The 57,684-nt window shown below is 44.1% G+C and overlaps 2 non-coding genes across 2 annotated transcripts; one reads left to right on the forward strand and one right to left on the reverse strand.

Moving 5' to 3' along the window:
* Positions 1-16,428: 16,428 nt before the first annotated feature.
* trnae-uuc (transfer RNA glutamic acid (anticodon UUC)) lies at positions 16,429-16,500 on the forward strand. The gene has a single exon. It is a non-coding gene; the product is annotated as a tRNA-Glu (tRNA).
* Positions 16,501-21,153: 4,653 nt separating this feature from the next.
* trnai-uau (transfer RNA isoleucine (anticodon UAU)) lies at positions 21,154-21,248 on the reverse strand. Its single transcript has 2 exons — positions 21,211-21,248; positions 21,154-21,189 (listed from the first exon to the last, which is right to left on the reverse strand). It is a non-coding gene; the product is annotated as a tRNA-Ile (tRNA).
* Positions 21,249-57,684: the final 36,436 nt, after the last annotated feature.

Raw genomic sequence — 57,684 nt, forward strand, 5'->3', positions numbered from 1 at the left:
GTCAGAGCAGCTTTCTTGAAGGTCAACCCACTGAAAGCGACTGGCCCAGATGGGGTACCCGGACGAGCATTCAGAACCTGCGAGGATCAGCTGGCGGGCGTATTCACAGACATCTTCAACCTCTCTTTACAACAATCTGAGATCCCTATCTACTTCAATAAGACGACCATCATCCCGGTACCGAAGAAAAACCAAGCAGCGTGCTTTAATGACTATCAGCCAGTGGCTCTGACAAATATCATCATGAAGTTCTTCGAAAGGTTAGTCATGGCATGAATCAATTCCAGCCTCCCGCACGACCTGGATCTACCACAATTTGACTACCACCGCAACAGATCCACAGCAGACGCCGTTTCTCTGGCCCTGCACTCAACCTTAGAACACCTAGATAATAAGGACACCTATGCCAGATTCCTATTTATTGACTACAGCTCAGTCTTCAACACTATGATTCCCACGAAACTCATCTCCAAACTCCGTGGCCTGTGCCTCGGCACCTCCCTCTGCGACTGGATCCTGAACTTCCTCACTCATAGTCCACAATCAGTAAGTTAATTCAACAACACCTCCTCCACGATAATCCTCAACCCCCGTGCCCCACAAGACTGTGTTCACAGCCCCCTACTATAATCCTTATACACCTATGACTGTGTGACCAAATTGCGCTCCATGTCGATTTTCAATTTTGCTGATAACACCACCTAGTGGGTCGGATCTCAAACAATGACGAGTACAGGAATCTGGTGAACTGGTGCGGCAAAAATAATCTCTCTCTCACTGTCAACAAAACGAAGGAGATTGCCATCAACATCAGGAATCGTAAAGGAGAACATGCCCCTGTCTTCATCAATGGTGCCGAAGTAGAAAGGGTCGAGAGCTTCAAGTTTTTAGTTCTCCAGATCACAAACAATCTGTCCTGGTAACCGCCCCCCCCCGCCCCCCAATGGACGGAACTGGAGTTGAGAAAGCCCACCAACTTTCTCAGAAGACGAATGAAATTTGGCATGTCAGCTATGACTCTCACCAATTTTTACAGATGCACCATAGAAAGCATTATTTCTGGTTGTATCACAGCTTGGTATGGCTCCTGCTCTCCCCAAGATTGCAAGGAACTGCAAAAGTTTGTAAATGTAGCCCAATCCATCACGCAAGCCAGCCTCCCATCCATTGACTCTGTCTACACTTCCCACTGCCCGGCAAGGCAACCAGCATAATTAAGGACCCCATGCACCTCGGACATTCTCTCTTCCACCTTCTTCCTTCAGGAGATAGATACAAAAGTGTGAGGTCACGTACCAACCGACTCAAAAACAGCTTCTTCCCTGCTGCTCTCAGATTGTTGAATGGACTTACCTTGCATTAAGTTGATATTTGTCTACACCATAGCCATGACTGCAACACTACATTTTGTACTCTCTCGTTTCCTTCTCTATGAACGATATGTTTTGTCTGTATAGCACGCAAGAAGCAATACTTTTCACTGTATGTTAATACAGGGGACAATAATAAATCAAATCAAATCAAAACCTCAGAGGAAGGATTAAACCGAAGAGGGGATTGATTTAATGTTATATATAAGGGAAGAAATAGTGACGTCAGGACAAACTTTTGGCGCATGCAAATTTGCTGCATGAGAATGAGGTTGTGATAGTATTCGTAGCGACATTCAACAGGGCATTGACTTATCATCTGAATAGGAAACGTGTGTGGTGACAGGGAAACGAAGGGGGAAACTGGAGAAACTGAACTGATCTTGCCGAGCAAACGTCTATGCTGCGACAATTCGAATATTCCATGCACTGAAAGATTAGAAACTTGAACAGGAAGCACAGATGATATAGCAATAATTGGAATTAAAACATAGAGAAACATTTATTATATCGTATATCGGCACAACATGGATGATATCATACCTGTCTACCATGATGAGCATTTTTCACAGTTTAGCCCACTTAATTTAACTGTTCAATAATCTTTCGAATTTTATTTTTCCATCTACACTGATTAGGATGTAACTTAAGTTTATCGGGACATTTTGATGTGTGACCTTTTACATCGCATCTTCTCAACCAATTATAGTTCGGATTAATCATTGAAGTGCCAACAGAATCCTAGCAAGAAACGACCAGTCATATCCTGTGAGTTCGAATGGTTTCTCTTATCTTTGCATTCTGTGATGTAGCTTAGCCAATTTCACAGAATGGGACAATTATTACAGATCAGCACGGTACCATTTGAGCAATTGTGATTGCATCGTTTCTCTGAATGCACTTCTCACCGAAGGTCATCCACCATCCTATCCTCCTAACATTCCACGTTCATCCATCCAGATAAATATGCAGTTAGTTTCTGAATTGTTCAAAAGGATCTCTCTCTACCACAATCTCATGCAGTGTATCACAAACACGAGCCACTCGCAACGTACAACCCATTTCCTTAAATGAATTTTGCTGATTTCACGAGTTACTTTCATACTGTTCCCTTTAGTGTACGATGTTTTCTCTGGTGGAAACAGCCTCTCCACATCCAGTAAGTCCAGAACTCTTTTGACATTGATATTTAGTCCCAAATATTTATATGCGTTTATTTCTATTCCAGTATCTTCACCATGAAGTAACGTGGCCCTGTGGAGTCTCTAATCAAATGTTTTGTGAACTCTGTTACAAATGACACCGATAGATATTAAAAGCACATTACTGCGGATGCTGGAATCTGAAATCAGAAAGAGAAAATGCTGGAAAATTTCAACAGGTCTGGCAGCATCTGTAGGAGAGAAAAGAGCTGAAGTTTCGAGTTCAGAAGGCCCTTTGTCAAACTTCTTTGTCAAAGCAAATTCTACACCGATAGATATTCCCATGTCCAGTACTTTGATCACTGCCTTATTAAGTCAAATCTGGTTCGTCTAGGATTTAGAAAACCATATCCTGAGTTATTTCACAACTTCTGCCCCTTGCCTTGCGCATCCCGACCAGAAAAATCTGTTTGTTGCCCACAGATCTTTGAACCCCTTTACTAATTTTAATCAAAGCGGCGAACTAGTTATTTAATCTTATATACGGAATGTACAACATATGAGATTTATGAAACCGTTCCTGAGAATTCACTCTCGACGACTTGGTATCGTTATAGCAAATCTACATTGCACCATTTTTGAATGAAAAGTCTATCCTTCGTGAGGTGACATGGAAGAAAATGAGTATATTGCTCCTGGTATTCAAACGTCGGATAACTTCAACCCTTTTGTTTCATGGTATCCTTGAGACGCATTCAATTAGACAACGAATAACTTATTTTGAAGCATTACCTGGGACTGCAATGACAGCAAGTGTAGTGTAGTAAATAGCATATGGTAGTCCAGTAGGTGGAGCATGCATCTTCTGTGAGGGGCGGCGATGTCTTTCTGAGAATGATTTGTGCTCTGCTCGACTTTCAAAGAACATTCTATTATACCTCATGTTATCCCCCGTAGACGCAATTAGGTCATATTACCAATAATGTTGCTTGCACTCACTGAACAAACACCGTTAATTAAACAATTACAATGGCGGATTGTAGCCTATGAGCAAGCACTTTGATATGGTCTGTTTTTAGCTTTGTTGTGAATATCATAGATTGAACACAATTACAAATGTGCGATTTTAAATTAAAATGTATATCTTTTAACAAAGGTGACCTGCTGACCTTCCCACTTAAATGGACCTTCAATTCAACAATAACGATTTTTATTGCTAACCTATATCCTAATTAGGACAGTAACAATTCCATCTATCTCAATGTTCTGGAATTGAATAGCGGTATAAAAACAAAAGGAGGCCTATCGACATGAAACTTATACAAATGACATGAAAATCAAAGGAACCTCAAACTAGTCGATCCTTCTATAACTATGACCGCAGGCTCCAGAACGTAGAGTCATAATATCATGCAGTGCAGAAGAGACCCTTCGGCACATCGATTCCGCACCAACAAAAATACACTAAATGTAAACTAATCCCCCTTTACAGCATTTGGCCCATAGTCTTGAATGCTGTGGCATTTCATGTGCTCATCAAAAAATACTTTGTTGGATTCCCACCTCTACAATCCTCCCAGGCAATGCAATCCAGACTTCTAACTCTCTCTGTGAAAAATGTTTCCTTAAAAGCTCTCTAAACCTCCTGCTCCTCACCTGAAAATTATGCCCCTTTGCTACTCATCCTTCAACGATGTCCTCCCCATCCTGTCCATAAACCTCTTAACCTTATCCAATCCAATCAGGTACCCTTTCTTTCTCCTCTGTTCTAAATATATTAATCCTATCCAGCCTCTCTCCATATCTAAAACTATTCATCTCAGGCGCCATCCTTGCGAATATTCTCTTCAGCCTCGCCAATGAAATCACATGCTTCCTATAATTGGGTGACAAGAACTGTACCCAGTACTTCCAGCTTTTGCCTATCCAAAGTTTCATACAGTTCCAACATAAACTCCCTGCTCACGTAATCTATACCACGAGGGATAGTGAAGTTCTGTATGCCTTTTTAACTATCATATTACTCTGTTCTGCCGCTTTCAAGGATCAGTGGACAAACATCCTAAGATAATTCTGCTCCTCTGAACTTCATTTTGTCCTTCCATCCATTGCATTCTCCCTTGTCATTTTACTCCTTCCTAAGTGTGTCATTCAACACTTCACAGGGCTATGCCCCTGATCGGCCGCATCTGAGCAACTCACAGAAAGATAGGAACATAGGAATTATGCGCAAATGTCGGTAAATTCAGCCCTGCTATCATGCTCCCCCATGCAATCAGATCATTGTTTATCGATTCTTGGTCTCAAATGCATCACCCCAAATGCTCCCAATATCCCTCTTTCTCTTTTGATACTGGAAATGTATCTGTCTCACTCTCGAAACCATTCAACGATTCAGACTCCACCGTGCTGTGGGACAACGAGTTCCACAAATCCATCACCGTTTGCGAGAAGTAGTTCCTCCTGAGCTCAGATTTTAATCTACAACCTCTCAACCTATATATGTGACCTCTTTTTCTGGATTGCCGCATAAGAGAAAGCAATTGCTCTACATTTACCTCATCAATCCATTTTACAATTTGATATATCCCCAACAGAATCTGTCATCTCTATCTTCCTGCAATCTAGAAAATGTTCGCTAATAGCCACACCAGCATTTTTTTCTGTCACTCTTAAACTTACTTATCATCTGCCCACCTTCTCATCTATATCGTTTCGGAAAAATAGTCTATTTTTGGCATGAGGGAGCCATATACATCAGATCATAAGAAATAGGAGCAGGAGTAGGCCATCTAGCGCCTCGAGCCTGCCCCGCCATTCAATAAGATCATGACTGATCTGAAGTGAATCAGTACCACTTACCCGCCTGCTCCCCTTAACCCTTAATTCACTTACCGATCAGAAATCCATCTATCCGTAACGTAAAAATATTCAACGAGGTACCCCCGCCACTTCAGTGGGCAGAGAATTCCAGAGATTCACCACCCTCTGAGAGAAGAAGTTCCTCCCCAACTCTATCCGAAACTGAACCCCCTTTATTTTGAGGCTGTGCCCTCTAGTTCTGGTTTCCTTTCTAAGTGGAAAGAATCTCACCACTTCAATAGTGAAGTGTACCTGTTCCATTCGGTATCTACCCACTCTGGCTTTTTCTTTCTTTCTGTCGATAGATCTGCCTCAGTCCTTCCCTCTCTCAGTCTAACTATTAATTTCCCTCTTTTGTTTTTGTTCCTCCTACTCTCTCCCTGTCTGGGTGGAATCAAGTTGAATTGAATTGATTCCTGAAATGAGGCGGTTGTTGAGCTGGGGTTGATTTTAATGGCGGAGGAGACTCAATGGGACATGTGATCTAATCCAACTCCAATGATTCTGTTCACTGCCAATACTAGTTCCGATAGCAATGACTTCTGTTGGTGTCGTTGATAGGAAGTTTAAGGCATTAAATTTAGGATAGCGACATTTGTGGAGGAGTGTGATCAAATTCTCCCAATGTCAGATTTTTATTGAAATTACTTTAAACGTTACGAACTTTGATCAAACATGTGATTATTAAAATTGAATGCAGTAGAATGTGTCACCATTCATTTTGATTAGAGAAACCAGCAGAGAGAATGTAAAGTGAGCAACTGACGGGCTTGTGGAACGAGTTTAGTTGCTCCACTAGTAAACCGGATCTGCTTCAAATCATGCATCGCAAAGTTTCTGTAGTGCAGTCGTTACCATGTTTGCCTCACGTGCGCACAGATCCCCGGGTCAAGACCGAGCAAAAACATTTCGAAATGGGTTAATTTCAAATGATTCAGATTTATTCTTGCTTTTCGCGAAACATTGATTGAGGTCTTGTGGCATTTAAAATGGGAATCACTCAATAAAGAGAGTAAAAGGGAAGGTCCGTGATAGAGAGCATAACAGGATGGGTTAACTGACACAAGGAATGATGGACAAGGGCAACATTGGGTGGTTCCCAATATTTTTATACTTTGCTGCTTTTATGGGTGAACTCCAGCTCTCAATTCCTCCGGCAATTTCACCGCTCAAACTGAGACTTTCTCCATTCCGCTTTGTTAATGTCACAGTTACTTCTTTCTGAATGAAAACTGCTTGCAATCAGTCGAAGCCAAATAGTTTTGTGCTTCATTCAGCAAGAAGTTTTCTTATCATTTAGCCCGATATTGTTATCCCGAAATGAGTGAAATTTGTGCCAATGCAAACGGTTAAATCTGACCTATTACCAACTAGATTTTACCTCGTATCACCATCTCCATCATCAGCGCTTTTCATCCTATCTCTGTCCTTCACTATCTGTGTTTGTTTTTGACCTTTTATCCATGTGACATTTTCAACTCGGAAGCAAAACTACAAACCTCACGCCACCGTTTCTGGCAGAGCTGCTTTGGACCAGGAAGTATTACGCTTTCTTTATCAAAAACATTAAATCTTAGTGCATCGAAGCCAGCCTGTGACCCCGAAAGCACCGAACACTAGCCACGAGACCAGCAGGATGTAATTTTCCTGATTCTCGCAGTCACGGATTACAGGAATGTGCACAGTGCCAATTATACACAGTCACCCACTCCTTCCAGTCTGTTAAGATATGAAATTGTTCATATTTTCACACGAGCTTCCAGTATGACCAAAGCAGAGATGTGACAAGCTGATGTTGTTCAGACTTTTTACCACACACAGGTTTATAACATTTCGATGCCAACATTCCTCGAACGTGGTGAGCTACAGTGAAATTTAATGCAGTTGAAGATAGCTTATTGAAGATAGCTTACTCATTTTTTTTCAGGAGGAACCAGCAAGGGTAAATTAAATATGAATTGCTGTGGGTTTTTGATGGGATTGTGCATTGGGACTGATATTTCGTTCTGCTGTTCAAATTGGCACAGGTATTGAACGACCATTTTCAGCCTGTAGCCGTGTGTTGCGTTCCGTGGTGTAATGGTGAGCACTCTGGACCCTGAATCCAGCAATCCGAGTTCAAAACTCGGCTTTAATTTGCAAATGCAGATGGTCGATTTGCTGAGGGGCATTTTGTTTAAATTTCTCACAAAGTACGAATCGAGAGGACAATTTGTCAGCCAGTTCAACTGCTATTACAATGCACATTGCTGAGCTTCTGGTGCCAGGTGCCTGCAACATCAGTGTTTTTCATCTTTTCGCTGCTCTTTAACTCCTCTGTTGAAAAAAAGAAACAGTTGGTGTCGCACAATAACAATTCGACTGGAGTCTGGCAATTATTGAGCAAGTGTGTGCGTGCGTCTGTGTGTCTGTGTCTGTGTGCCTGTGTGTCTTTGTCGATGTGTGTGTGTGTGAGTGAGAAAGAGAGCGTTGGTGTGTGTGTTTTGGGATAAAAGTCTTCCATCAGAGTGCTGTTGATTCAATGGGTGACGGTTCACACTCTGGCCTCTCGCCTCCTAACTTTTGTTTAAATTGGGACAGGTAACAGAGTGAATTACACCTCTAGATGGACACAAACCCCACTGTCGCTTCCCCGACTCTCAGTGCTTTGTATTCTTGAGCAATCGTTCTCTGGGGCTGATGCAATGACGCCAAGAGAGTCATTCTCTGCAAAAACTGCAACTTGCACATTGCTGAGTCTCTGGCGAAAGATGCCTGCATCAGCAATGTTTTTTTTTCATCTTTCGCTGCTCTTTAAATCATCTGTTGAAAGAAATGGGCAGTTGGTATCACACAACAACAACAATTCGACTGGAGATTGGCAATTATTGAGCAAGTGTGTGTGTGTGTTTTGGGAGAAAGGCCGAGTGTCATAGGTCAGAGTGCTATCATTTCCATGTCGTAACGCTTCGCAGTTTGGACTCTCGCCGTCCCACCTCTTGTTTAAATTGGGACAGATGAGTGAGTGAATGGTACAAGGAGGCGAATCCCCAACAAAATATATATTGAATTAGTAACATCTTTTGAAATGATTAATCCTCTTTATGTTTCATTTCATGTCAAACAGGGTGACAGATCCTTGTATCTTATTATTTAAAACCTCAGCCCTTTGACGATGTAAACAGGTCAAGTTCAGTCAAAGAAAACTAATCCACATTGAACTAGAAAAAAAGACACTGAAGGTACTGCAAACCCCACCTCAAAACAGAAAATATTGGAAGCAGCAGGTCAAACAGCGTCTGTGGTGAGGGAAACAGAATGAATGGTTCGGGTCGCTGACGTTTTATCCAAACTGGAAGAAGTTAGATGTTTAATAGTTTACGAGCAAATACAGAGTGAGGGAGAATAGAGGGCGAGAACCCTATTTATGATCTTGTGATAGGATGTAAGGCTGGAGTGATTGAATGACAATGAGGATGATTATTGTTCCCACTGACATAATCTTCCAGATCTTGCTTTAAATCTCGCGCAAAATGAGAAGAAATTTGCTATCTGAATTAAGGACTAAACTCTTCGACTGCCCGGGAAGCAGGGATAGCTTTAATTCAGAAAGCAATGACGGTGAGATTAGTGGGGCGGCACGGTGGGACGGTGGTTTGCACTGCTGCCTCACAGGGACAGGGACCCGAGTTAGATTCCTGTTTGGGTCACTATCTGTGTGAAGTATGCATGTTCTTCCCGTGGCTGCATGGGTTTTCTCCCACAGTCGGAAAGATGTGCTGGTTAGGTGCACTGACCCGAGTGGGCGCTGGAGTGTGGCGGGTCGGTGAATTTCTCGTAAATTGCAAAGTTAACCTTACTTGTGACTAATAAAGCAAAGCGGGATAGAGAAAGACTCCGTTTGAACGGTGACACTGCCAAGACTTCACCAACGAAAGCAGCAAACACAGCGTGGGGCTCGAACCCACGACCCTGAGATTAAGAGTCTCATTCGCCACCAACTGACCGCGAGGGACACATATCAGAACTGGCACTTAATATTCTAAAATGCGTCGAGACAAATATGGCTTTGCCATCTGGTGTCTCAGCTTGTTCTGATTACAATGTTTACAATTAATCAACCGACAGAATGCTTGACGTTACAATGCATTCCTCTCTATCATCAATAACTTCATTTACATCTTCCACTTCTTAGCTTCACCTCCTTTCAAACATTGCAAACTCCTCCTACATCTTTCACCTGAACATTTTTGATCTAAATACTCAAAACAGGTGGGGGAAACAGCGTCACAGTATGTCCGAAGTCAAACTGTCACCCCATTTTCAGACGTTTCAATCTGGTTAAGTGAATGTCCGCAAGGATTGTCACCTTTTGAAAATGCCTGGATTCTCTGTGAGTGTGTCGTGCTCACAGCAGCATTGCAGTGTGTGCTCAGGTTCTCAAATCATATCCCATGTGAGCCAATTCCGCCATGTCACGGGAATGAAACTAACAAAATCCACGTCTTACCCATTACAAAACAAGGGCTTGTTCAGGATTTGAACCCGGGACCTCTTGAAAGCTTTTGGACTTTAAACACCCAAAGTGAGAACACCCCTAGACCAACAAGCTATCGGTACAAAAGCGCGTCAACTAAATATATATTTTATTGCCATCCAAAAGCGGATCAGACATCTGCACTGAAATGTGGCAACGTTGGAAAAACTCAGGAAGTCAGACAGCGTCTGTGCATAGGGAAACAAAGATAAATATTCACCTCCAAGACCTTTCATTAACATTGGGAATGTTTAGAGATGTTGGGAGTTCAAAACAAATGAAATCCAGCAGGGAGGAAACATAACAACATCTGGTAGGGTGGAAGCCTGGAGAAAATGAATGAGGGAAACAGAGAATCACAGAATGATTATACCACAGGGTGAGACGATTACAAAGTTACTTGCACGACCGACGTGCGTTGTGGGTGAAGGGGAACCAGAGGACGTACTGTGCATATATTTCAACAGAACCACAGTGATGAGGTTGGTGGGCTTAAAAGTTGATCGTTACGCAAAGAAACATAGGAACGTAGGAATTGGGAGCAGGTGTCGGCAAATTCAGCCCTTTGGTCCTGTTCCGCCATTCAATGAGATCATGGTTGACCTCTCTTTGATCAGAAATCTACCTCCCCACCTGTTCTCTATACCCCTTTGATGCGTTTTTCTCTATCAGAAATATTTCTATCCCTTCTTGAAATCATTCAATGATTCAGACTCCACCGCGCTATGGGACAGTTCCATCAATGCACCACCCTTTGCGAGAAGTAGTTCTTCCTCATCTCAGTTTTAAATCCACGGGCTCTCAAACTATACAAGTTCTTGTTCTTGATTGTCCCATAAGAAGAAGCTTTTGGTCTACCTTTTCTTTATCAATCCATTTAGAATTTTATATACCTCTATCAGATCCCCTCCCCATCCTTCTAAACTTTAGCATTTTGTGGGACCATTTCACCTCACTGTCAATTCCATGACCCAGCGAATTCAACCCGTGTTGTCATTGGCTTAAGGAAGCAATTATGTTCCATCCAAACAGGACATTTTGAAGGAGAAACGTGTCACAAGTGAAAAAGATCTGAGATGAAAATAATGAGCAAAGGGACATGTGTGAAGTCAGTTTGAAAAACACAGTTCACCGGTTTCCATGGTAGTCCAGTGGCTTGTGTTCATCACTCTCCCTGTGATGTCTGGTTTCAATTCCCGCTTTGGAAAAGAAGACTATTTGCTCTCAGCAAACCATTAATAATGATCTGATTTACTCTCTGATCGAAAGCAGATCTACTAGAATCAGCCGAGTGAGGTTTGCAAGTTTACATCAGAGCTGGAAGTTTCACATGTGCAACAGTTCAAGAACAAACACAGAAAGAGAAGGACAGTGATAGGGTGTATAGTACGAACGATTGAGAAGTTGTTGCAAGGTAAAATCTGTTTTGGTAATTAGTCAGATTTTACCGTTTACATTGACACTGAATTATGAAACTTTTTCCCGCACTCTTCATTGAAAAGCATTTGGAAATATTTCTGTCCGGTTTCGAACCGTTGGAAGCGAAAGTGATAATTGCACTGGAGTGTTTGTTATATGTTGTCATTGGCTGAACACATCACTGGTGTTGAAACAGAAGGCGCCATTTTGCAGGAGAAAGCTATTTGTGGCGAAAGTGGCGTTAAAATTAAAGTAACAAAAGCAGCGGGGATAAATTAAATTCTAAAACACGCTGTAAGCTGCTGGTCTGGTGATTAGAGTTTGACTCTTTCCCTACTGTTTAGATTACTGGTCTAGAATTTAAGATTTATTGCTCTCATCCAAACTGTGAAAACTGTGAGTTATTTCCTGGATGAAGATACAAAACATAATTTCGCCTCGTGTCCTTCAGTGAAGAACCTGAGCAAATTCAACAGGAGGTTCTCTTGTCATTTCTGGCAGGAAATTGGGAAGAGACGAGCTTAAGGACAGTTTAAATGATGCCGGCCCTTCACTGCAGCTCATTGTGTTTCTGACATGAGGTGATTTCTGTTTGTTGCGCAGTTCAGGTTCACCTGAGTCAGTGAAGGAGCAGGCTCATGCTTCCTGATGGCCTTTCCAAGTTTCATTGCTTTTATTGAATTTCAGTAACATTATCATTAAATAACATGATCGCGATGTATTTCGAAGTGGTAGCGTGGCCGAGCGGTCTAAGGCGCTGGATTAAGAACAAAGAACAAAGAACAACACAGCACAGGAACAGGCCCTTCGGCCCTCCAAGCCCGCGCCGCTCCCCGGTCCAGGATTGAATCCTGAATCCAGGATCCCCACCCAATTTTCCAGCCTATCTACATACCAATATCCTATCCACCGAGCTGTCCCTCACAGCTACGATGCTTTGTTCATTACAACCTATTAACTTACCCCCACCCCCCCATTCCAGACCATGTGATCTCCAGGGAGAGGCGAAAACCCAGAGTGAAAAACCCCAGGGCCAATATGGGGAAAAAAAAATCTGGGAAATTCCTCTCCGACCCCCTGAGGCGATCGAAACGAGTCCAGGAGATCACAATGGCCCCGATCGGAAAATGCTTCCCAACCCTAGTCATTTCCACTCCCACGAACACCATATGAATCCCCTGCCCCCGAGACAGGTTCCCAACTATCCGCAGTCTCACTCTGTACTGGCACCAGCAAGATGATCGTAGAATGAAGCCTTGAAACGAGAAACCAGGAACAATTAGCCCGCGCCGCTCCCTGGTCCAAACTAGATCACTCTTTTGTATCCCTCCATTCCCACTCCATTCATATAGCTGTCTAGATAAGTCTTAAACGTTCCCAGTGTGTCCGCCTCCACCACCTTGCCCGGCAACACATTCCAGGCCCCCACGACCCTCTGTGTGAAATATGTCCTTCTGATATCTGTGTTAAACCTCCCCCCCTTCACCTTGAACCTATGACCCCTCGTGAACGTCACCACCGACCCGGGGAAAAGCTTCCCACCGTTCACCCTATCTATGCCTTTCATAATTTTATACACCTCTATTAAGTCTCCCCTCATCCTCCGTCTTTCCAAGGAGAACAACCCCAGTTTCCCCAATCTCTCCTCATAACCAAGCCCCTCCATACCAGGCAACATCCTGGTAAACCTCCTCTGTACTCTCTCCAAAGCCTCCACGTCCTTCTGGTAGTGTGGCGACCAGAACTGGACGCAGTATTCCAAATGCGGCCGAACCAACGTTCTATACATCTGCAACATCAGACCCCAACTTTTATACTCTATGCCCCGTCCTATAAAGGCAAGCATGCCATATGCCTTCTTCACCACCTTCTCCACCTGTGACGTCACCTTCAAAGATCTGTGGACTTGCACACCCAGGTCCCTCTGCGTCTCTACACCCTTTATGGTTCTTCCATTTATCGTGTAGCTCCTCCCTACATTATTCCCACCAAAATGCATCACTTCGCATTTATCAGGATTGAACTCCATCTGCCATTTCCTTGCCCAAATTTCCAGCCTATCTATATCCTTCTGTAGCCTCTGACAATGTTCCTCACTATCTGCAAGTCCTGCCAGTTTTGTGTCGTCCGCAAACTTACTGATCACCCCAGTTACTCCTTCTTCCAGATCATTTATATAAATCACAAACAGCAGAGGTCCCAATACAGAGCCCTGCGGTACACCACTAGTCACAGGCCTCCAGCCGGAAAAAGACCCTTCCACTACCACCCTCTGTCTTCTATGACCAAGCCAGTTCTCCACCCATCTAGCCACCTCCCCCTTTATCCCATGGGATCCAACCTTTTTCACTAGCCTACCATGAGGGACTTTGTCAAACGCTTTACTAAAGTCCATATAGACAACATCCACGGCCCTTCCTTCGTCAACCATTTTGGTCACTTCTTCATAAAACACCACCAGGTTCGTGAGGCATGACCTCCCTCTCACAAAACCATGTTGACTATCGTTAATGAGTTTATTCCTTTCTAAATGCGCATACATCCTATCTTTAAGAATCTTCTCCAACAACTTCCCCACCACGGACGTCAAGCTCACCGGCCTATAATTACTCGGGTTATCCTTCCTACCCTTCTTAAATAACGGGACCACATTGGCTATCCTCCAATCCTCTGGGACCTCACCTGTGTCCAGTGACGAGACAAAGATTTGCGTCAGAGGCCCAACTATTTCACCTCTCGTCTCCCTGAGCAGCCTTGGATAGATTCCATCAGGCCCTGGGGATTTGTCAGTCTTTATATTCTCTAACAAACCTAACACTTCCTCCTTTGTAATGGAGATTTTCTCCAACGGTTCAACACTCCCCTCCGAGACACTCCCAGTCAACACATCCCTCTCCTTAGTGAATACCGACGCAAAGTATTCATTTAGGATCTCCCCTACCTCTTTGGGCTCCAAGCATAAGTCCCCACTTTTGTCCCTGAGAGGTCCGATTTTTTCCCTTACAACCCTTTTGTTCCTAACGTATGAATAAAATGCCTTGGGATTCTCCTTAATCCTGTCTGCCAAGAACATTTCGTGACCCCTTTTTGCTCTTCTAATTCCCCGTTTGAGTATTTTCCTACTTTCATTATACTCTTCCAGAGCTCCCTCCGTTTTTAGCTGCTTGGACCTAACATACGCCTCTCTTTTCCTTTTGACCAGTCCCTCAATTTCCCTGGTTATCCACGGTTCTCTAATCCTACCCTTCCTATCCTTCTTTTTTACAGGCACATGCTTGTCCTGTAGCCCTAACAACCATTCCTTAAAAGACTGCCACATACCAGATGTGGATTTACCCTCAAACAGCCTCTCCCAATCAAGAGCTGCCAATTTCTGCCTGATCCCAATAAAGTTAGCCTTCCCCCAATCCAACACCTTACCCTTGGGACACCACTCATCCTTTTCCATCACTATCCTAAAGCTAACAGAATTGTGGTCACTATTTGCCACATGTTCCCCGACCAAAACTTTGAAGACCTGACCGGGTTCATTCCCCAGCACCAGGTCCAGTCTCTGCGGAGGCGTGGGTTCGAATCCAACCGCTGCCAAAATACATTTGAGTTTTGGTCTAACAGCTCAGATTAAGTGCAGGAGTGCGTGCGGTGTCGTTTTCGTCATGAACAATGAGCAGGGACATTGCCAACTTAAAACGTTGTTGGGGTAAAGCAGCGTGTGTGCAAGTGGCTCCTTTCGAGAGCGCACACACAGGCTGAATTTCTGACTGCCGAGTTGAACAACCTGATGAAGGAGCAGTTCTCCTGAAAGTTCGCAATTCCAAATAAGCTTGTTGGACTTTTAACTGGTGAGAATTCTTATTGTACCCACTCCAGTCCAACGCAAGCATCTTTGCATCATGATATAAATAACAGGATTACAAACAGTGAGACTGTATTCCCTGCCCAGGAATTAAGGTGATGGACTTGAATTTTCTAACTGAAGTTCAAATCCTATCATGTACACTTCCCATCATTCCTCGTTCTAACCAGATATTTTCAGAATTAACCTGGCTCTTGTGATAACCACCGAACTACAGAAACACGGTGATGACCTCGGGGCAAGCAGATCCGGTTTACTGAAGAAACAACTAGACTGGCTCCAGAAGCCCATCTTTTGCCCACAGCAATTGATATTACATTGTCTCTGCTGATTTTTCCTGTCAAAATGAATAACGATACTTCCTACTGCATTAAAGTTTCGTAATAACATGTTCGAGAAAAAGTATTCATGACGTGTAAAGCAAATCAACTGAACACCTGAAATTTGCGGCATTTGATCACTTTCCCCCACAAATGCTGCTGCCTCGAATTCAATGCCTCAGAACACTCATCAACGCTTTTAACAGAGGTTATCCCTATCAGATCTGGTGCTGCAGGGAACGTAATTAGTGGAGTAGGATTGGCTCACATGTCCCATGGAGTCTCCTCCGGAATTTAAGGAGATCATGACGAATCCCAGGAATCAACATCAATTTCCAAACGTATCCTGATGGCCCTTCATTCCCTTAGATTCCAAAAATATCTCCCCCTGAAACTTCAATATTCTCATTAAAAGAGGATCTACAGACCTCTGGCGAAGGGTCACCCAGACTCGAATCGTTGACTCTATTCTCTCTCCGTAGATGCTGCCAGACCTGCTGAGATGTTCCAGCATTGTCTGTTTTTGTTTCAGATTCCAGCATCCGCAGTATTTTGCTTTTACCGCCACCATTTACATTCCCTTTGATTTATTTTCCATCACAACTTTGTCAACTCTTCCCCACGGCTCCCACCCTCACACAACATATCCCACACTTAAAGTATCAATCTTGTCCTCTTTTCCTGTCTTCGGCTTTGATGACTGACCATACAGATTTGAAATGTTGGCTCTATTCTCTCTCCAGAGATGCCGTCATGCCTGTTGAGATTTTCGAGCATTTTAAGTTTTTCTTTTAAGTTCCAGAATCTGCAGTAATTGGCTGTTGACTGAAGGAGTCATTCGTGTTCAATCTAAACATGAGGTTGTTTTTTCCCGACAAACCTTTCTCGAGTATTTGAAAAACGCTGCAATGTATTGGTCAGATTAAAATGCTAATTTGTATCTTCCCTGGTGGTCTAGTGGTTAGGATTTGGCGCTTTCACCGCCGCGGCCCGGGTTCGATTCCCGGTCAGGGAATGTAGATTTTATAGCTGCCGACCAGCACATGATTTAGGAGGGGCTGAAATTACTTCCCGATCGATAACAGGAATGATCATTGTGCCAGTTTGAGCTCCCTGGAGAAACAAAATAATCCCATTTGCACAATCCCGTCAATTGTCTCCGGCAATTTTTCATTACATTCCCCTTGCTGCTTCCTCCTGTCAAAATGAATAATAACGCATTCTGCTCCACTAAATTTCACTGTAGCTCACCACATTCACAGATCATTCGTAACCTCTGCGTCTTCTGTAGCTTCTTGTGGTAAATCTGCTGAACAACATCAGAGATTTGTATCTCATTGATCATCATTACTGTCTCCATTGCTTCATTCCAGGTCACGGTCGCTACAGACATAGTCACACAGTCATTCTACCTTCTGCAGCAAATGATATACTCTTCCTTTGCTATCAGATACTTTCACCTCCAGAAACTGATTACATGATAAGTAAAATGTTCTGTTTCGTTGACAGTTTATCATCAATCCCGGGCCTTGGAGGTGAATGGATTGACTCTGAACGACTTGACCACCTGGCCTCCAGCATCACCAGCTAAATGTTGCCTTATCCATCACTCCTTGTTTCATTGAATCATCCTCCCTAGCTTTATATCACCGAACATCCGTTTTGTTCTTTTCTCAGGTTGATTCATGGCGTTACCATCAGAAAATGTTGGAAATACTCGGCAGGTCAGTTAATGTTTCGTGGCAAATGCGTGATTATTTCTGAAAGTTGAATTACCCTGAAATTGAAAACATTTGGAAATTTTTCAGTAAAGGTGAAATACTGCTCATGCTGGAACCTGAAACACAAAAAAAAGTACTTGAAAATCTCAGCAGGTCTGGCAGCATCTGTGAAGAGAGAACAGAGCCAATGTGTCGAATCAGGAAATCTGATGAAGGGTCATCCAGATTTGAAACGTTTGTTTCCTCACAGATTTTTGTCAATCCTGCTGAGATTTTCCACCATTTTCTATTCCTGTTTAATAAGTTTCTGCTCAGGATTGAACCAGAAATTTGCATGTGTACGGCGCCCGTGATAAGTACCACACTGCAGAAAGGCTGCGATGCAATGATGTAAGGAAACTGGCTCCACAAACACGTCAATTACCTACAGCAATTTATATTTGCATTGTGTCTGCTGGTACCTCCTGTTAAAATGTTTAACGATACAATCTACTGCGTAGAATTCGTGTGATAACATGCACGACCTACCGTGCATTAAATTGATCGTTCTCTACACCCAAACTATGACTGTAACAGTACATTCTGCACTCTCTCGTTTCCTTCTCGATGAATGATATGCTTTGGCTGTGTAGCGCGCAAGAAAAATACTTTCCGCTGAATGCATGTGACAATAATAAATCAAATCAAAGTTACTCCATGAAGTTAATTAATTGAACATAATACCTTGCATTAAATTGATCTTTCTCTACACCCAAGCTATGACTGTAACAATACGTTCAGCACTCTCTTGTTTCCTTCTCGATGAATGATATGCTTTGGCTGTGTAGCGCGAAAAAAAAAATGCTTTCCACTGTATGCTAATGCATGTGACAATAATAAATCAAAGTTACTCTATGAAGTTAATTAATTGAACATTTAGCAGTGAAGGGCTTCGATCACGCACCGTAACCAACGCTACTACCTTGAATTCAGGACCTGAGACTTCAATGCTGTCAGCAGAATCCATTGGTACTGGATCTGATATTGACAGTGAACAGAACCAATGAAAGAAAACTGGATTACATGTCCCATTGAGCCTCCTCCACGACAGAAACAAGGCAGATCCGCAACCTCAACCCCAATTTCCCAGCTTATCCCAATAGGTCTTCATTCCCTTAGATTCCAAAATCACTCGAACTCAAACTTCAATATCCTCAGCGACTGAGGATCCACGCACCTCTGGGCAGCTGCAGAATACTAAAGATACACAAGCGTTTGGGAGAAGAAATGTCTCCTTACATCAGTCATAAATGGCTGGCACCTGACCCAGAGAATGTAGGTCCAGAGTGCCTGACCGAGACACTTGTCGCCATCCTTACCCACTTACCCTCACACATTTACCATGGCTCATCCATCTGACCGACATCAGCTGCACCGTGAGTGAGAGAGTGAAAGCAGAAATATGACTGTGGCGATTTTACTGAGCGCATTTTCTTTTTTGGAAAAAAACATATTTTGTTGGATCCATATTCAGTTCATATTCAACAACGAAATACAATCTGGGAACTTTCAAGCAGTAAATTTCGATCGTGTTCGACCCTGTTTCGCATCGGAGAGCCTATCCTATCTGATAAGCCTCACACTATAGAAACTCTGCTCATGACCAATGTGACCGGCCTAGGATATCAAACCGTGCAGTCTGATTGCAATTTAGAACCTTGCGTGGGTCCTTAATTATGCTGGCTGCTTTGCCGAGGCAGCGGGAAGAGCCAATGGATGGGAGGCAAGTTTGCGTGATGATCTGAGCTACGTTCACGACCCTTTGTAGTTCCTTGCGGTCCAGGGCAGAGCAGGAGCCATACCAAGATGTGATACAACCAGAAAGAATGCTTTCTATGGTGCATCTGCAAACGTAGGTGAGAGTCGTAGCTGACATGCCAAATTTCCTTAGTCTTCTGAGAAAGTAGAGGCGTTGGTTGGCTTTCTTAACTATAGTGTCAGCATGGGGCGACCAGGACAGGTTGTTAGTGATCTGGAGACCTAAAAACCTGAAGCTCTCGACCCTTTCTACTTCGTCTCCGTTGATGTAGACAGGGGCAATTTCTCCTCTACGCTTCCTGAGGTCGATGACAATCTCATTCGTTTTGTTGACATTGAGGGAGAGATTATTGTCGCCGCGCCAATTTCATCAGATTCTCTATCTCATTCTTGTACTCTGTCTCGTCATTGTTTGAGATCAGACCCCCTACGGTGGTGTCGCCAGCAAACTGGAAAATCGAATTGGAGGGGAATTTGGCCACACAGTCATGGATATATCAGGAGTGTAGTAGGGGGCTGAGAACACAGCCTTGTGGGGCACCGGTGTTGAGGATGACCGTGGAGGAGGTGCTGTTGCCTTTCCTTACTGATTGTGTCCTGTGGGTTAGGAAGTTGAGGATCCAGTCGCAGAGGAAGGAGCCGAGGTCCAGGCCATGGAGTTTGGAGGTGAGTTTCGTCGGAATAAGGCTGAGCTGTCGTCAATAAATAGAAGTCTGACATAGGCGTCTTTGTTATCTAGGTATGCCAGAGTTGAGTGCAGGGCCAGGGAGATGGTGCCTGCTGTGGACCTGTTGCGGCGGTAGACGAACTGTAGTGGATCCAGGCAGTCCTGGAGGCTGGAATTGATTCGTGCTATGACTAGCCTTTCGAAGCACTTCATAATGATGGAAGTCAGAGCCACCAGACGGTATTGATTAAGGCACGCTGCTTGGATTTTCTTTGGTACTGGGATGATGGTTGTCTTCTTGAAACAGAAGTAAAGAGAGGTTGAAGATGTCTGCGAATACCCCCGCCAGCTGATCCACGCAGGATCTGAGTTCACGTCCGGGTACCCCATCCGGGACAGTCGCCCGTTGGGTTGAACTTCGAGAAAGCTGGTCCGACATCTGCAATGATGACCTCAGATACAGTTTCATCCAAGGCTCCCAGGGTGGAGGGAACGCATCGTTTCTGTCATGTAGTGATTACACATTCACCTAATCAAAGGTTCCCTGTTGGAAAGCGGGCGGAAGTATATTTTTAACCTCAGAGTGAGGAAACGTGCAATAATTCACGTTTATTGTTCAATATTAACTGAATACTGTATCTTATACTGTGTTACACTTCCCCTTCCCCTTCACAGTTCTGTATTCAAACCCGACAGAACATTTTTCGCAGACTCTCCTTTCCAATCTGAATGTTCAGAAAGCTTCCCTCAAACCTCCACAGTCCGGCTGATTGCTGTTGATTTGTTTGTGATTATTAAAGGCTCCTGCAGCACCACTTCGGTGAATAACAGTCACGCGAAGCCACGTTTCAGACGGGGAAACAAACCCAACAATGATTCTCTATTCTCCGGCTCCACATTGAGTGAGACAGGGACAAGCAGCAGGATTTTAACCCGCAGTCTCCAATCACCCGCTGACAGCAGAAAGGCGCGACTGCAGATGCACCTGTACGTTGTTTTAAACTCAGAGTGAGAATTTATTGTTGAAAATTAACTCAACAGAGTATTTTACACTGCATGTTACATTTCCCCATCCATCTGTACACACACAAATGCAATATTTTTCACTGACTCCCGTTTCCAGCTCTGACGGTTCAGAAAGCTTCTCTCAAACCTGCACATTCCGGCTCTTCCTTTCGTTCGTTGAACAGAAGCACCGCTGATCAGCATTTATTGCCCATCCCCAGATGAGGGGCAACCACTTTGCTGTGGCTCTGGAGTCATGTGTTGGCCAGACCATCTCACAACAGCAGATTTCCTTCCACGACGGACATTAGTGAATCATGATTTTTTAGCAACAATGGATGTTGTTTCATGGTCATCAGTGGATTTTTATTCCAATCTTATTTATTGTATTCAAACTCCACCAGCTGTCCTGGCGGTCACCAGAATATTAGCTGGTCGAGGGATCACACCACTGGACGATCGTCTCACCTAAAACAACTGCTCCAGGTGAGGCTCGAACTCACAACCTCGGCATAGCCCGCTGGCTGCACTGCTGTATAAGTACCGCGCGCTAACCGATTGCGCCACTGGAGCACTGCGTTCTGCTCATTTGTGACAGATTATTAAAGGCTGCAGCAGCGTTACCTCCGTTAATAACAGTTATTCGAGGCCACATTTCAGACAGGGAAACAAATCCATCGCTGATTTTTTCCCCCCGGCTCCACAGTGAGTGAGACAGGGAGAAGCAGCAGGATTATATCCCGCAGTCTCCAATCGCCAGCAGAAAGCGGCGATTGCAGCTTCAATCAGCGGGTTCCTGCCCATTCCTGGGACACAAGATCCAATTCCGTTCAAACCTCCCCATAGACAGAACACAAGCTCAGCAAAACGCAGATAGATCATGTCCGGCTCACTGAACCTTCGAGTAGCATTTACACAACACCTGAGTGATTCACAAACAAAATTCACACCAACTTTCCAAAACCTTTCAGTGATAAATTCCTCCATTTGGTTGAAAAACTGAGTGTTGTGAATCTGGAAATGAGCACCATGGGATTTGTATTACCCAGTGACTTGTTTCCCATGGTTCGCCTTCAGGTTTGCAATTCCATTTGTGTTGTATATTGAAGCGAATCTTAGATCAAAATTAGGAGAAAACAAGGGAAATATTAAATCTTGGATCAAATCGTGAGGGAAATGGATCACAATATTTGGAAGGAGGTGCAGCTGTGAATGGTGTTATTGATGATTGAGTGGAAAGTATTGGATCGTTGGGCTACTGGTGGTCAGTTGCCTGTCACAGTTTATGTGGCGCAATTGATCAGCGCGTTCGGCTGTTAACTGAAAGGCGGGTTGTCCGAGACCACCCAGGGACGGCGGTTTTACTATTTTCTCACCATCAGCATTCATAGGTGAACAGTTGCGGGTTGGCAATGTGTCCGTGGGCGTCAATAAAAAATAACTCTCAATTATTATCGGCTGTACTGTTATCTGGTGTTACCAACATTATTTAATGATGATTGACTTCAAACATATTGCATGTACATGCTTCCATTGTACCATTAAATTTAACAATTCCAATCGAAACATGAATTTGTGGCTGAGCATTTATTCCAATTCCATATCCCTGCTTCCGTTCATTCCTGGATAGGTCATACATCTGTCGAAGCCAGACTGAAATGTGTTCAATGATGGAGCATCTACAGCCCTCTGGCACAGAGAATTCCCAAAATTCACTACACTTTGAGTGAAGAAATTTCTCCTCATCTCAGTCCTAAATCATCAGCGCCTTATCCTGAGATTGTGCTCCGTGCTTTAGATTCCCGGACTAGGGAAAATAATGTCTCAGCATCCACCCTATCAAACCCATAGAATCATATAATCCCTGCAGTTTTTCAATGCTATCTGTTCTTTCTCGTTAAAGCTGTTGAGATTTTCCAGCATTTTCTGCTTGTGATTCAGGTTTCAGCATCCTCAGTATTTTGCTTTTATTCTGTCTAAAATGCGGAGATCCAAACTGCACACACTATTACAGATGTGGTCTCAACAAAACGGTGAGTAACTGTGGCAAGACTTCAAACACTTCAAAACTTAACTCCGTGGTCAAGGCTAGAAGGAAAGTGTGACAGTGGATAATTCGCATTGTGTACATTCCTGCAATCAGTAAGTGGGTCAGGATGATGAGATATCTTTGTCTCTTTCCACTGTCATCTCTAAACTCCATCTCCTCTCAATGCCGTGTGTCATACATTCGCTTTCCCTACTTTCCAGGTAAATCTCGGGTTCACCAATTGTCTGTTTTTGTATCAAGCAGCGAATTGGCCCTGGGAGCTTGACAGCCAGAAGGAGCTGGAAGAAAGGCAGCGACAGAAACAGAAAGAGAAGCGACATGATAGAGTTTCGTAAATGATTTGTGTCAGGGCGGCACGGTAGCACAGTGGTTAGCACTGCTGCTTCACAGCTCCAGGGACCTGGGTTCGATTCCCGGCTTGGGTCACTGCCTGTGTGGAGTTTGCACATTCTCCTCGTGTCTGCGTGGGTTTCCTCCGGGTGCTCCGGTTTCCTCCCACAGTCCAAAGATGTGCGGGTTAGGGTGGATTGGCCATGCTAAAATTGCCCTTAGTGTCCTGGGATGCGTAGGTTAGAGGGATTAATGGGTAAATATGTGGGGGTAGGGCCTGGGTGGGATTGTGGTCGGTGCAGACTCGATGGGCCGAATGGCCTCGTTCTGTGCTGTAGGGTTTCTAAGAAGATTCTAAGTTGCTCTCCGTGGTGAATACCTGCCGTGTGTTATCTTGTAAGTTTCACAAAAGCCACAGTAATGACTTTGGTGGGTTTTGGAAATTGAAATGGAAGATAGCAGCAGGAGGAGGCCATTTGGCCCGTCCAGCCTGCTCCACCATTCAATAAGATCATGGCTGATCTTTACGTGGACTCAGCTCCACTTACCCACCCGCTCAACATCATCCTTAATTCCTTTACTGTTCAAAAATCTATCTCCCTTTGCCTTAAAGACATTCAATGAGGTAACCTCAACTGCTTCACTGGGCAGGGATTTCCACAGATTCACAACCCTATTGGTGAAGAAGTTCCTCCTCAACTTAGTCCTAAATCTGCTGCCCCTTATTTTGAGGCTAAGTGCCCTAGTAGGATGGGGTAGGGCAGTGGGTCTTGTCTACGTGGACTTCAGTAAGGCCTTTGACAAGGTCCCTCATGGCAGACTGGTGCAGAAGGTGAAGTCGCATGGGATCAGAGATGAGCTGGCAATTTGGATACAGAACTGGCTCGGTCATAGAAAGCAGAGGGTAGCAGTAGAAGAGTGTGTTTCTGAATGGAGGGCTGTGACAAGTGGCGTTCCTCAGGGATCAGTGCTGGGACCTTTGTTGTTTGCAATAAATATAAATGATTTGGAGGAAAATGTAACTGGTTTAATTAGTAAGTTTGCAGACGACACAAAGGTTGGTGGATTTGCAGATAGTGATGAGTACGATCAGAGGATACAGCAGGATATAGATTGGTTGGAGACTTGGGCAGAGAGATGGTAGATGGAGTTTAATCCGGACAAATGTGAAGTAATACATTTTGGAAGATCGAACACAGATAGGAAATGTACAGCAAATGGCAGATCCCTAAAGAGTATTGACAGGCAGAGGGATCTGGGTGTACAGGTACACAGGTCATTGAAAGTGGCAACGCAGATGGAGAAGGTAGTCAAGAAGGTACACGGCATGCTTGCCTTCATCAGCTTGAGTTTTAAAATTGGCAAGTCATGTTGCAGCTTTATACAATCTTAGTTAGGCCACACTTGGAATATAGTGTTCAATTCTGGTCGCCACACTACCAAAAGCATGTGGAGGCTTTGGAGAGGGCACAGAAAAGATTTACCAGGATGTTGCCTGGTCTGGAGGGCATTAGCTGTGAGGAGAGGTTGGAGAAACTTGGTTTGTTCTCACTGGAACAACAGAGGTTGAGGGGCGACCTGATGGAAGTCTACAAGATTATGGACAGAGTGGATAGTTTGAAGCTTTTTCCCAGGGCGGAAGAGTCAATTACTTGGGGGCTTTGGTTTATGGTGCGAGGGGCGAGGTTTAAAGGAGATGTACGAGGCAAGTTTCTTACACAGAGGGTGGTGGGTGCCTGGAACACGCTGCCGGGAGAGGTAGTGGAAGCTGATACGATAGTGACATTTAAGGGGCATCTTGACAAATACATGAATAAGATGGGAATAAAGGGATATGGTGCCCGGAAGGGAAAGGGTTTTAGTTCAGTCGGGCAGCATGGTCGGTGCAGGCTTGGAGGGCCAAGGGCCTGTTCCTGTGCTGTAATTTTCCTTGTTCTTTGTTCTTAGTTCTGGTTTTACCCGCCAGTGAAAACAACATCCCTGCTTCTATCGTATCTATTCCCTTCATAATCTTATATGTTTCTGTAAGATCCCCCTCATTTTTCTAAATGACGATGAGTATAGTCCCAGTCTACTTTTTAAGGCAACCCACCTTTACCACCCTCCCAGGCAGCACATACCGTCACCACCCTCTGGGTAAGGACGTTTTTCTTCAGATCCCCCCATAACCTCATGCCCCTCACCTTGAACCTCTGTCCCCTCATGACTGACCCTTCAACGAAGGGGAAGAACTGCTCCTTATCCACTCTATCCATGTCCCTCATAATCTTGAACACCTCAATCAGGTCGCCCCTCAGTCTTCGGATCTCAATGTGAAGTTTAAAGGTCATATTCACTTTTGTTAACTTTCAAATGAATTCTCCTGTAAAATATTCTGAGTTTTTAAAAATAAATATTGAATGCAAAATTAACCAACTCTGACTTTGCTTAATTCCGTTCTCCAAAGCCCATAGACACCACGCCAGTTTCCCGATTTCACGGTTTTCCCCCTTTCCCAGGCAGGTATTTCCCAAGTCCTGTCTGGAATGTGTTTGAACTCAAGGCCCTTCATTGAGTCACTGCGCCACTCAGTGACACATTTGTGTAAATACAGTTTCATCTCTGCCTTTTCAATGATAAACTCCAGAGACAGAATGATTGAACAGCTTGAGAACCCGGTTATAAACTGATCTGTCACGATAATATGTCAGTTAACTCTGAAACTCCAAAGGCTCTGCTTCATCCGAGGCCGGTACAGCGCAGTATATGGGAGAAGAAAACTTCTTTTTACTGCCCCGCCTAACACTACACAGGTTGCTGCGGCGTTGGGTATCAGAGTAAATCTCTCTCCCTATTGTCTGATTAAGTAATTCCAAGGCTGGCACGCCACAGGCTAGATATAAAACACGGAGAGAACAGTGGGGTAAAGACCATGGAGTGAGACTGAGTGACTGGAACATTATTCACACAAGCGTATAATCGAGTACACATTCCCAAATAATAACTAGAATTTGGGCCTGTGAGATATACTCGGGGAGGGGTGGGGGGGCTGAGGGACGGAAACGTGGAAATTCCCAGACGCCATGTCCATCCAAACAACAAGTAAGCAGAAATCAAGGGAAAAGCTCCCAGATAATGGAGCTCATTCTCATAAAAAGACACACATTTTCTCTTTGACACACCAACAGATGTTCTCTCCCCCCTGTCTGTTAGACATACACACGCTCCACTTTCTGGTGAACACACACTGACTCTCTGCTTCAAGCTTTATTTTTGTACCAATTAACAATGTCCCCGACTCCTTTTACAATTACACATTATCCCTAATAAGGTCCATTCCCTCAGACCATCTCTGTGAACTCACTGAACATCACCCAAAGGATCCTTCTCCCTGCTCCATCCCCTCTAACAACATCGCTCTGAAATCATTGAACATCACCCAAAGGATCCTCTCTCCCTGCTCCATGCCCTCTGACTCCATCCCCCTGAACTCACTGAGCATCACCCCAGGGATCCTCTCTCCCTGCTCCATTCCCTCTGACTCCATCCCCCTGAACTCATTGAGCATCACCCCAGGGATACTCTCTCCCCAGTAATCAACAGAGCACCTTTAAACAGGCCCTTTATTGTAATGAGTTCGTATTATTTCCGTGCATATGTCCATCTGAATTTAAGTATATTATAATAAGAATAATAGGGACAAGAAAAACTGCAGCACCATAATCCTGCAACAAGATCCTCCAGTAACCTGAGAATTCACTGATCTCCCAGGCAGAGGCCATTTACCTCACGTCACCACCAGAGGGAGGTCCCTCACCGTGTTTTTGTGTTCTCTGTATCAGGAGCGGGTTCCGTTACACACTGATATAGAACATAGAACATAGAACAGTACAGCACAGAACAGGCCCTTCGGCCCACGATGTTGTGCCGAGCTTTGTCTGAAACCCAGATCAAGCTATTTCCTCCCTATCATCCCGAAGTACTCCATGTGCCGATCCAATAGCTTTTAAAATGTTCCTAAAGTTTCTGACTCCACTATCCCTGCAGGCACTCCATTCCACACCCCAACCACTCTCTGAGTAAAGAACCTACCTCGGATATCCTTCCTATATCTCCCACCATGAACCCTATAATTATGCCCCCTAGTTACCGCTCCATTCACCCGAGGAAATAATCTTTGAACGTTCACTCTATCTATCCCCCTCATCATCTTATAAACCTCTATCAAGTCTCCTCTCAACCTCCTCCGCTCCAAAGAGAAAAGCCCAAGTTCCCTCAACCTTTCCTCATAAGACCTACCCTCCAAACCAGGCAGCATCCTGGTAAATCTCCTTTGCACTCTTTCCAGTGTCTCCACATCCCTCTTGTAGTGAGGTGACCAGAACTGCACACAATATTCCAAATGTGGTCTCACCAAGGTCCTGTACAGTTGCAGCATAACCCGACGGCTCTTAAACTCAAACCCCGTGTTAATGAACGCCAACACACTATAGACCTTCTTCACGGCTCTATCCACTTGAGTGGCAACCTTCAGAGATCTATGGATATGAACCCCAAGATCTCTCTGTACCTCCACATTCTTCAGAACCCTACCTTTGACCCTGTAATCCACATTTAAATTTGTCCTACCAAAATGAATCACCTCACATTTATCAGGGTTAAACTCCATTTGCCATTTTTCAGCCCAGCTCTGCATCCTATCTATATCTGTTTGCAGTCTACAACAGCCCTCCACCTCATCCACTACTCTACCAATCTTGGTGTCATCAGCAAATTTACTGATCCACCCTTCAGCCCCCTCCTCCAAGTCATTTATAAAAATCACAAATACCAGAGGACCAAGCACTGATCCCTGTGGCACTCCGCTGGTAACCGGTTTCCAGTCGGAAAATTTTCCATCCACCACCACCCTCTGTCTTCTGTTAGATAGCCAGTTACCTATCCAATCGGCCAAACTTCCCTCAATCCCACACATCCTTACTTTCTTCATAAGCCGACCGTGGGGGACTTTATCAAACGCCTTACTAAAATCCATGTATATGACATCAACTGCCCTACCTTCATGTACACACTTAGTTACCTCCTCAAAAAATTCTATCAAATTTGTGAGGCAAGACTTGCCCTTCACAAATCCGTGCTGACTATCCCGGATTAAGCTGCATCTTTCTAAATGGTCGTAAATCCTATCCCTAAGGACCATTTCCATCAACTTACCGACCACCGAAGTAAGACTAAGCGGCCTATAGTTACCAGGGTCATTTCTATTCCCTTTCGTAAACAGAGGAACCACATTCGCCACTCTCCAGTCCTCTGGCACCACCCCCGGGGACAGTGAGGACGCAAAGATCAATGCCAAAGGCTCTGCTATTTCATCCCTTGCCTCCCAAAGAATCCTAGGATATATTTCATCAGGCCCAGAGGACTTATCAACTTTCAGTTTATTCATAATTGCTAGTACATCTTCCCTCCGAACATCTACTTCCTCCAGCCTATTAGCCTGTGACACCTTCTCTTCCTCAAAAACATGGCCCCTCTCCTTGGTGAACACCGAAGAAAAGTATTCATTCATCACCTCTCCTATCTCTTCTGACTCCATGCACAAATTCCCACTGCCGTCCTTGACCGGCCCCAGCCTCACCCTGGTCATTCTTTTATTCCTCACATCAGAGTAAAAAGCCTTGGGGTTTTCCTTAATCCGACCCGCCAAGGACTTCTCATGCCCCCTCCTAGCTCTCCTAAGCCCCTTTTTCAGCTCATTATAGGGAGACATAAATCAGGAGAATTGGATTAATTGTTGGATTACACAGTGAACTCCTTAACAGTGATAGTGCTGGACCTTTTCTTCTGGTGCACATGTACTGTAAACCATCCACCAGCTCTTTCATCTCTGAATGTGGAGAAAGGGTAACCAGGAGCTCGATTGAAGAACTGTCTGTACAAAACTAGAAACTTGGTAGAGGCGATGGTGATGTGGTGATGAAGCAAAATGCTTTCTCCATCTGTTCCTTGAATAATCAAGATCTGTAATCCCTCCAGGTGACAACGCAAAGCTGACAAATCTGCAATGAAGCAGGCAGAATTATATATGGAAGTAAAGCGCTTGAGAATACAGGAAGAATAAAGTAATCAATTCATATGTCCATCTATCTAATATTTCCTCTGCTAATCGGCCTATCCATATAATTTCACTCTATCAATCTTCTGCTCACCAGTCAGGTCACTATTAGTAACACATAAGAACATAAGAAATAGGAGCAGGAGTAGGCCATCGAGCCCCTCGAGCCTGCCCCGCCATTCAATAAGATCATGGCTGATCTGACGTGGATCAGTACCACTTACCCGCCTGATCCCCATAACCCTTAATTCCCTTACCGATCAGGAATCCATCCATCCGCGCTTTAAACATATTCAGCGAGGTAGCCTCCACCACCTCAGTGGGCAGAGAATTCCAGAGATTCACCACCCTCTGGGAGAAGAAGTTCCTCCTCAACTCTGTCTTAAACCGACCCCCCTTTATTTCGAGGCTGTGTCCTCTAGTTTTAACTTCCTTACTAAGTGGAAAGAATCTCTCCGCCTCCACCCTATCCAGCCCCCGCATTATCTTATAAGTCTCGATAAGATCCCCCCTCATCCTTCTAAACTCCAACGAGTACAAACCCAATCTCCTCAGCCTCTCCTCATAATCCAAACCCCTCATCTCCGGTATCAACCTGGTGAACCTTCTCTGCACTCCCTCCAATGCCAATATATCCTTCCTCATATAAGGGGACCAATACTGCACACAGTATTCCAGCTGCGGCCTCACCAATGCCCTGTACAGGTGCATCAAGACATCCCTGCTTTTATATTCTATCCCCTTCGCAATATAGGCCAACATCCCATTTGCCTTCTTGATCACCTGTTGTACCTGCAGACTGGGCTTTTGCGTCTCATGCACAAGGACCCCCAGGTCCCTTTGCACGGTAGCATGTTTTAATTTGTTTCCATTGAGATAGTAATCCCATTTGTTATTATTTCCTCCAAAGTGTATAACCTCGCATTTCTCAACGTTATACTCCATTTGCCATATCCTCGCCCACTCACTCAGCCTGTCCAAATCTCTCTGCAGATCTTCTCCGTCCTCCACACGATTCACTTTTCCACTTATCTTTGTGTCGTCTGCAAACTTCGTTACCCTACACTCCGTCCCCTCCTCCAGATCATCTATATAAATGGTAAATAGTTGGCCCGAGTACCGATCCCTGCGGCACGCCACTAGTTACCTTCCTCCAACCGGAAAAACACCCATTTATTCCGACTCTTTGCTTCCTGTCGGATGGCCATATTCCTATTCCTACGACATGGGTTCACATTGCACTCGATTTGAACCATTTGTTCCTCCACCGCACTCACCTCTTCGAACTGGGATATCCCAAGTGGGGCCACTGTTGACACAAGAGAAACATGGGGCAGTCTCGAAAGCTTTTTGATCCAACACGATCTTCTGAACTCACGAGAACCAGACAGAAATAAAACAGGTCCAACTCAATTGGCACCTCAATTGGATGAACCTCAGGAGATTTGTTTGAAATGGCAGGAATATCAGTTGTCCAGAGATCCAACTGTATCGTTAGTAAATACGGTAATGAGCTTTAAATTTAAGGATGACCGTACATTTGCTCATAAGTATCCAACATTCACGATGCTGGCTGTTTCTCACCCACACGCCTGGTATTGCTGCTGGTTGGATGCTCAAAGGCGACTCGAGTCAATTTACTCTGATGCGTGTGATCATGGCTAGCCAAGTGTGGCAGGCAATTGTTCCATGCTATGTTATTGAATGTTTACCCCAGATGAATATGAATAATGGGTCGATGAACAGGGTTTCAAGCCGATTACCCTGGACAGTGGAAAAATGCAGTAATAAATTAGGAATGTCATGCCAAAACGTCGGAAGAGGCATGGGATAAATTAACAGTTGATGAGAAACTGCTCAGTTTTGTTTCACGATTGAGTGCAGGCGGACACTCAGCTTATGCATCAAGGGGAATCTCATTCACCTCTACAGGTACATTGTGTAACATTGCTTGTTATTCGTTGTTTTGAATTTTACTATTTCATAACTTTCCATGTTTTAACGTAAGCTTTTTTTTCCGTTTGCCCATTTCACCTGATGTTATTTCGGTATCTTTTCGCCTCAGTCTCTTTGCAATTCCATGATTTCCGATATCTCGGTTTCCTTGTAACAGTGAGCAGTTCTCAGGTTGTACGTGCGTCTTTGAGTTTCATTAAGTTTCACTCTTCCATGCTGTGTATCAGTGTAGACCACTGTCATCCAGGCTTTGCTTTAATGAGCGGATTAGCTTATGAGGAAATGTTGGTGAGGCTAAGTTTGCATCCGCTGGAGTTTGGAATAAAGGTAGGCTACTTGATTGAAATGTATAATATACTGAGGGATTTGACAATGTGTTGTAGTGAGGATAGCTCCTCTTGCGCGAAAATCTAGAGCTATCTAGAACTATGCCACTGTTTCAAAATAAGGGTTCACCCATTCAAAATACCATTCTACCACGGCCTCTTCAAATGTATGTCTCTATTTATATATACACATCTGCAGTAACGTCCTTCATTGGGGTCGCTCTTTATCATTTACTGCTCTCAGTCTCACATTCATCCTTGTCCCTCAGTTGGATTCTCTCTTTATTAATCCGCTCAATGTCTATGTCAATGACTTTTATAACTCTCTCAAAATTTGCAGGTGGATTGGGTGATATACGTCCTGTAACGCTTCGGGAGTGAGCGTTTACTTGCCTGCATAGCATTCTTGATGAGTTCTTTAAACACGGGATGTTAGCAGGCACTAAGCTGGTGCACTGGTGATCCCATTCAGCCACCTGACCTTGAGATTGCTCAAGTATTCAGCATTGAGACCAGACAGTGAAAGGCCTGATCCACTGAAGGATGCCTCAATCAGCTCCGTGCCAAAAGTCTCAGGTTCCAAAGCGTTGAATCTAGACAGTCACTAGCTGATGCACAGACTGGCTCACGCTCACCTGCATAGGTACATTGCTCAGATTTTTGACAGTCAGTATGTACGTGGATAGGAAAACATACATTTCAGTTGCACCAATTTGCACTGGTATATTGCTCAGATCTCCTTTTATTTAGTCACATTCTTTGTAACGCTGCATCATTTTTACTTTGTTTGTTTTTTTCTTCTCAGCTTGGACTGTTTTTAACTCTATATTTTTTCCCATAAGTTCTACATTTTGGTTGCTCCTTCAATCTCATTTCCGTCACTCCCCATCTGGAGGATCCCTACAACTCCCCCCCCGCCACCCCCCCCCCCCCCCCCCCGACCAACCACCATCCCCGTCACCACCACAACTAGTCCCATTCAATTTTGTTATTCCCTGGTTACATCTCGCAAGCTGTATTATATGAGGTGCTGCCGGACAGTTTTGAAGCCTTTTTTAAGTCTGAGCAACCTATATTTGGTGAAGCTGATCTTCCCGGCCAAGCTTGAATTGAAGGAAATAACAATTCGAAAGGAAGCAGGAACTGTTTAACTGGTAGCTGCTCTCTCTCTCTCTCTCTGATCAATCTTTCAGTCTGATGGGATTCTGCTGTTTGCTTTCTCAGCCGATCCTGGATTCAGTTGGGTGACAGTTTGATCCGAGGTCAATGTGGTTTCCTCTGGTTGTGTGTTGGAGCGGCTGACAGCGCCGCTGCTCAATATGGCTGTAACTTTCTGCGATTCTCTACAAAAATCTCAACAGACTGGAGCACCCAATGATAGCTGGAAGGCAGTTTTTGCACGGGGGTGAGACTGCTTTCTATCACTGTGAGACTGAAAGCGCAGTAATAGCGGCCAGCGTCAGCCAGCTGCAGACTCGAAATGGTTAAAGTGGTTAATTTAGCCAAGACCTGGAGTTCAGCAGAGAAACGGGGTCCAAAACCTTCCCCTCTCTCTTCGTGTGTACCCCAGGACAATTTCAATGCAATGAACTGCAAATCCGTCTGTGGCTGCTGTCTGTACCAATATAAGACATAGTGGCTTGCTGTAGTGCTGTAGGTACATCGGATAGTCACCGTTTCACCTTCTCTCCTCTCTAAAGACGGCGGCTGAGAAACAGAATCTCCATCAGCCGGATCTGTAACATGTGTTGAAGAAGAGGACAAAGGTAAGTATTGGGTGTGCTGCTGAAATAATATTAATAATTTACATACACTGGAGTTATGAAACAAAAACTAATAATGGCCGAAATACTCAGCAGCGTCAGGAAGCATTTTTCGAGGCCAGGAGAATTACAGTTTCTGATCGAGATAACATTTTACCAGATTGGAGTCATCCTTACCGATAAGAAAGAGCCCGAACACAATGCAGACGGTGAGGAAATGCATGGCGGCTGCAGAGCCCGGAGCTGTGGCTATCTTTAAAATTCCAAGCACTGCTGGAACAAAATCTGTTTTTAACGTCACTTTCTGAACTCAAACCTCCCGTCCAATCAAACAATCTGCAATCTACCCGTCATAGATTGAGGTAACATTTAAATGAGTTTCAGTGATCAGCTGAAGCTCTTTGACCAACAGTATTAAATATCACAGAATGGAGTCAGTGACTGAGTGAGTACAGTGCATGGTGTGAGGGAAGAATCAGCATTGCTGACAAGACCATAAGATATAGAAGCAGAATTAGACCATTCGGCCCACCGTGTCCGCTCCGCCATTCAGTCATGCTGAAAAGTTTCTCAACTCCATTCTTCTCCCCTTTTCCCAGTAACCTTTGATCCCCTTACCAATCAAGAACCTATCTATCACAGTCTTAAAAACACCCAATGACCTGGCCTCCACAGCCTTCTATGGCAATGAATTCCACACATTCACCACCCTCTGGCTGAAGAAATTGCTCTCATCTCGATTCTAAAGGGCTGTCCCTTTATTCCGAGGTTGTGCGCTCGGATCCGAGATTCTCCGACGAACGGAAACATCTTCCCCACGGCCACCCTATCGAGGTCTTTCAATATTGTGTAAGTTTCTATAACATCCCCCCTCCGCCTCCCCCCCTCCCCCCCCCGCCCCCCCAAACTCCATCGAGTTCAGACCCAGGGTCCTCAGATATCTGCAGTTTTATTTGATCGGCTTCAGTCGCTCATGTTTGTTGTTGTTTATTTTAAGGTCGGTTTGGGATGACTTCTCAAGACCATTAATCGCATTGCCATGTGTCTGACCTGTTTACATTGAACTCTTCGTTCTGAACCGTTAATTTCCTGGTGTTGCGATTGTAAATGAAACGGATTGTACAGCAGCGGATTGAGAAGTAGATCCAGTGCGAGAAACAGATGCAGCAACACAGAAACCTTCAAGCTAAGAAACGGAGATAAACAAATGGAAAGACAGAGGTTGAATCCGAGGCCGAGGCCGTAATAGAAGTAAAGTTCGGAGAAACAGACGGAGCTGCAGAGGGATAAAAACGAGAAAAGTGAATGGTAGAAATGAGGGAGAAGCTGAGAGATAAGTAGTGGGGCAGACAGTGAGATAAATGGAGGAAAGAGGGAGGTAGGAAGGGAAAATAGATGAAGATACGGTGAAGGAACCGTGAAGGGAAAGAATGCATATATTTGGAGATAATACCGACGGAGACACAAAGAGAGACAAACGAATAGAGAACAAGAGAAGCAGAGAAATAGGCAGTGAGATAAACAAAGGAGTTCACTGAAAAAAGCAATGGCCCAAATGCAACCAGGAAAGAAAGGGAAAAAAGGGAAAGAAAAATAGTATAATATAGCGTATAACGTGATACCGACAGGGTGATTTCCAAGAACCTCTTGACACCCTGAGTAACCAGACCAGTAGTACCATCACATTGCTTTCCTTCCCGTACCCACTGCAGTAAATACACAAACATGGTGAGGCATCGCCATCTGGCGGCGGTCTGCGGTAAATGGTCATTCCCTGGAAAATCATCGAATTCTCAAATTACAGAAGATTGTTGCTGCGTGATTATATTACATTACTCTTGTTCATCCTTTTGCTGTTACAATGTAATTAAATGCAGTTGAACGTATACATGAGGGATAATCCCAACTTTATTTAATTGCTGGCGATTCGCTTTATTCAATTAATAGTGGTTAAAAAGCTAATTTTAAACAAAATCAACCCATCAATATTCCGATAGGTGCCTCCTCTAAAATACCAACACAAGATCTAAATATGACCCTGGATTCACACTCATTTCCTATGTCCTTTAGTTATTTTCATTTAAATCTTCTCATCATAATGTTACTCCTTAAGTTATTATATTTTATTATACTTTATTTAATATAAATAGTATCTAATCTAAGAGTATCTTTATCTAATATAACGAGCAATTTGGTGGACTTGTTGAAATGGGAGACTGGGAGAAATCGTATTGTCTAAACTCTGGAATTCAGGAAAAGGGCAGAAAGAGAAGAACGTGGAGTAAATGTGAAGGTCAGCAGTAGGGCAAGGGAGGTAGATACAGAGTGGCGGAATGACAGAGCGAGATAGACAGGTCTCAAACGAAGGGAGAGTCGGAGAACCTGAGAAATACAGGGAGAAAGAGAACCTCAGATTTCATTAGTCCAGAGCGAACACTGATAGGTGCCCGACGACCATAAGTTCAGAGAGAGCAGCCAATCCTGTCGCTTGGAAACGCCCCTCAGTTTCTAAGTAAATGAAGTTTCTGCTGATATGAATTTCCAATTTAATATCAGAACAGAAACGTCAACACATTTCAAATATTGTCTCATTTCTGCCGAATCCTAAACCAGACACCATGTGCTCCTCATTTTGGTTGCTGATAATAATGGTCTTGCCATTATGTCATCCTGACACGAAACGTTATCTCTGTTCTCCCTCTCACACATGTTGTCAGATCTGCTGAAGACTTCCAGCGTTTTCTTTGAGCCAATGTTTAAATGATCAGCGTCTGCCCCATGGACTATGTTCGCTCCCAGATTTTGAAGAACATCTGTGTTTTATTACAGGGACAAATGCTGAAGATTCAGTGTTTCAAGATCGATCTGAATTATCGGTTCTGGAAGGACAGAACATAACATTGGACTGTAAATACTCAACAGCTGCTCTTCGAACCCTGTTCTGGTACACCCAGTATCCCGGCAAGCTCCAAGGCAGCTGATGAAGATTTTTAGCACGGACGATACCGATAAGTCTCCGGATTTCCCAGATAGGTTCTCGGCTGCTTTACAGAAAGGAAACAACACTGTTCCTTTAAATATCGCCAGCACTCTTCTCTCTGACACCGCCGTGTATTTCTGTGCCATGGAGCACACACTGGTTCAGAGATATGGCGAAACCTGTGCAAAAGTCCCAGGCTGGGAGTTCTAGATAGTGGTCCGCAGAGGGCGCGCTCACACTGATAAACAGAAACAAGATGTGGAGATGCCGGCTTTGGACTGGGGTGAACACAGTAAGAAGTCTCACAACACCAGGTTAAAGTCCAACAGGTTTATTTGGTAGCAAATACCATAAGCTTTCGGAGCACTGCTCCTTCGTCAGATGGAGTGGAAATGTGCTCTCAAACAGTGCAAACAGACAAAATCAGAAACAATTCCGTCCTGTCTATCCACAGGACTGACACAGGACTATCCACAGAAACAATTCAGTCTCAACAGTGAGTGTCACCGGATCATAAACAGAATAACAAAACAAAACACAACGCTCAACATGAAAAGCTGAGCCGCAGTTGGTTTTAACTTGCAACTATGCTAAAAATGCATTTATTGTTAGTTAACTCACACTTACTCTTTTGCTAATATTTCCTTGGATATGTGAATTATGTACCATCTTCACTCTTCGTTTTGTGGTCGGTTTGATCAAAGGGTCTATTTGATCGGAGTATTGTGCTCGCTAAGGGATCAGTTATATAACATGTGCATTTCACAAGCTTGACACAGAACCATTTAAACAATCCCTGGGAGCAAGGTACAATCAATGTCCAGTCTCATTTTCAATGTTTTTTGACATAATTCGCAACTTTATAATAACCGGACCAGCGACTTTAATCCCACCCCTGTCCCTAACAATAGAACGATATTCCTAATAAGCGCATTGAATGTAACCCAGCTTGGGATATTTCTGCTCACTGAAAACCATGTATCCATCCACAGGACTAAAAACATGACAGGGGACACACGAAAGTGAGGTGCGAGGATCCGATCACATTATAGCAGATTAATAAGAGTGTGGATTGGAACGAGAGTTTTCTTGCGTCAACTTACCCTTCTACAGAGCGGCCAGCGACAATGTGTAAGGCAGCAACTGGTTGTATGGGGGCGGGGAGGGGGGGATTTCGGACAGATAATTGTGAAATATACACATTTAATCTGTTTTCCAAATCATGTTGGAGAGTTTAAAGCACTCCAATATGATTAGTTCAGATTTTAATATACATTTCAGATCTGAGTCATGGAAATTCTGTCAGTTAGTTACTGTCCTCAAATGATACGACAGAAGGAGAAGTGTTTTTCGAAAGTTTCACCTATGATACTACATGGAGTGATTTGGTTTTATTCTGGCATTGTCCAATCCCGATGAACTGCACTCACAGGAAGTCTTACTCATGTCTGCAGACAAGCGGTGAGACAAACAAAAGCAACAGCACCGTTCAGGCATCCAAACCTCTCTCAATTTCATTGTGGAGAAATTGGACTCTGCAGAGTTGATCAGAAGAAGGGCTCACGTACGGAGTTCATGATGAATCATAGAATCATAGAAAAATAATCCTTACAGGTCAGAAGGGGGCATTCGGCCCATCGAGTCTGCACCTGCTACAATCTCACTCAGGCCCAATTCCCGTCACCCCACACATTTACCCTGCTCATCCCCCTGACACAAAGGTCAATTTGGCATGGCTAATCAATCTAACCCGCACATCTTTGGACGGAAAGCAGTCCCATCCGTGCACTCTGCATTATCTCCGGGAGCTCCTGTCTGCTGGCTTTTCAATTTTGTGATTCATTTCTTAAAGTTACAAAGTCAATACGCATTACGGAGAGACCAATCAAGAATCAATCTCCACACTTGCCCCGACACCAATTCAAATTCAAATTCAACCCAATTGATGATCCTCGCAGGATATATGAGCAAGATCCAAGCTGACAAGGTAAGGCATTGCACGTGGACTTGGGCTTTATCTGACGCTTAGTCTTAGCCAAAAACCCGAGAAGTTTGAAGAGGTTAGACTCGTGGACAGTTGCAGCCACAATGGGGACCGGCGCTGTCAGCCGCTCAAACATACACCGAGACTAAATCAAATTAGCATTCTATCAAACTGTCACGCACCAGTTTCAGCAGCGGCCGAGAAAACAGGGAGCAGAATTGCTAAGCAGATTATGGATAGGTGTGGGAGTCACAGGGTAGTTGTCATGGGAGACTTTAACTTTCCAAATATTGATTGGAACCTTTGTAGGTCGAATAGTTCGGATGGGGCAGTTTATGTGCAGTGTGTGCGGGAGGGTTTCCTGACACAATATTTGGATAGGCCGAAGAGGTGGGGCCACATTGGATTTGGTACTGGGAAATGAACCGGGGCGAGTGTTAGATTTGGTTGTGGGAGAGCAATTTGGAGATAGTAACCACAATTTGGTGTCTTTTGTTATTGCAATGGAGAGGGATAGGGCCCGATGGCAGGGCAAGGTTTATAATTGGGGGAGTGGTAATTATGATGCGATTAGGCAAGAATTAGGGGGCATAAGATGGGAACAGAAACTGTCAGGGAAAGGCACTAATGAAAAGTGTAACTTTTTCAAGGAACAAATACTATGTGTCCTTGATAGGTACGTCCCTGTCAGGCAGGGAGGAAATGGCCAAGTGAGGCAACCATGGTTCAAAAAAGAGGTGGAATGTCTTGTAAAAAGGAAGAGGGAAGCTTGTGTAGGGATGAGGAAACAAGGTTCAGATGGCTTGATTGAGGGTTACAAATTAGCAAGGAATTAGCTGAAAAGGGGGCTCAGGAGAGTTAGGAGAGGGCATGAGAGGTCCTTGGCGGGTTGGATCAAGGAAAACCCCAAGGCATTTTACTCTTATGTGAGAAGTAAAAGAATGACCAGGGTGGGGATAGGGCCGGCCAAGGATAGTAGTGGGAACTCGTGTATGGAGTCAGTAGAGATAGGAGAGGTGATGAATGAATAGTTTTCTTCAGTGTTCACCAAGGAGAGAGGCCATGTGTTTGAGGAAGAGAAGGTGTTACAGGCTAATAGGCTGGAGGAAGTAGATGTTCGGAGGGAGGATGTACGAGCAGTTTTGAATAAAGTGAACGTCGGTAAGTCCCCTGGGCCTGATGAAATGTATCCCAGGATTCTTTGGGAGGCAACGGATGAGATTGCAGAGAGCCTTTGGCTTTGATGTTTGGGTCCTCATTGTCCACGGGGGTGGTGCCAGAGGACTGGAGAGTGGCGAATGTTGTTCCTCTGTTTAACAAAGGGAATAGAAATGACCCTGGTAATTATAGGCCGGTTAGTCTTACTTCTGTGGTTCCTAAGTTGATGGAAAAGGTCCTTAGGGATGGGATTTACGAACATTTAGAAAGATGCGGATTAATCCGGGATAGTCAGCACGGATTCGTGAAGGGCAAGTCGTGCCTCATAAATTTGATAGAATTTTTTGAGGAGGTAACTAAGTGTGTTGATGAAGGTAGGGCAGTTGATGTCATATACATGGATTTTAGTAAGGTGTTTGGTAAGGTCCCCCATGGTCGGCGTATGATGAAAGTAAGGAGGTGTGGGATAGAAGGAAAGTTGGCCGATTGGATAGGTAACTGGCTGTCTGATCGAAGACAGAGGGTGGTGGTGGATGCAAAATTTTCGGACTGGAGGTAGGTTGCTAGCGGAGTGCCACAGGGATCAGTGCTTGGTCCTCTGCTATTTGTGATTTTTATTAATGACTTAGAGGAGGGGGCTGAAGGGTGAATCAGTAAATTTGCTGATGACACCAAGATTGGTGGAGTAGTGGTGAGGTGGAGGGCTGTTGTAGACTGCAAAGAGACATAGATGGGATGCAAAGCTGGGCTGAAAAATGGCAGATGGAGTTTAACCCTGATGAATGTGAGGTGATTCATTTTGGTAGGACAAATTTAAATGTGGATTACAGGGTCAAAGGTAGGGTTCTGAAGACTGTGGAGGAACAGAGAGATCTTGGGGTCCATATCTACTGATCTCTAAAGGTTGCCACTCAAGTGGATAGAGCTGTGAAGAAGGCCTATAGTGTGTTAGCATTAATTAACAGGGGGTTGGAGTTTAAGAGCCGTGGGGTTATGCTGCAACTGTACAGGACCTTGGTGAGACCACATTTGGAATACTGTGTGCAGTTCTGGTCACCTCACTATAAGAAGGATGTGGAAGCGCTGGAAAGAGTGCAAAGGAGATTTACCAGGATGCTGCCTGGTTTGGAGGGTAGGTCGTATGAGGAAAGGTTGAGAGAGCTAGGGCTGTTCTCTCTGGAGCGGAGGAGGTTGAGGGGAGACTTAATAGAGGTTTATAAAATGATGAAGGTGATAGATAGAGTGAACGTTCAAAGACTATTTTCTCGGGTGGATGGAGCTATTACAAGGGGGTATGACTGTAGGGTTCATGGTGGGAGATATAGGACGGATGTCCGAGGTAGGTTCCTTACTCAGAGAGTGGTTGGGGTATGGAATGGACTGCCTGCAGTGATAGTGGAGTCAGACACTTTAGGAACATTTAAGTGGTTATTGGATAGGCCCATGATGCACACCAGGATGATAGGGAGTGGGATAGCTTGATCTTGGTTTCAGATAAAGCTCGGCACAACATCGTGGGCCGAAGGGCCTGTTCTGTGCTGTGCTGTTCTATGTTCTAAGTTCTGTAGAATATGATCAGACCGACAGTTCCATCATCAAATCAGCCTACAGATAGAAAACATAGAATCCCTACCGTGCAGAAGGGGACCATTCGGCCCATCGATCCTCTACGAACAACACTCACACCCAGGCCCACTCTCAGAACTCCATTCATTTACCCTAGCTGTTCTCCTGACGTTAAGGGCAGCTTACCATGGCCAAACGCGCACATCGTTGGACTATGGCAGGAAAGAAGAGCACCCAGAAGAAAACCACGCAGATACGGGGAGAACGTGTAAACTCCACACAGACAGTGAGCCAGTTCCGGGATTGCACCCGTTTCCTTGGCACTGAGAGGCAGCAGTGCTAACTACTGTGCGACCACGAGGCCATAAAGAAATGAAATCATGCAGTCTTCTCTCACCGAACTCAGAAAGTTTTAATAATGTTTCTGCCCGGTTTCGAAACGGGGACTTTTCGTATGTGAGGCGAATGTGATGACCACTACAGAAGCTGTTAAAACAGAGAGTTTGCCAACTGCCATTAAGCTTACATCGAGCTCGCCTGCAATCTTCTGATTCATAGTCAGACGCGTTATCCATTGCAACTCTGGCCCACATTGAACAAGTCACCTCCCTGCTTCTGATCGGATGTTAATTCCATAACCTTAGAGCTGGATATTCCGATAAGGTCCACGAGAGATGTTTCTGATCAGCTGTTAATTCCCATGAACTCAGGGCTGAATATTCAGATGAACTCCGGGCAAGATGTTTCTGACCATCAGACACGGCCCACGGACGTCACTTGGACTTCACAGTGACGTCACATGGCCTGCAGTGTGACGTCACATATGCCAGCTTTCTGACGTCACAATACACGATGCTCTGACGTTGGGCGGCACAGTGGTTAGCACTTCTGCCTCACAACGCCAGGGACACGGATTCAATTCCAGCCTTGGATCACTTCTGTGTGGAGTTTGCACATTCTGCCCGTGTCTGCGTGGGTTCCCTCCGAATGCTTCGGTTTCCTCCCACACTCCAAAGATGTGCAGGTTAGGTTGATTGGCCATGGTGAATTGTCCCCTCGTACCAGGGGGATTAGCGGGGTAAATATGTGAGGTTACGGGGAGAGGGCCTGGGTGGGACTGTTGTCCCACCCGGGTGGTGGTTGTACTATTATTTTCCCCGTTAGCATTCATTGTCGCGCAGTTCCGGCTTGTGAACCGAGGCAACAATGAAAATAGTTCTCAAGTGTTCCCACTCGACTGTTGTCAGGTGATGTCAACATTATTTATTTAATGAATATTCATGCCATACATATGACGTGGTATAATACATATTCATTTCAAATCTGCAATTAAATTTAAGAATTAGAGTTTTGGTTGCATGTGTTTGTGTGTGAGTTCTCCGATGAGTCCTCATTTGAAACTGGGGAACAATCTCTCAGTATTCTGTATGTTTCAATACGATTGCCTCACAGTATTCTAAACTGCAGGGACTTTCAGCCAAATTTACACAGCTTCTCATTCCAGGAGATATCTCTCATCACAGGAACCTACCAAGTGGAGCGTTTCCAATAGAAGGGTCGCCATTTTAAAAAAAACATTGTGGATATCAGAACTGCACCGAATATTTCACACGTGCTCCCAACAAAATCCTGTATAAATATAAGTTAGCGTTTTTATTCTTATACAGCAATCTGCTGAAAATAAAGACCAAAATGTCATTTCCCTTCCTATTGTTTGCGGCACCACCACGCTATCTTCCTGCGTTCCTTGTACAAACACACCCAAGTCTCTTTCAACTTAAACGCTGATAGCAAGGAAAGACGATGAGCTGGTGGTATTATCGCGAGACTATTAATCCAGAATCTCAACCAATTTTATGGGGCCCCGGTTTTGAATCCTGCCACGGCACGTTGTGGAATTTGTATTCAATAAAAATATCCGGAATTAAGAATCTACTGAAACCATTGCCGATTGTCGGGAAAAAAAAACATGGAGTTGTGTAATGTGCTTTCGGGAAGGAAATTTGCAGTCCCTTGTCCGGCCTGGCCGACATTGACTCCAGAGCTGCAGCAAAGTGGTTGACTGTCAACTGTCCAAGGGCAACCAGGATGGGCAATAAATGCTGGCCAGCCAGCGACACACATTTCTAATGAATTAAAAAAGAACTAGGTCACCTTTTCAAACATTGCCTGCTCTTTCTCCGTTTATGAACTAGAGAATATCTTCTTGGGCAACATGATGGCACTGCTGCCTCACAGCGCCAGGGACCTGGATTCAATTCGTGGCATGGGTCACTGTCTGTCGGAGTCTCCATGTTTTCCCCATGTTCCGTGACTTTCCTGCGGGTGCTCCTTCTTCCTTCCACAGAGTGAAAGTTGTGCTGGTAGGTGCATTGGCCATGCTAAATTCTCTGTCAATGTACCGAACAGGTGCTGGTCCTGCCGACGAGGGAATTGTCACAAAAACTTCATTGCGGTGTTAATGTAAGCCTAATTGTGGCACTAATAAATAAACTTTAAATTGTCCAACATTACACTCGACCTGCTCGAACCACTGAGCTATGGATCCAATTTCTGCGCCAAGTGAGGAGATAGTGTATCATCATCAGTGGGCGTGGAAGAGGTTGAATTTTCAGGTGGGTGATATTTGGGTGATATGGAAATATCCGAGATGGAGAACAAGGAGTTAATCGATGCAATTTGAAAGAGGAACAATTTGACATGTTTGTCAGTTGCTTTTGTGATAAATGTCTGCCGTGTCATTCTTCTGCAGAATTTATTGCTGTTGTTACATCTCTGATTTTTCCAGCTCTGATACAAATCATCCAGCTGAGGATTACTCTTATTTCTCCCTTAACAGACACTGTGAGGCGTGTTTCCATTTAATGAAGATTTAAATCATAAATTATTCACAACTTGCCTGGGACTCCAGCGCGGGACATGGCGCCGAATCCTAACTACGTTACGCCAGGAAAGCTGATATCAGCGATTTGAAATACGTTGACAACCTCTCTGTCTCCGCGGCTTCAGTTCAGGTCACTTTCGCTACTGATATTGTCAGAGTCATTCTAACATCTTTTCACCAACTGAAGCAAATTATGTCTTCTTCCTTTATGTTCAGATGCGTACAACTCCAGAAACTCAGTACGTGCTGAGCAAAGTGCTCTGTTTAGTTAACTGTCTGTCACCAATTCCGGGCCATAGCGGTGGAACCACTCGACCACCAGGCTCCACTATCACTGGCTCAATATTGCCTTGTCCACCATTCCTGATGTCATGTGATCCATTCAGCTTTGTGCTCTATCACAGATGTTATTTGTGTTCCTTCTGCTGAGTGATTCCTGACTTTGCAATCAGAAAATACTGGGAATACTCATCAGGTCAATTAATGTTGTGACAAACGCGCAAATAATTCCAATTTCAGAATCCCTCTGAAATTAAAAGCATTTGGAAATGTTTCTGTGAAGGCAAAATACTGTGGATGCTGGAACATGAAACAGAAACAGAAAAATGTTGGAAAAAACTCATCAGGTCTGACCGCATCTGTAGAGAGAGATTATAGCCAAAGTTTCGAGTCCGGAGCTCTGACGAAGGGTCATTCAGACTTGAAACGTTGACTCTATTCTCTCAACACATATGCTGTCAGGTCAGTTCAGATTTTCCAGCATTTTCTGTTTATGATGAAAGTATTTATGCCGGGATCGAACCAAAGATTTTCGTGTGTAAAGCGAATGTAAAAGCCACTGCACCACAGAAAAATTGTGATACAATTATTCAAGGGTATTTCGTAAAATTAATTCACTGGGCATTTAACGGTGATAAGATTCGATCACATGCTTCACCTAATATTACTGGATGAATTCACCAATGCTACCAGCATAACTGTTTTGTTGCTGTATCTGGTGTTGCCAGTGAACAGGATGAATGGGGTAGAATTCGGTCACATGTTCCATTGAGCCTCCTTCACGATTGAGTCAAGGCAGACCCACAGCCTCAACCTCAATTGCCCAGCTTATCCCGATAGCCCTTCATTCACTTAGATTCCAACAACTCTCCACCTCAACCTTCAATGTCCTCATCAACTGAAGATCCACAGACCTCTGTGCGGCTACAGAATTGGTGCAAGATGGCGCCGGAGCAAGGCGACTTCTTGCAAGCTTTGCCCAGCATACCTTCTAACTCCATCTTTTACTCTTGTTCTATGCTTCTACAACTTCATTCCAACTCTTTTGAACTATCTAACAATGCTTTAATACAATTTCTCACATCCCAGCTATGACTGTAACACTTTATTCTGCGCTCTCTCCTTTCCTTTCTATGAACGGTATGCTTTGTCTGTGCAGCGCGCACGAAACAATACTTTTCACTGTATGCTAATATATGTGACAATAATAAGTCAAAGAATTCCAAAGATTCAAAAGCCTTTGAATGAAGAAATGCCTCCATACCTCAGTCATAAATGGCTGAAACACTATCCAGAAAATGGGAGTCCAGGGTACGTTACTGAGGCACTTTGTGCCACCGTATAACCGTAACATCACTCATTTGCCATGCCTAATCCATTTAACCTACATCAGCTGCACCGTGAGTGTGACAGTGGAAGCAGAAAAGCAACAATATGCCAGTGGCGACTTTGCTGAGGGCATGTTTTCAATAAATAGTGAAGAACAAATTAACATTTTGTCTACTCCAATCCAGTGCATACGCAACAACAATCTCGAATCGGGGAAAATTTAAAAAAATATTAATTTCGATTATGTTTCAACCTTATTTTGAATCGGGTTGCCCATCGTATCCGAAATGAACATGTTAACTCCTACAATCCAGAAACTCTGCTCATGACCAATGTGACCGGCCTAGAATATCAAACAGTGCAGTCTGATGGCAATTTAAATCTTTGTTTTGCAGAATTATAATTATGTTGAAAACCTTAGCCATGTGGCAGAGTCATTGATCTCCGTACGATTCAGAAAATAACATTTGTCCCAAATTTTATCTCTTTCTCAATGACTGCAGTTGCAGAATATTATTCAAGCATTGGGAAGTGTAAATCCCACATGGCTGTGAGATAATGTGATTCCTTAATATTTAATAACACTTCGAGATGGGACTGCTGCTTTGACAAGGTTTTGTCAGTTTTTTTGAACACAATAATCAGTGTACCTCAGGAACACAGGTGACACATGGAAGTGTTTAGAATTTGATGCGTGTCCACAGATTCAGCCAAACCTGCTGCGAATTTCCCCAATCTAATGCTTGTATTATAAATACAGGTTTATTCAGAACACAAAACATACCGCAAGACGGCAGCGATAAATGAAATAGTCCCACAAGCTCGTGTAATTTTCAATTTCCAAAAATCACCAAATCACATCATTGTTGAGCCTGTGAAACTTACCTTGTAAAACACGGCAGGCATTCATCTCTCAAAGAACTGAAACGCCTTAAATGTGAACTATCTGCTCTCAATCTCAGAAATTTCCAATTATAAGAACAGCATTCTGGTGCAAGTTTAACTCAGTCGTCATTCGACTGATCTTTGCCGACTTGCTGTATATTTACCTCATTGAAAACATTTCAGGTTGGGACAAACAGATTCCTGATCCATCTGAGAAAGAAGAGGAATGGGCAGGAAAATGGAAACCCAAGGTCAAACATGGATTAAAGTTTCATAGAAACATAGTAAAACTACAGCACAATACCAGCCCTTCAGCCCACAAAGTTGTGCCGAACATGTCCCTACCTTAGCGATTACTCGGCTTACCTATAACCCTCTATCTTACTAAGTTCCATGTGCTTATCTAAAAGTCTCTTTAAATACCCTATCGAATCCGCCTCCACCACCGTTGCTGGCAGCCCATTCCACGCACCCATCACCCTCTGGGTGAAAAACGTACCTACGAGGGGATCTCTGTACCTACTCCCCAGCACCTTAAACCTGTGTCCTCTTGTGGCAAACATTTCAGCCCCAGGAAAAGCCTCTGACTGTCCACTCGATCGATACCTCTCAACATCTTATACACCGTTATCAGGTTACCCCTCATCCTTTGTCTCTCCAAGGAGAAAAGGCCGAGCTCACTCAACGTATCCTCATAAGGCATGCCCCCAACCCAGGCAACATTGTTGTAAATCTCCTCTGCACCCTTTCTATGGCTTCCACAAACTTCCTGTAATGAGGCGACCAGAACTGAGTATAGTACTCCAAGTGGTGTCTGACCAGGGTCCTATATAGCTGCAACATTATCTCACGACTCCTAAATTCAATTCCTCGATTCATGAAGGCCAGTACACCATACGCCTTCTTCACCACAGCCTCAACCTGCACAGCTGCTTTGAGCGTCCTATGTACTCGGACCCCAAGATCCTTCTGATCTTCCACTCTGGCAAGAGTCCAACCATTAATATTATATTCCGCCATCCTATTTGATCTGCCAAAATGAACCACCTCACACTTATCTGGGTTGAACTCCATCTGCCATTTCTCTGCCCAGTCTTGCATCCTATCAATGTCTCGCTGCAACTTCTGACATCCCTCCATACTATCCACAACACCTCCAACCTTTGTGTCAGCAGCAAACTTACCAACCCATCCCTCCACTTCCTCATCCAGGTCATTTATAAAAATCACAAAGAGGAAGGGTCCTAGAACAGATCTTTGGGGCATTCCACTGGTGACCGACCTCCATGCAGAATATGACCCATCTATAACTACTCTTTGCCTTCTGTGGGCAAGCCAGTTCTGGATCCACAAAGCAATGTCCCCTTGGATTCCATGCCCCCTCACTTTCTCAATAAGCCTTGCGTGGGGCACCTTATCAAATGCCACGCTGAAGTCCATATATACTACATCTACTGCTCTTCCTTCATCAATGTTATTAGTCACATCCTCAAAAAATTCAATCAGGCTCGTAAGGCATGATCTGCCTTTGATAAAGCCATGCTGACTATTCTTAATCATATTATACCGCTACAAATGTTCATAAATCCTGCCTCTCAGGATCTTCTCCATCAGCTTGCCAACCACTGAGGTTAGACTCTCTGGTCTATAATTTCCAGGGCAATCTCTACTCCCTTTCTTGAATAAAAGAACAAAATCCGCAATCTTTTCTGCAACCGTGACACTATCTCTGATCAACAGTGCCACTCCCGCACCTCTTTTGTCTCCTTCCCTGTCCCTTCTGAAACATTTGAAACCCGGCACTTGAAGTAAACAGTCCTGTCCCTGAGTCATCCAAGTCTCTGTAATGGCCACCACATCATATTTCCAAGTAGTGATCCACGCTCTAAGCTCATCCATTTTGTTCACAACACTCCTAAAGTGTTAGATACATACTAAACAATTCTAAAGTGAACGCCCCGTCCCCGTCCCTGGATGGCCTCTTTCTGTGCTGTAGGGTTTCTATGAACCACCAACTTTTCGGTTAACAGCCCAACGCGCTGACCAATTGCGCCACAGAGACTGACACAACTGCAGCCCACATGCCATCCTAAATCAGGGTGTCAGGGTATTGGCTATCAATTCGACGCCAATTCAATCTTCATCAAACCCGACACAGAAAGACCGTTTACAAATCTAAACATGTATATTTAACTATTTTACCCCACATTGCTGCTGCGGTGTCATGGTTAATCCGTTCTCCTAACATGGGAGAAGGGCCGTTTGATAGAGCAGGGAGGGACAGACTGTTCCCACTGACTGGGCTCAGTAACAGAGCACTGGGATTGAAGATCATGAAATGTTTGCATTTATATAGAACCTATCCCGACCAGTGGACGTCAGAAAGCGCTTTCCAGTCAATGAAGAGCAGTTTTTATTGAAAAAAACTCAATTAAGCGCGGAAGGAGGAATCCGATTTGAATGCAGAAACTTCTTGACCTGCAGTCAAATGATCCACCACTAAGCTGTATTCCCTCAATACCAAACCTCCGTTTTGTCGCCCCTTTGTCCTCTGCCTCGCGTGGTCTATGCTTATGTTTGCTCCTCTGTTGTTCCGTATCCGAAGAGCGTGAACACGTTTTTTTTAACCATCAAAAGCTCTATTCACTTTCTTTATAAACCTTCATGATAAATGTACAGAAGATGGCAAAGGCTTAAAGATGCGAGATGAAATTAACCCTTTCTGTTATTTCTGAGTGGAGAATGCCTATTGACTGAGTTCCCGTACGTTCCATTGTGAAAGATGATGAAAAATTTTCTTTGATCAACATTTAACCAGACAGCGGATTCACTCGGTGTGATGGTGGGTTCCAGTTGTATATCTGCGATCACAACATCAATTCATGTCACTCACTCTGAACCGAATATTTCTAATGGGTTGGAAGCCCCAATATTTCTAATACATTCGATGTTTAATCTAATTTACTTCATTTGATATTTCATTATTTTCATATCAGATCTATTTCCACCAGAGGCAAGTCTTTCTTTCAAAATGTTCTGTTCAGGTAGAACGTAAGTGACTCCGTCATCCAACGGCAACAAAGATTCCTGTTCGCTGCAGTATGAAAGCGGCAATGAGGTGAAATAGTCACACAAGCTGCTCATGTGTTACTTTCAATTTGCAAAATCTACCAATTTCATCACTGCGGCTCCTGTGTAATCACTATACAGTACACCCCGTGTTGCCTATTATCCAGCACACGTGTCTTCTTCAAAGATCTTGTGAATGGTCTCATTCTGTGGTATAAACATTATGTGATATTCTGCTTTCCTCACGCGCAGGCCATGGACAGCAAAGTGCAGACTCATTTCTCTTTCCTGAATTGTATCCTATCACAGCTGTTTCCTGTTATTATGTTTCCTAGCTCCTGGATTTCACTTGTTTAAAACTTCCTACATTTCCAAACATTATCCGTTTAAATGAAAGGTTATGGAGGAGTAAGAAGGGAATCTGTTCCCTCTGCGCACCTGCTGCCTGGCTTCCTGAGTGTTTCCAGCGCTTTCAACTTTCACTGCAGCCGGCTGATCAGGCTTAGGTGACAATATCAGTATCTGTCTTTGACTAACGCTCGCAACAGCGGCTTGTTGGTCTAGGGGTATGATTCGGAGTTTCGGTGTCGTGATTTTCAAGGCTGCGAGAGGTCCCGGGTTCAAATTCTGGGTGAACCCCATTGTTGTTGTTGTTTGTGAAGGCCAAGTCTTGTTCATTTCTTTGTCGTGCACACGGCAGGGTGAGTTTACCCGCAGTTTGATTTGAGAACCTGACAATGCAGGGAATCCAACAACACAACGCACTCACAACTAATTCAAGACGTTTTCAAAAGTTGACTATGCATGTGGGCATTCTATTTATTCCAAGTAAACGATTCAGAGGGCCCAATGCTTGTGGGTTCCGGACCCTGGTTGTGCTTACGTTGTTATTAATTCGTATGTTATGGCTGACTACTCAACTCTCCCTCTATGTCTGTCTTCCCTTGCTTCTGTCTATCGACCTCAGTCTCTTTCACTCTCTCAATCTCTCTGTGCCTCTATCTCCTTTCCCTATTTTGCTCGTCTTTCCCTCTAAGCTCTCGCTGTCTGTGTAACCAAGGTTCACCGGATTGATTGCTGTGATGAGGCAGTTGCCCTTGGATGAGGGATTCCGTGAGATGACCCTGTTCACTCTTGGGTTTGGAATAATGAGAAGTGATCTCATTGAAAAGACTGGAACGGCGAGAGAGTTCGGCAGTGTACATGCTTAGAGATTGCACCCCCCACCGCCCCCCCCCCAACCCCCCAACTCCCCGCCCCCCACCCACCGGCTGGAGTGTCGAGAACAGGACTTACATTTTCCGAATGGTGTCAGACATTTAGGACGGAGGTGAGGAGCCATTTCGTCGCTTGTGAATCTTTGGAATTATGTTGCCCAGAGGTCTGTGGATCCTCAACCAATGAGAATGTTGAAGGCTGAGATGGCGAAATTTTTGAAATCTAAGGAAATACAGTGATGACGGGATTAGATGGGAAATTGGTGTTGAGCTGTCGATCCAACATGAGGTTATTATAGAACATAGAAAAGCTACAGAACAAACAGGCCCTTCGGGCCACACGTTGCGCCGAACATGTCTCTACCTATTTGGCTTACCTATAACCCTCTATCTTACGAACTTCCATGAACTTATCCAAAAGTCTCTTAAAAGACACTATCGAATCCGCCTCCACCACCACTACTGGCAGCCGATTCCACGCACCCACCACCCTCTGAGTGAAAAACTTACCCCTAACACCTACTCTGTACCTACTCCCCAGCACCCTAAATCTGTGACTTCTTGTGGCAACCATTTCAGCCCTGGGTAAAAGACTCTGAGAATCCACTCTAGAGGAGGCACAAAGGGAAATATGACCCACTCCAACTCCATCGAAAGCAACCGTGACAGAATGTTTTTCCCTACTGGTAAAGTTGAGGACTTGTCCGAGGCAATTCATTAAGGTTTTGTGGAGGCTTGGGATCCAGTCTCACTGCTGTAGAAATTTCAATTGTTTTAGTTTAAACTTCATGAAATACCTTCCATTAAGCATATCATGGCTCAGATTTAATGCAGTAGAATGCACAATTATTCATTTTGACAAGAGGAAACAGCAGAGGCAATGGAAGTATAAATTGCTGGGAGCAATTGATAGGATTGTGGAACGAGACGGATATTTCACCTTTGTTTTGCAAACCGGCATGATTTCGATCAGGAAGTAGAGAAGTAATTCCAGGAAGTGTGGATAGTATCTCCAGATATGCGCATCTGTATCTGGAAGCAATTCCAGATCCTGTTCATTCATGTGCTGCACGAGAACAATGGAGCTGCATCCCGGACTGCGGATTGAACACGGGCCGCGGCAGTGGAAGCATCAAATCCTAAACATTCGACCACCAGTGAGGCGTCTGTCTGCTCTTTAATCTCACCGATCTATGCTACTTTGCGCTTCAGTTCCATTCCAGTATTTTTTTAATACCAGAGACGGACAAAATGCCATGTTTGGATGGAACAGGAGTGGCTCCTTCCACCAATAACAGCAGCGGTTGCTGTTACTTGGAACATGAAATGGGCAGTGAGGTGAAACAATCCCATAAGCTTCATAGTGACACAGAAATGGCTGTTCGGCCGATCGCGTCTTTTGACTTTCCTGAGCTGTCAATTACGGCGTTCATGTCATCATAGTAGCCACACAGAGCAAAAGGAGGGCACTGGTCCCATTGAGGCTGCGCCGACTTTGTGACAGAGCATCTTTCCAATGCAAGAACTCCCTGTCAGAGCCCTCGCCCCGCCGTAACCCAGAAACCGCACACATGGTAAATGTTGGGACAATGGGTTCAAATTTACCGTGGCTAATCCACCAAGCCTTTACGTCTTTGTGGGAGGAAACAGGAGCACCCGGAGGAAACCCAAGCAGAGACGGGGAGAACGTGCAAGTTTACTGCTGTAACATTACTGGCCAATGAAGCAACCATCGAACCAGGAAATCTGATCGCGAGTGAACTGAACTTCCATAACCGCCTTGAAATGCTTCCAATTTATTTGGAGGTTGCTCACCCAGTCTTGGCTTAATCGAAGAAACGTCATTATTCATTTAAACATATATAAAAACTACCGCTCCCTTAGATTGAAAAAAAACATTTTTAGCATTTCGCTTGATTTTGTGCCTAATAGATCTTAATTTGACATTGGATTGCTGACTGGGGAAAAAGAATATCGAACTCTATCCACTGTACAGACCAGCTTCAGTTGCTGATTCGATGGAAATTCCGATATTGTTTGCAATTAAAATATTTCTGAATTGCTCCTCTGACACTTGCATCAAATCGAATATCCATTAATGTTCCTCTCATTGTGAGTCTGCCCAGCCGCATGTTGAGCTCAGCTCCATGTCACAGACCCTCCAGTTATTGTACGCGTGTTGAACAGGTTGGTATGGCTGTGAGAGTCAGTGCGCAGTAGTACATGGCTGTATCAGAGTGCCGCAGTTTGGAGACGGTTAAGGTAAAGATTCCACTCGAACTGTCCAGCCCAGAGGAGAAACGGCTTGCAGCAAAATCCGCCTTAATTTCGTAACCAGCCGAAAAACTGCGAATTAGTATTTGAGGTTCTCCACCAGGGAATTGCCGGACCCAGAATAAAGTGAAGGAATTTTCTGTCGTGCAGTAGATGTAGTTAAAGTGGTGATGCCTCCTTCTGTCTTAATCACTGTTGGACGGCGTTGGGTAACAGAGAATTCCTGACTGAAACCTGGATCAAATGGGAAACAAAGTCAAACTTTAAACCGTCATTTCATATCAACTGGTTTAGTTCAAAATTGCACCCAAAATAATTACCTGTAATAAACGCTCCAAAAATGTCACAGATACTGAATAACCACATTGCTGCATGTCTTTGCATGTATTCACTTAGAAACCTGCAGCCACGAGCAATATGTCTGGTTCTACCCGTATTGAGGTTCGTTGTCTCCTTCTCCTGTTTCCGCTCGTGTCCTGACCTTCAGTGTTTGCCGTAGGGCACAGCCACCAGTCTCCTGACAATGAGACAGTAACTGATCCAGACGCACAAACTGCAAAGATTGAAATTTCAAACGGGATAATGATATTCAGAAGGAAGTAACATTCATCATTCAATGACATCAACGTACAATGCCGCGATTCACACATTGAGTATGTGTGAACGCACGGTAATCACTGACACTGCTGAAAATTCTGATTACTTTAATTTAAATGCAATATATTGAAGTTCGCTAATGTCGTATGTACGACATAGCGAACACAGAATGTGACACAACTTGATAACTTGCAGGGAATATATTATAAATAACGGATCTTTTATCAATGTTTAGTTCATGCAGGATTTTTTTAATTCTTGATTAATTTTACACAAAATAAAAGGGATTTATAAGTTTACAGTTTCATTTATGGACAATTCTGCTAAATTATCAGTTAGCACTTGTTCAGCAGAATGTTCTTTTTTTTACATTCCATTCTCGCTGTGACCATAACCTGCAAAACTGAATGAAATGCTCACTCTGTCACTTTACACGAATGAAGATTCCTTGAGAAAAAAAAACTGCACGTTTCTCATTTTAACCGTTAACGTTATTATAAAGCGACCTCGGGAGGTGGAGCTGCTCACTGCTGCTCTAACTTGAGATTACCAGTTGCGTTCCAAGTTACCTCAGTCAGATACAGGTGCACTTCCGGTTCTGACGGCATTTTCTCATCTCCATCTGACTCCTGATGAAAACAGTGACTGAATGTAAGGGTGCGTAATTCTCGGCTGAAAATGATTCAAAGAAAAATATTCATCTGCTGTAAATGCTGCTGAGACAGGTTTCCGTTCCAAGTTCATTCTGATGATCAAATTATCGAATTCAATTTGAAGCAATTGAAAAATTAAGTAGACTAATTAAGATCAGAACAGACAAGGGGAAATGTTTTGATCGAGGATATGAAACACCAGCACTTTAAGAGCAGTTTCATGTAACATGAGCATTGAAGACTGAGAAAAATCTTCACCGAGATATAGTGTTAATTAGTAGCAGCAAATTCCTCAGATAAATCATTAAAGGTTTAGCCATTATGGAGAATTGGAACCTGGAAGCAAATACATTTCAGGACCACCAGTTATCCTAAAGCACGTTACAGCCAATGTGGTACTTCTGCAATGCAGCCACTGTTGCAATGTCTAGAAAATAACATCCTTTTTAAGGAAGACAGTGGGCGAGTGAAACTGTCACTCCGCTAATTAGTTAGAGGCCCACGTTAATTTTCTACACCGTTCGCTTCAATTCTAACATTGGAAAATGGTAAACGTTAAATTCAGTTTGCGATTGAAAATTAATATCAATGATGGTGATCGTGAATTTTCATCGTTTGCCATGAAGGATGAACTTGTTCAGCAATGTCCCTCAGGGCGTCAGGAGAGGACATCGCCATCTTTTCCTAACCTGACCGAATGCAAGTCCAGATTGACTCTTAAGTGCTCTCTGAATCTAACAGCAAGCCATTTACTTTTCGGACAATTAGGGATCCATAGAATTCATGCGATCCCTGCAGTGCAGAAGGTGGTCATTTGGCCCATCGCTTCTGCACACATTCAGCGAAAGAGCGTGTTGACCGATCCACCACGCGGTCATGTCACACATCACCTGGAACTGTTAGTTGTTTTTTGAGTGTTAAGGCTCTATGTAACGTGGTGCTTCATCGCCGCGCAGTAACACACGGCTGAGTCAGAAAGCTGAGTGTCTGTGATGTTCAAAGAGATGTTTGTGTTCATTTTATCCTATACGGCAGAAAACCTCTTTGCAAATGCTGGCGCGTTCTCCTCATTTCCAGCAGTGTGTCTGTGCAGCATGTACTGAAGGCCCTGTCCCGAGTACTGTACGTACCAGTATTGGTAAGCTGCTGTCGACGTGACGGGGCAGTGAATGGACAACACCACTGTATCCCCTTCACTTACTGCTACTACTGGGAGCTTTGCAAAAGTTCATCCGGCTGATCCTGCGCTGGAAAAAGTAACAGAATGTTACAAACATAACTTTTAGATGTGTTTTTGATTTAAAATGAAACACGTTTTGAGCACAATTTCTCTCTCTCTCTGGAACACGGACACACTTACAGACAAAAATGTACAGATGATCTCTTTCTCTCTCTTTCTGTCACTCTCTCTCTCTCTCTCACACACACACACACACGCACACACAATCAGAAACACATATTCTCTCTCTCACCACACAGGTTCTCTCTTACACACAAATTGGGTACAGTTACACACAGACACACACAGGTGCAGCAGGTAATTAGGAAGGCAAATTGAATTTTGTCCTTCATTGCTGGAGGGATGGAGTTTAAAAAACAGCGAGGTTATGTTGCAGCTGCATAAGGTGCTGGTGAGGCCACACCAGGAGTACTGTGGACAGTTTTTGGTCTCCTTACTTGAGAAAGGATATACTGGCACTGGAGGGGTGCAGAGGAGATTCAGTCGGTTAATTCTGGAGTTCAGAGGGTTAGCTTATTCGGAGAGACTGCATCGACTGCTTACCATACTCATTGGAATTCAGAAGAATGAGGGAAGATCTTAAAGAAACATGGAAGATTATGAAGGGAAGTAATAAAATAGAAGCAAGGAAGTTGTTTCCACTGGCAGGTGAAACTAGAACTCGGGGGCATAGCCTTAAATATGATGTAGCAGATTTAGGACTGAGTTGAGGAGGAACTTCTTCACGCAAAGGGTTGTGAATCTGTGGAATTCCCTGCCCAGTGAAGCAATTGAGGCTACCTCATTGAATGTTTTTAAGACAAGAATAGTTACATTTTTGAACTGTCAAGGAATTAAGGGTTGTGGAGAGCGGGCGGGTAAGTGGCGCTGAGCCCACAAAAAGATCAACCGTGATCTTATTGAATGGTGGAGCAGGTTCGAGGGGCCAGATGGCCTACTCCTGATCCTAGATCTTATGTTCAAAACTCACAAATACACAGGAACACAAACAAAGACACACAGACATACACACATAGTCAGGCACACGCAGACACAGACAAACACATAGATACACACAAACACACACACAACCACACACACACACACACATAGAGATAGCACACTTACACAGATATATAAATAAAAACGCGGACTCTTATTCACTAATCTACGGAAATTTAGCGATGGACTGCATTTCGTGAGTACAATTAAAATGGGGGATTATCCAGAGATTTATTCCCTCCGCTAACTGGCCCCAGGCTATTAACATTGCAATTTTCTTCTGGTTATATTCATCAGCCAAGGCTACTCTTCTGGGGGAAACAAAAACCCTTCTCCAGACATACCGTTCTGACAGAGGCAGTTCAGTTTGATTTTCCATTAAATGGGCTCGGGACATTCATTGGTCCAAGAGCAAAACTTGAGGAACCAGCCGTCCCAATGAGGGGAATAATTATTAGGGGACAATCGCAAAACATCAATGAAATAAAGCTGTGAAAATTGCCAGAACTACGCACTCGTTTGAAGGATCGGGAGCAAAAGTAATAGATTGGCGGATATCTTTCTGGGCCAGCAATCACAGTGAGGATTAGAAGGCATGTTTGTGCTGAATTTTTTGTCCAGATTCGACACTGAAAGGAAATGTGTGCTGCATATTAAGTCATTTTGATACATCCTGTTACCTTATTTTCCAGCACACGCCCATGAATCCGATACATATCAGGCAAACTGCGATTGCCAGCTTACGTGTCCAGGCAGCCAACTGGTGCGTTGTTCCGGTTTTGTTGTATGTGTGTTTGTGTATGATTGGGCGGGAGGTGAGGGGTGGGGTGGGGAGTGGAGCGGTTGGGGGCTAGAGAGGTGGGCTTAAGGGTAGTCATGGCAGGAGAGCTCGCACCAACGATATGTTTCTACTGTTCTATGTGGCAACAGTGGAAGTTTCAGGTGTCCCTGGTGACCACGTGTTCAGGAAGTGTTTCCAAATGTAGCTACTGGCTAACAACACTTCGAGGCTGAGGCTAAGGGGAGATTCAGCGTGGAGCATCCATATTGCTGAGCAAGTCGTCGATAGCACGTTTGGTGAGTGATCACACCGCAGGTGAAAGTTGTAAAGGCAGAAAGTCCATGGGTGACCAATAGCCCTCGAGGAAGGAAGGTAATTCAGGAGTCGCCTGTGGGCATCTCGCAGATGTAACGTTTTGGCTACTTTTTTTTTGGGGGGGGGGGTGCGGGTGGCGGTGACTGTGCCGGGTAAAGCAGTGACAGTCAACGTCGTGGGAACATGCATGGGTCTGCTGCACAATAGGGGAGGAGGAAGAATGACATTTTTATAGAGGAAGGGATTTAATTGTAAGGAAAAAAGACTTACCATTTCTGTGATGGTATGTTGCCTCCCT

The sequence above is a fragment of the Mustelus asterias genome, chromosome 30 (genome assembly GCF_964213995.1).
Source record: "Mustelus asterias chromosome 30, sMusAst1.hap1.1, whole genome shotgun sequence".
NCBI classification, from domain to species: domain Eukaryota; kingdom Metazoa; phylum Chordata; class Chondrichthyes; order Carcharhiniformes; family Triakidae; genus Mustelus; species Mustelus asterias.